At 42.9% G+C, this 72,089-nt stretch overlaps 1 protein-coding gene across 2 annotated transcripts; it reads left to right on the plus strand.

Annotated features, from left to right (window-relative positions):
- Positions 1–7,485: 7,485 nt before the first annotated feature.
- Positions 7,486–51,695, plus strand: kif3b (kinesin family member 3B). 2 transcript variants are annotated; one of them, XM_070896194.1, is made up of 9 exons: positions 7,486–7,548; positions 16,482–17,944; positions 32,582–32,683; positions 34,008–34,130; positions 36,170–36,288; positions 37,041–37,157; positions 46,384–46,489; positions 46,731–46,918; positions 48,201–51,695. In XM_070896194.1, the coding sequence occupies exons 2-9, from the start codon at positions 16,541–16,543 to the stop codon at positions 48,292–48,294; spliced, it is 2,253 nt and encodes a 750-aa protein (XP_070752295.1). In that variant the 5' UTR covers positions 7,486–7,548; positions 16,482–16,540; the 3' UTR covers positions 48,295–51,695. The 2 variants fall into 2 exon arrangements, with proteins under 2 accessions (XP_070752295.1, XP_070752296.1); XM_070896195.1 differs by lacking the exon at positions 7,486–7,548 and adding an exon at positions 7,558–7,740.
- The last annotated feature ends 20,394 nt before the right edge of the window (positions 51,696–72,089 follow it).

The following is a 72,089-nucleotide window of genomic DNA, read 5'->3' on the forward strand; positions in this document are numbered from 1 at the left end:
ATGCGTCCCGAACCCGAAAGCGCGCAGAGTTCCGAGCAGATAGTCGTGATCCACCCTGTCGAACGCTTTCTCTTGGTCGAGGGATAGGAAGGCGACCGACAGACCAGCCTCCTGGGAACAATGGATGAGGTCCCGGACCAGATGGATGTTATCGTGGATTGTCCGGCACCGGACCGTGTAGGACTGGTCGGGGTGGATCATGTGGTCCAGCACGGCACCAAGGCGAGCAGACATCGCCCTGGCGAAGATTTTGTAGTCCGTGCTGAGGAGGGAGACCGGGCGCCAGTTCTTAAGGAGGCGGAGATCGCCCTTCTTAGGCAGCAGGACGATGACTGCCCTGCGCCAAGAGAGGGGCATCTCCCCGGTCGCCAGACTTTCCCCCAGGACCCGCGCGTAGTCGCTCCCCAGGACGTCCCAGAACGCCCTGTGGAACTCCACGGTCAGCCCGTCCAGCCCCGGGGATTTTCCCCTCGAGAGCCGGGCGAGGGCACCGGTCAGCTCCGCCAGGCTTAGCGGAGCTTCCAGATTTTCGGCGCCCTCCGGGCTGACCTTCGGCAGGTCCTCCCACAAAACTCTACGCGCTTCCTCGCTGGACGGATCCGGAGAGAACAGAGCCCCGTAATATTCACGGGCCCTGTTGTTGACGCCCTCCGGATCCGAGACGAGAGAGCCGTCGTCGGCCAGCAGCGTCAAGAGCTGCTTACGGACACTCTGCCTTTTTTCCAGCGAGTAGAAGAAGGGGGAGCCGCGGTCCAGATCCCGCAGGAACCGGATCCGCGACCTCACGAACGCGCCTCGGGACCCGACGAGCTGCAGGTCCTTCAGCGCGGCCTTCTTCGCTTCGTACACCGTCCGCAGGGCCGGGTCCTGGACGACTTGACCGAGACGGGCTTCCAGGTCGAGCACCTCTTTTTCTAGGCGCCCGACTCTGGCCGCCCGCCTCTTGGTCGACCCCCTCGCGTACTCTTGACAGAAGACGCGGACGTGAGCCTTGCCCACGTCCCACCATAGCCTCAAGGAGGGGAAGCCCCCCTGCTTCCTTCTCCAGTCGGACCAGAATCGACGGAACGAGTCCTGGAACCGCACGTCCTCCAGCAGTCGGTTGTTAAAGTGCCAGTACGCGGACCCCGTCCTCGCGCGGAGCGAAGCGAGCTCCGCCCACACCAGGTGGTGGTCCGAACACGGCACCGGCCGCATGGAGGCCGCCGGGACGCAGGAAACGTACGCCCGAGACACGTAAAGGCGGTCGACTCTAGACCATCCAACTCCAGGCCTCACCCAAGTAAAGGTCCTTGTGCATGAATCCCCCCCAAAAAAAAAGTTTGCAGGTGCAGCAGGTAATCAGGAAGGCGAATGCAATGTTGGCCTTCATTGCGAGAGGGATGGAGTACAAAAGCAGGGAGGTCCTGCTGCAACTGTACAGGGTATTGGTGAGGCCGCACCTGGAGTACTGCGTGCAGTTTTGGTCACCTTACTTAAGGAAGGATATACTGGCTTTGGAGGGGGTACAGAGACGATTCACTAGGCTGATTCCGGAGATGAGGGGGTTACCTTATGATGATAGATTGAGTAGACTGGGTCTTTACTCGTCGGAGTTCAGAAGGATGAGGGGTGATCTTATAGAAACATTTAAAATAATGAAAGGGACAGACAAGATAGAGGCAGAGAGGTTGTTTCCACTGATCGGGGAGACTAGAACTAGGGGGCACAGCCTCAAAATACGGGGGAGCCAATTTAAAACTGAGTTGAGAAGGAATTTCTTCTCCCACAGGGTTGTGAATCTGTGGAATTCTCTGCCCAAGGAAGCAATTGAGGCTAGCTCATTGAATGTATTCAAATCACAGATAGATAGATTTTTAACCAATAAGGGAGTTAAGGGTTATGGGGAGCGGGCGGGTAAGTGGAGCTGAGTCCATGGCCAGATCAGCTATGATCTTGTTGAATGGCGGAGCAGGCTCGAGGGGCTAGATGGCCTACTCCTGTTCCTAATTCTTATGTTCTTATGTAACTTCAAATGGTATGAGACGTGGATTGGCTAGAATAGACTGGCGAATGATACTTAAAGGGTTGACGGTGGATCGGCAATGGCAGACTTTTAAAGATCACATGAATGAACTTCAACAATTGTACATCCCTGTCTGGAGTAAAAATAAAACGGAGAAGGTGGCTCAACCATGGTTAACAAGGGAAATTAAGGATAGTGTTAAATCCAAGGAAGAGGCATATAAATTGGCCAGAAAAAGCAGCAAACCTGAGGACTGGGAGAAATTTAGAATTCAGCAGAGGAGGAAAAAGGGTTTAATTTGGAGGGGGAAAATAGAATATGAGAGGCAGCTTGCTGGGAACATAAAAACTAGGTGCAAAAGCTTCGATAGATATGTGATAAAGATTAGTGAAGACAAACGTAGATCCCTTGCAGTCAGAATCAGGTGACTTTATAATGGGGAACAAAGAAATGGCAGACCAATTGAACAATTACTTTGGTTCTGTCTTCACAAAGGAAGACACAAATAACCTTCCGGAAATACTAGGGGACAGAGGGTCTAGCGAGAAAGAGGACCTGAAGGAAATCCTTATTAGTCAGGAAATTGTGTTATGAAAATTGATGGGATTGAAGGCCGATAAATCCCCAGGGCCAAATAGTCTGCAACCCAGAGTACTTAAGGAAGTGACCCTAGAAGTAGTGGATGCATTGGTGATCATTTTCCAACAGTCTATCGACTCTGGATCAGTTCCTATGGACTGGAGGGTAGCTGATGTAACACCACTTTTTAAAAAAGGAGGGAGAGAGAAAATGGGTAATTATAGACCGGTTAGGCTGACATCAGTAGTGGGGAAAATGTTGGAATCAATTATTAAAGATGATTTGGAAAGCGCATTTGGAAAGCAGTAACAGGATCAGTCCAAGTCAGCCTGGAATTATGAAAGGGAAATCATGCTTAGAAATCTTCTAGAATTATTTGAGGATGCAACTCGTAGAGTGGACAAGGGAGAACCAGTGGATGTGGTGTATTTGGACTTTCAAAAGGTTTTTGACAAGGTCCCACACAAGAGATTGGTGTGCAAAATTAAAGCATATGGTGTTGAGGGTAATATATTGACGTGGATAAAGAACTGGTTGCAGACAGGAAGCAGAGAGTCGGGATAAACGGGTCCTTTTCAAAATGGCAGGCAGTGACTCATGGGGTGCCACAGAGCTCAGTGCTGGGAACCTCGCTACTTACAATATACATAAATGATTTTGATGAACAAATGGAGTTTAATATCTCCAAGTTTGCAGATGACCATAAGCTGGGTGGCAGTGTGAGCTGTGAGGAGGATGCTAAGAGGCTGCAGGGTGAATTGGATAGGTTAGGTGAGTGGGCAAATGCATGGCAGATGCAGTATAATGTGGATAAATGTGAGGTTATCACTCTGGTGGCAAAAACATGAAGGCAGAATATCATCTAAATGGCGGAACATTAGGAAAAGGGGAGGTGCAACGAGACCTGGGTGTCATGGTACATCAGTCATTGAAGGGTGGCATGCAGGTGCAGCAGGCGGTGAAGAAAGCAAATGGCATGTTGGCCTTCATAGCGAGGGAATTTCTGTATAGGAGCAGGGAGGTCTTACTGCAATTGTACAGGGCCTTGGTGAGGCCTCACCTGGAGTATTGTGTTCAGTTTTGGTCTCCTAATCTGAGGAAGGACGTTCTTACTATTGAGGGAGTGCAGCGAAGGTTCACCAGACTGATTCCCGGGATGGCAGGACTGACATATGAGGAGAGACTGGATCGACTGGGCCTGTGTTCACTGGAGTTTAGAAGATGAGAGGGGATCTCATAGAAACATATAAAATTCTGACGGGACTGGACAGGTTAGATGCAGGAAGAATGCTCCCGATGTTGGTGGAGTCCAGAACCAGGGGTCACAGTCTAAGGATAAGGGACAGGCCATTTAGGACTGAGATGAGGAGAAACTTCTTCACTCAGAGAGTTGTTAACCTGTGGAATTCCCTACCGCAGTGAGTTGTTGATGCCAGTTCATTGGATATATTCAAGAGGGAGTTAGATATGGCCTTTACGGCTAAAGGGATCAAGAGATATGGAGAGAAAGCAGGAAAGGGGTACTGAGGTGAATGATCAGCCATGATGTTATTGAATGGTGGTGCAGGCTCGAAGGGCCGAATGGCCTACTCCTGCATCTATTTTCTATATTTCTATGGGTTACCCCAGCACCCGAATCGGAACAACAGCTCTACGTGCCCCCTCATCTGAAGAGGCAAGCCTAATATAATATTCTGAATATGAAGTCCAATTAAAATGAAAGAAGCTTACGTTATAACTGAATCATAATATTGCTATCTCTCTTTATTAAACAGCATCGGGCAGAATTTTCGCTTTGGGCGCAATCAACCGTCTGGGCCTAAATTTCGCTTGAAATTGTGCTGTTTTTCCGAAGTGAAATTATGGTTCAAGTTTCTGCTGAAACTCATTTGCATAATCAAAACATAAAATCTACCATGAACCAGCACAATTGGGCAGTATAATAGAATGTAATTGTTTTTTTCTTTCATTAAAAAATATTGCTTGATGTATTTAAGAGTGGTAACCTGGTGCAGTTTTATAAATACCAATGAAAATGGGTTTATGACAAAAAATAAACATGTTTAATAAGTCCACCACTCGTGAGTAAACTGATTTTAAATCACTGAAAATGACTTTAATAAAACTATACTGAATCATTTAATTGTTTCATTGGTGTGCATTACAACATTTCCCTCGTTACAACAGTGACTACACTCCAAAAGTACTTCATTGGCTATAAAGTGCTTTGAGACGTCCGGTGAGGCATGTAAGGCGCTATATAAATGCAAGTCTTTCTTTTACACCAGTCAGTTTTTAGTACGTTAAATATGTTTTAATATTTGAACGAGCATACTGGTGCCTTTCATCTTAAAAAAAAAACAGGCTTAAATGCAAAGTGCCTCCTCGAACAATCGCAAACTGGCACAATCGGTAGAAACTCACGGTGCTCATTATTTTGATCTGGGGGCGTGGCAGACTTTATGGGCGGTGCTGTGATGTGTTTTAAACCAGTGATAAAGATCGCGGAAACTCGATTAATGCTCGATGTAACTGCTTAAAATTCCTCGATTTTTTTTACACCTGGTTTTGCCGATTTCAGGCGAATTGCGCTGGTGAAACCAGTACAAACTAGCGGAAACTATAGTCTTGCAGTGCCCATTGGTCACGGAAGATCAAGTTACTTGGTGGAGTTAAAGTACCCCTTATTAAAATTTCACTTCAAGTATTGCTGAATTCCTCTCCTTCTAGAAATGTTTCTAATTGCCTCTTGAACCCATTTTTACTGCCTGCTTCAATTACCTTGCCTGGTACCTTGCATCACAACTCATTGGCTGTACAGTGGTAGTATTTTGTATTTCAGGAGACTGAGCTGACTCCCTGGTTTACCAAACTAAATCTGTTTCTTTCATTCCAGAGGCAGATTTGTCGTCACACCAAAAATTCAAAGGAGCCAGGGCACCAATGGCAGTTTCCTGTTTTTTGGAAAGAAGCACCAGTTAAAAAGCAATTTTTTATTCTTTAGGTGAAAAAAAATCTTTTATAACTTCCCGATTTGTAATTTGCATCTGTTGTCCTTCCGGTGGGCACTGCAGAGACTGGAGGGTGCGGCGCATAGTGTAAATAATAAGTTATGGCTAAAGTGGACTGGGAAAATAGATTAAAGTATTGCGGATTGAAAAAACGCAAATGTAACGCCCCTGTTTAAAAAAGGAGGGAGACAAAAAGCAGGAAACTATAGACCAGTTAGCCTAACATCTGTCATTGGGAAAATGCTAGAGTCCATTATTAAGGAAGCAGTAGCGGGGCATTTGGAAAAGCATAATTCAATTAAGCAGAGTCAACATGGTTTTATGAAAGGGAATTCGTGTTTGACAAATTTTCTGGAGTTTGAGGATGTAACGAGCAGCGTGGATAAGGGGGAACCAGTGGATGTGGTGTATTTGGATTTCCAGAAGGCATTTGATAAGGAGCCACATAAAAGGTTACTGCACAAGATAAAAGTTCACGGGGTTGGGGGTCATATATTGGCATGGATAGAGAATTGGCTAACTAACAGAAAACAGAGAGTCTGGATAATGAGTCATTTTCCGGTTGGCAAGCAGTAACGAGCAGGGTGCCGCTGGGATAGGTGCTGGGGCCTCAACTATTTACAATCAATATTAATGACTTGGATGAAGGGACTGAGTGTAATGTAGCCAAGTTTGCTGATGATACAAAGATTGGTGGGAAAGCAAATTGTGAGGAGGATACAAAAAATCTCCAAAGGGATATAGACAGGCTCAGTGAGTGGGCAAAAATTTGGCAAGTGGAGTATAATGTTGGAAAATATGAGGTTATCCACTTTGGCAGAAAAAATAGAAAAGCAAATTATTATTTAAATGGAGAAAAATTGCAAAGTGCTGCAGTATAGAGGGACCTGGGGGTACTTGTGTATAAAACACAATAAGTTAGTATGCAGGTACAGTAAGTAATCAGGAAGGCAAATGGAATTTTGGCCTTTATTGCAAGGGGGAGAGAGAATAAAAGCAGAGAAGTCTGCTACAAATATACAGGGTATTGGTGAGGCTGCACCTGGAGTACTGCGTACAGTTTTGATTTCCTTATTTAAGGAAGGATATACTTGCATTGGAGGCTGTACAGAGAAGGTACACTATGTTGATTCCAGAGATGAAGAGGTTGACTTTTAAAGATAGGGTGAGCCTATACTCATTGGAGTTTCGAAGAATGAGAGGTGATCTTATCAAAACATATAAGGTAATGAGGGGGCTCGACAAGGTGGATGCAGAGAGGATATTTTCACTCATAGGGGAAACTAAAGCTAGGGGGCATAGTCTCAGAATAAGGGGCTGCCCATTTAAAACTGACATGAGGAGGAATTTCTCTGAGGGTTGTAAATCTATGCAATTCTCTGCCCCAGAGAGCTGTGGAGGCTGGATCATTGAATATATTTAAGGCGGAGATAGACAGATTTTTTGAGTGATAAGGGAATAAAGGGTTATGGGGAGCGGGCTGAGTCCATGATCAGATCCGCCATTATCTTATTCAATGGCGGAGCAAACTTGAGGGGCCAGGTGGCTTACTCCTGCTCCTATTTCTTATGTTATAATTTTCCTACTGGCTCTAAAAAGTGGGCATTTTCAATCGTTTTTTTTCTGTTTGATGACACTGGAACAACCCAGTGTCTCCTTTATAGTTTAAACTTTAAAAAAAGGCATCTGTTGTACTTTGCCATAGCAGACAACTTGGCAAGATAACTTAGTCATCACAGCAACCTCTCCACCTCCAGCTGGAATTCTATTCGGGGTTTATCTCCAGCTCCAGTTGGAATTCGATCCAGGGTTTAGCTCCCGCTCCGACTGGAACTTTTCCTCTGGTTTGGCTTCCGCTCCGTAATTCCAGCTCCTGACTTTCCTTCCCATCCGGGGTAGTGTTGCCAGCGCCGTGTCTCCTGCGCTAATGGCTGACCGATTCTGAGGGAACAGGTAGAGCTGCAGAAACGCTTCTTTTCCGCCTTCTCCCAGCGCCGCTGTCCCCGGCCGTCGGATGCCGGGGGGCTCGGCGGTGCGATCGGGTGCCCGGCCTGCCGAGCGGTTGCGGTATTTGTGGGGCGGGCGAGCGCCTTGTTGTGCCGTTGCTAGGCCGCTGGTGATGGCGAGGCGGCAGCGGGAGTTCAGGTGAATGCGGGCAACGGCTGGAGCTCCCGAGGGAGGCGGGGAGAAGGTGCGGCCCGGCGTCGAGTGTCCGGCCCGGGAACTGGGGGAAGAGTGTCCGGGGGAAGAGTGTCCGGCCCCGGAGTGATGGGGCGAGCCCAGGGGTGATTTTTTTTATTTTTGGGTGTGGGGGGCAGCCGAGGAGTGATTTTTTTTTTTGGAGGGGGTGGGGGCGAGCCCAGAGAGTGATGGTTGGCGCAAAGCCCAGGAGTGATTTGGGCAGGTGGGGGCGAGCCCAGGAGTGATGGGGAGGAGGAGGGAGAGTGACCGGCTCAGGAGTGGGGTGATGTGGAGAAGATGGGGCAACAATTGTATGGCGGTGGAGGGAGGAAGGAGCAGCGAGTGTGTGGCCCTGGAGTGTTGGAGAAGGGCTTGTTATAGGGGATAAGGCCCAGTGAGTGCATGGCCATTGCTGCCTCCCCCGGGTTATTTACACGATTAAATTGGTTATTTAGTGCAACGCCAGCGCCTGATGGGGCTGGTTTTGGAGGTTTAAAACACCCGATTCTCAATCAACACTTAGGTGCTTTCTATTTTATTTTTGCAGTGTTGTATTTTATTTTGTAAGGTTTTTAATGTGCTTTCTTTGTGACATGCTCAGGTTTATCTATAGCTGCCATACTGATTTAAATTACTTTTAAAGGATCTTCCACGGTTACTGGGAGGTTCCGCATTCTGTACGGCTGCATAACACAATAGCAGCAAAAGCAATTGCTTTGTGGTGACGATAACTACCACATATCTGATGATCATAGTAAAATGAGGTTTAATGCTTCACTGAGAACGAGCTCATCTCGGGCACACAGCTGTAAGTGAGTGCAGAATAAGATCTTCAGCTGTAAATCTGTATTTTACTGTGGCACATGCTGCTTATCCCTGTGGTACTGTAATTGCCTCGGCTTTGGGAAGTAATATCAGCCAGAGGACTGAGAATATATGTGATGATTCCACTGAACTAAAAGAAATACACCCTGTGTACACTGGCATAGCTTAGCTAAATCATTGTAGCTGTGTGAGGCTGGATTATACCGCACTCTTTGAAACATTCTCCTGCAGGAGGTCGCGCATAGTGCACTTGACAGTCTAGCTTGATTGTTAAAGTTGAATTACAGCCCAAATCTCGAGAGGAATCAACCTGACACTGAAGCAAAGTGGAGGGGTATCACTTTGCTGCGCAATCAGTTTTAACCTCAACACCTACACAAGTTTAGTATTGATATAAAACTCAAACCATTTCATACAGATGCTAAACACCGGGTTATGCTTCCACCTTTTGTATTCTATATCCAAACCACTGCATTGATCCAAAGGTTGAAGGCTAATAATCGTTCTTTACATATAATTTTTTAAGCTAGCATGAACATCAACAAAAAGCACTGCCAATAGAAACTTAGCATTGGCATTAAATGTAGTATATTGCTTCACAAACACTCACTCATTGCATAGATAATATATTGTGTCCTGTAGAATAAACTGCCAAAATCATGTGTGAGTTATGGTCAGTCTAGTGTGCTGTGTTGACCATAAGAACATAAGAAATAGGAGCAGGAGTCGGCCATTTGGCCCCTCGAGCCTGCTCTGCCATTCAATAAGATCATGGCTGCTCTGATCCTGGCCTTAACTCCACTTCCCTGGCCGCTCCCCATAACCTTTGAATCCCTTATTCAAAAATCTGTGTATCTCCACCTTAAATATATTTGAAGACCCAGCTTCCACAACTCTCTGGAGTAGAGAATTCCAAAGATTCACGACCCTCTGAGAGAAGAAATTCCTCCTCATTTCTGTTTTAAATGTGTGACCCCTTATTCTGAAACTATGCCCCCTAGTTCTAGATTCCCCTATGAGGGGAAACATTCTCTCTGCATCTACCTTGTCAAGCCCCCTCAGAATCTTATGTGTTTCAATAAGATCACCTCTCATTCTTCCAAACAATGAGTCCAGGCCCAACCTGCTCAACCTTGCTTCATATGACAACCCCTTCATCTAGGGAATCAACCTCGTGAACCTTCTCTGAACTGCCTCCAATGCAAGTATATCCTTCCTTAAATAAATAGACCAAAACTGTATGCACTACTCCAAGTGTGACCTTACCAACACCCTGTACAGTAGGAGCAGGACTTCCTTACTTTTAAAAACATAAGAGCATAAGAAATAGGAGCAGGTGTAGGCCATACAGCCCCTTTATACTCCATCTATGCAATAAAGGCCAACATTCTGTTTGCCTTCCTGATTACTTGCTTTACCTGCATGCTAACATTTTGCATTTCATGTACAAGAACCCCCAGATCTCTCTGTACTACAACATTTTGTAAATGCTCCCCATTTAAATAATAATTTGCTTTATTGTTTTTCCTACCAAGGTGGATAACCTCACATTTTTCCACATTATACTTCATCTGCCAAATGTTTGCCCATTCACTGAGCCTATCTATATCCCTTTGTAGATTCTTTGCACCTCCTCACAACTTGCTTTCCCACCTATCTTGGAATCATCAGCAAATTTGGCTACCTTACACTCGGTCCCTTCATCCAAGCCATTAATATAAATTGTAAATCGTTGAGGCCCCAGCACTGATCCCTGTGGCACCCCACTAGTTAGAGTTTGCCATCCTGAAAATGACCCATTTATCCCAACACTCTGTTTTCTGTTAGTTAGCCAATCCTCTATCCATGCTAATATATTACCCTCAAACCCGTGAGCTCTTATCTTGTGCAGTAAACTTTTATATGGCACCTTATCGAATGCTTTCTGGAAATCCAAATACACAACATTTACTGGTTCCCTCTTATCCACCCTGCTCGTTACATTCTCAAAGAACTCCAGCATATTTGTCAAACATGATTTCCCTTTCATAAAACCATGCTGGCTCTGCTTGACAGCATTATGATTTTCTAAATGTCCTGCTACTACTTCCTTAATGATGGATTCCAGCATTTTCCCAACGACAGATGTTAGGCTAACTGGTCTATAGTTTCCTGCTTTCCGTCTCCCTCCTTTCTTAAATAGGAATTTTCCAGCCCTCTGGGACCTCTCCGGAATTCAGGGCATTTTAGTAGATTACAACCAATGCGTTTATATTTCTGCAGCCACTTTCTAAGACCTTAGGATGCAGGCCATCAGGTCCAGGGGACCTGTCCGCCTTTAATCCCATTTTGTTTGCCGAGTACTTTATCTCTAGTGAGAGTGATTTGTTTTAAGTCCCCCCCCTCCCAATAGCTCATTGATTATCAATTATTGGGATGTTTTTAGTGTCTTCTACCGTGAAGACTGATACAAAATATTTGTTCAGAGTCTCTGCCATTTCCCTGTTTTCCATTCCAGGTTGAACCTCCCTTGTCCGGCACCCTCTGGATCTAGCTTGTGCCGAATACGGGATTTTTCCGGATAAAGGGAGGTCAGCCCGGGGGAAGGCGGGGGGAGGAGGTCGGTGCCCTGGGCGGGCCCCAGTGAGTGTCGGCGGGCCGGATGTCAGCGAGCCAAGTGTTGGCACAGCCCCAAAGCCGGGGTGGAAGTCGGTCACGTTCTGCGCATGCGCCCCCAGAATCATGCGCCCCTAGAATCATGCGCCCCCAGACAAGGGGTGGTGCCGGATAAGGGAGTCCCGGTTAAGGGAGGTCCAACCTGTATTAATTCTCCAGTCTCATCCTCTAAGGGACCAACGTTTACTTTCGCTACTCACTTCCTTTTATATATCTGTAGAAACTCTTACTATCTGTCTTTATATTTCTTGCTAGTTTACTCTAATATGCTATCTTCTCTGTCTTTATCATTTTTCTAGTCGTCCTTTGCTCGTTTCTAAAAAATTCCCACTCCTCTGGCCTTCCACTGTTCTTTGCAACATTGTATGCCTTTGTTTTCAATTTGATACCATCCTTTACTTCCTTAGTTAGCCAGGGATGGTTCATCCTTCTCTTAGCATCTTTTTTTCTCACTGGAATAAATCTTTGCTGAGAGTTATGAAATATCTCCTTAAATGTTTGCCACTGCTTTTCTACAGTCTTACCCTTTAATATATTTTCCCAGTCTACTTTAACCAACTCTGCCTTCATACCTTTGTAATTACCTAGATTTACGTTCAGGACACTAGTTTGAGACCCAGCTTTCTCACCCTCAAACTGAATTTGAAATTCTACCATGTTATGATCACTCTTCCCAAGAGGATCCTTCACTACAAGATCATTAATCAATCAAGACTCATTACACATTACCAGATCTAAAATAGTCTGCTCCCTGGTTGGTTCCACAATGTATTGTTCCAAGAAACCATCCCGCATACACTCATGAACTCTTCCTCGAGGCTACCTTTGCCAATTTGATTTGTCCAATCAATATGAAGATTAAAATCGCCCATAGCCTGTTCAATTTATTTAACACTTGAACGTTTTGAACTATTTTTATAGTTTAAAATGATATGAAACTTTTTGTAATATGACTTTTTCATTGTAATTTCATAACATTGGACACTTATTTCCACTGATGTAAGATGTAGATAATGTATTTACTAGTGCAGTAAGGCAAATAAACACACACTAGTGCAAGGAATTCTCTCATTGCTTACAGCTGTTTCCATAGCAATCACCAGTGTAAGGGCACAGAATCCACAAAGCCTCCTTTTTAGTATTTCTCCGTCTTTTATGAGAGCTACATCTTGAAACTTCATGACTCCTTATGAATGGAGCTCATTTAAGATGTTGATATTTTTGTGTTCTAATTCACTAGGTGTGTTGGCTCCATTTGTTCAGCATAAATGTATGATGCAGCGTGAGAATTTGGTTCTAGTTCTCTCATTCCTATTCCCTCATGGGTCGGTCTTATTCCTGAGAGTGTAATTAGTATGAATCAAGATTCTCATGTGTAGTACATTGTAGTTCGTTCAGCTTCTCTTTCCCTCTGTTTTGAAATTAGTTTTGTATTCTCCCAACCCCCTATTGTTAGAGTACAATTGTATGTGACTAGAAATAGTCTTCTATGATCATTTAAATGATTTAATTTAATGAAATATTTATTTATAATGACCTTCGGGTTTCACTTCTTCAACTTCATCTAGCCAATAAAAAATGTTTTAATCCCATGAGGCTAGTAGCAATATCTTTGAGGTGAAATTTAATTTTTGTTGGAATAGCTGTGGGATATTTGGCCCCTGGCAGGAAGACTTACGTTTGAATTTAGATTTTTACTGGTTGATCCAGTAGGCACAACTGCAAATTAAGGGGAGTCCCAGTCTACTTTTCTCTGTGCTGCCTTATTAACTTAATATTGACCCTCTCGGGAAATGGGATAATACAACCAATGATATGAATAGAATAATGGAAAACAGTTTTTAAATCCAAATTTGGGTTAGGATACCCTGATGGCTCAGTTTATAAATGCACCACCCAGTGTGGAACTGAACATTACACACTTGGAAAGTACTGTACCGGGTTCAGATCACAGTTTCTGTTGAGTTAACTAATCTGTGTTGTAGGGATCCAACAGTTGGTCTCGGTAAGAAAGAGGGTTCCACCTCCTGAGTGCTTATCAGTGGCTTCAGCAAAAGGATGTGTGTATGTATGTGGCTGAAGACAGGTCTGGTCATTGCTGCATTGCCTCACTCATTCAGTAAACTGCTCACGTATTATGGGGTACAGGTGGGCAGAAGGATTCCTGGAATCATGCCTTAACATGGATCTTTGCCTTCAGGTCATGAAGGGAGAAATTTGGGTTGGGGAAGGAAGAAAGGATTTTCAGTGAGGTGTATACATCTACCTTATTCTATTTAAAAGTGTAAATGTCTTAAGTGAATAAATATGTAAAAGCTATCATATGTTCTCTGTTAGTTAATAAATTAAATCCAGATCCCGCTGTCCGTCAAAATGCATTACAATATTGCTGCATTATCAAATCACATAGTTTAATCTGCAAGAGCTAGGAAAGGGGAGTTGAGATCGATCATCAGCCATGATATTGAATGGCGGAACAAGCTTGAGGGGCCAAATGGCCTACTCCTGCTCCTATTTCTTATGTTTTTTTTTATTCCCATAAGAGGGAGGTTATAATAAGTTTGTAAACATTTTAGATGCAAGTAGAGGTTTTTGACTTTTTTTCTGCGGGTTGAGTGATCTGAATCCCTGGAGTAAATTATATCTAGAATTGTGGATGATTGGGAGTGAGTAATATGGGTTAAAATTATTCTAGGGATTCAAATGACCTCACAAGCCATGGAAAGAAAGCGCAAGATTAAGTAACCAGTTTATACGAGATTTACTTCAGCCACTAAGCAATACTGCAGTGAAATTGCAATCTCCTTTACGGAAATGTGGCCAAAATGCCATTAATTTTTAATGCCTGAATTGAACTGTGGACATGAAATAAAACTTTATTAGCTGACATTGTATCCATGATGAAAGTAAATTTAAAATCTAATGATATTTTATTGGATAGAATTCATGTTGTCAAGTTTGTGAAAAGATAGACCAATAAACTGGCAATGATAAAACCCTGGTGTAATGCAACAGAACAAGGATGCAAGGACCTGATCGTTTTGTGAAATTAAGATATTGTTGGAGAAAACTGAGTATGGTAACGTAGTGGTTATGTTACTGGACTAGTAATGCAGAAAACATGAGTCAAATCATACCATGGCAGTTTGAGAATTTGAATTTAATTTATTTTAAAAATCTGTTGTTGGTAACAGTAACCATGAAGCTGCCGGATTGTTGTTAAAAACCCAACTGCTTTCCTGATGTTGTTTAAGAAAAGAAACCTGGCAGCCTTATTCGGTCTGGCTTGTATGTGAATCCAGTCCCACACTAAATACCCTCTGAAGTGGCCCAGCAAGTCATTGTATCACACTGACAAGCAAGGAATAATCAAACTGGATGCACCACTCAGCTGCCTAGGTATTGAATCAGGACACAACAAACGCTCACCCAGCCCGGTTGACCCTGCAAAGTCCTCCTTACTAATGTTGGGGGAGAGCTGTGCCACAGACTAGTCAAGCAACAGCCTGACATAGTCATACTCGCAGAATCATACCTATCGGCCAATGTCCCAGACTCCTCCATCGCACTCCCTGCATATGTCATGTTCAACCAGCAGGACAGACCCATAAGAGTTGGGGGCACAGTGGTATACAGTTTGCGGGGGAGCTGGGCGGAGTGTTTTTGGGAATCTTCAACATTGATTCCATGAATTCTCATGACTTCAGGTCAAACATGGGCATGGAAACCTCCTGCTGATTACCACCAACCGCCCTCTCTCAGTTGATGAATCGGTAACAGTCAAATCTGAACACATGGAGGAAGCACTGAGGGTAGCAAGGGCACAGAATATGCTCTGGGTGGGAGACTTCAAGTCTATTACCAGTGGCTTGGTAGTACCACTACTGACCAGACTGGCTGAGTCCTGAAAGACATAGCTACAAGACTGGGCTTGGTGATGAGAGAACCTAATTGACCTCATCCTCACCAATCAACCTGTTGCACATGCATCTGTCCATGAAAACATTGGTAGAAGTGACTCCCTCACGGTCCTCGTGGAGACAATGTCCTGTCTTCACACCAAGGTCGCCTTACAATCGTGTTGTATGGCACTACCACTGTGCTAAGTAGGATAGATTAGGAACACATCTAGTAGCTCAAAACTGGATATCAATTCGGCACTATGGGCCATCAGCAGCAGCAGAATTGTATACCACCACAATCTGTAATCTCATGGCCCGACATGGGCTACATGCATGCTATAAATAGATTTAAGTGATCCCACAACCAACAGATCAGGACAAAGCACTGTAACCCTGCCACATGTAGTCACACATGGTGGTAGATGTTTAAGCAACTAATGGAAGGAAGAGGTTCCATGAACATCCCTTTCCTCAGGAATGCAAAAGACAAGGCTGAAGGGTTTGCAACCTTCTTCAGCCAGAAGTATCGAGTGGATGATCCTTCTTGGCATTATCCTGATGTCCCCACCATCACAGATGCCAGTCTAAAGCCAATTCAATTCACTCCATGTGAGAGCTGGATGCAGCAAAGGGCCCTGATAACATCCTGGCTGTGGTACTAAAGACCTGTGCTCCAGAACTAGCTGCGCCTCTAGTCAAAATCCTGGAACTCCCCACTTAGCAGCATTGTGGGAGCACCTTCGCCCCACGGACAGCAGCTGTTTAAGAGTAAGGCACAACTACCTTGTCGAGGGCAACTAAGGATGGACAATAAATGCCAGCAATGTACACATCCCAAGAATTAATAAAATAAAAAACCTAGATTTGCTGTGTTGCACAATCTTCAACATAGAGCATGAATGCTTAATTCAAAATGGAAAAATATTGAACTAGCAGACTTCATCTTTTGGTATGAAATTGGCAAAATAATGCATAAAAGGTTGTAAATTGTACAATATTGTTTTAGCTTTACATTTTTGAACATCAAAATTTTTCAGGTGTTGAGTGCAAATATCAGGAATCAATCTTGGAAAGCTTTGGTTTTGCTATTGAATACTGTTCAAGTTACTGTCTGCAACCTAAATGAATGGCTGGGTAATGCAATCAAGAACACACATCATATTACAAATGACTTTCTGCATTTAACCTTATGTAGCCCACCCTTAATGAAGATTTTTAAGATTATTAATTGATTTTGTCAATGTGATATATTACCATTAGTTTGTGTTTAGTAGACTAATTGAGTTTAATAGGAGATCGATGAATGTTCAATCTCTTTTACAGGTTGGTGGTGCTCACTGGCAAGAACAATTCTTCGCATTTGAATTTCATCATCGCTCACAATGTCAAAGTTAAAAAGTTCTGAATCGGTTAAGGTGGTTGTGCGGTGTCGACCAATGAACGAGAAGGAAATTGCAGGTGGCTATGGAGTAATTGTTGACATAGATGTAAAACTGGGTCAGATTTTGGTGAAAAACCCCAGAGGAAGTCCAAGTGAATTACCCAAGACTTTCACATTTGATGCTGTGTATGACTGCAATTCTAAACAAGTAGAACTCTATGATGAGACCTTTCGGCCTCTTGTGGAATCAGTTCTACTGGGATTTAATGGGACAATTTTTGCCTATGGACAGACTGGAACGGGGAAAACGTACACCATGGAGGGACTCCGCACAGACCCTGAAAGGAGAGGTGTCATCCCAAATTCCTTTGAGCACATATTCACACACATCTCTCGTTCACAAAATCAGCAGTACTTGGTAAGGGCATCGTATCTGGAGATTTACCAAGAGGAAATAAAGGATTTACTAGCAAAAGATCAAACGAAAAGATTGGAGCTAAAGGAGAGGCCAGACACTGGTGTGTATGTCAAAGACTTGTCTTCTTTTGTGACAAAAAATGTGAAAGAAATTGAACACGTTATGAATGTTGGCAATCAGAATCGGTCCGTAGGTGCCACAAACATGAATGAACACAGCTCTCGTTCTCATGCCATCTTTGTTATAACAGTTGAATGCAGTGAAATTGGACTTGACGGAGAGAACCATATCCGTGTCGGAAAGTTGAATTTAGTCGACCTTGCTGGCAGCGAACGACAAGCTAAAACTGGAGCCCAAGGGGAACGGCTAAAAGAAGCAACAAAGATTAACCTTTCTCTCTCAGCACTGGGCAATGTGATATCTGCACTTGTGGATGGTAAAAGCACTCACATTCCCTACAGGGATTCCAAGCTAACTCGATTGCTTCAGGACTCATTGGGAGGGAATGCCAAAACCGTTATGGTGGCAAATATTGGTCCTGCTTCCTATAATTGTGAAGAGACTCTTACAACACTACGATATGCAAATCGGGCCAAGAACATTAAGAATAAACCTCGAGTAAATGAAGATCCCAAAGATGCACTTTTGAGAGAGTTCCAGGAGGAGATAGCTCGGCTGAAAGCTCAACTGGAGAAGCGGGGTGTGGACAAGCGGAAGAAGAAGAATCGAAGGAGGCAGGGGGGTGAAGGAGAGGAGGGAATAGAGGAAGATGACGGAGATGGAGAAGAGGACGAAGAAGGAATTAAAAATGAACCTGAATACTGGAGGGCACAACAGGAAAAGCTGGAGAGAGAAAAGAAAGCCATTCTAGATGACCACAGTTTAGTGGCGGATGAGAAACAGAAGCTGTTGCGTGAAAAGGAGAAAAAGATGGGAGATGTGCGGAGAGAGAGGGAAGCTTCTGAGACCCTTGCTACAAAAATTAAGGTATAGTGATAAAGTATTGCATGAATTATTAGTTAACTTGAATCTTCATTGGTAATACTTTAAACCTTGGTTTGTATAGATAACATGAAAACAATTCAGTTAAAATCGAAAAACTGTATGAAATGACTTGCTATATTTTACACTGTTGTACATGGTATGATGTTTAACAGTTATCTATGTAGGGTTCAATGCAATCTCTCAAACTCTGAAAGGAAGATGTTATAACGCTTACCTCTCCCAAGTCATCGGGGAATCGAGAAATGGAGCAAGTATATTGGTTTGAAATGTGTTTCCACTTCCTGTATAAGTAGGATATAAGTCAGATAACAAATTCTGATCATTATTTGCTCCGTTTGTTCTACTATAAAGGACTGTACTAATTAAAAGGTAAATGGAACCTTTTGTTGAAAGTACCTACCTTTGCAGCTCATAAATAAAGGTTACTTGATCAGGATTGATGCTGTTGTAAGACCTAACCTCTCAGCAGTGAAGTCATTAGTGAGTTTCAAAAGTGTTTCTTTGTCATTATAAATGCATTCAAATTCTTATTTACTCAATACCTAATGAAAGTGTGTTATATAACATTTGTGTGGATTTAATTTTGATAGTTTTATTCCTCTTTTTTCCCCAATCTTTAGAACCAGGGTTGGAAGTGGATGAGTAGATGTGTGACATGACCAGCATAATATGATGTAAAATCCAAAAGATGGCACATGGGAAAGGTTTTTTTTTTAGGCTGCCAAATACATTTGTTTTTTTAATACTGATTTTGCACCCACCTTTATGACCAATTGACAAAAATATCTTATTAACTATTTTATTTTAATAAATCTTTCTTTTTCAGAATTTACTGTAGTCTTGCAATGATGTCACTTACAAACATTCAAGATTATATATCTTTCCGAAAACACTAGTTGAAATTGTGGCCTCGCACACAGAAGTCAAACTAAGTGTTGGCTTCAGGTGAAGTGGGGTCAGAGGGCGAAGGGTAATTCAGTGCCCATTTTAAAGCCTCACATTCTGTCCTCATTTTTATAAATTCCTCTGTCCACATTTATATTGGAAGCTCCCCATATACACCTGTCACTTTATAATTACACCCTCCTGCCAGTAATAGTGCTGCAGCGCCTCCACTGCCAGGAGGGTGTAATTACAGAGCAAGAAGTTTAGATAGGTAGTTTTTTTTAGATATATGAGCATAGGAATTTATAATGGAAAAGTTGACGAAATGCATTCAGACATAAGGGGACCGACTTTCGTCGCTGTCCCGCCCGCAGCCTTCGAGGTCCCACCGAAATGGTCATTTTCTGGGTGATTGCTCCGGTACCGCCCATCTGCTGTTGAGGTTCTGTCTGGCGGGACCTTGGCATGGAAGGGTTCCGCCCACGTCACATCATCCCGCCCGCTCATGCCGGATGTCTGTAAATTAACATTTTGATGCTTTTTCCTGGCCTCCTGTCGACCTGCCGCTCGCCAGAAGGACTGCTCTGGAAACGCAGGTCAGAGCTGGGCGGCAGTGGGCCAACACTCGCACATCAGCTGGGAAACGGCGGTAGCGTGGAATCGGCCAGCACTCGCACATCGGCTGGGAGACAGAGGTGGCGTGGAATCGGCCAGCACTCGCACATCGGCTGGGAGACAGAGGTGGCGTGGAATCGGCCAGCACTCGCACATCGGCTGGGAGACAGAGGTGGCGTGGAATCGGCCAGCACTCGCACATCGGCTGGGAGACAGAGGTGGCGTGGAATCGGCCAGCACTCGCACATCGGCTGGGAGACAGAGGTGGTGTGGAATCGGCCAACACTCGCACATCGGCTGGGAGACAGAGGTGGCGTGGAATCGGCCAGCACTCGCACATCGGCTGGGAGACAGAGGTGGTGTGGAATCGGCCAGCACTCGCACATCGGCTGGGAGACAGAGGTGGTGTGGAATCGGCCAGCACTCGCACATCAGGTGGGAGACAGAGGTGGCGTGGAATCGGCCAGCACTCGCACATCGGCTGGGAGACAGAGGTGGTGTGGAATCGGCCAGCACTCGCATGTCGGTTGGGAGGGAGGGAAACAGAGGTAGCGTGGAATCAGCCAGCACTCGAACGTCGGTACTTGGATGTGCACTTAAGAGCTGTAACCTACAAGGCTACGGACCTAGTGCTGAAAGGTGGGATTAGGCTGGGTATCTCTTTTTTGACCGGCATGGACACGATGAGCCGAGTGGCCTCCTTCTGTGTGGTAATTTTCTATTCTATTCTATGAAATAATGAGAAGACTAGAAAGCTGTTAGTTTGAAATAAAAATAGAAAATGCAGGAAATGTACAGCGGGTATGTCAACAGAAGGGTGGGTTAATATTTCAAGTGTAGACCTTTAGTCAGAACCACTTCCAACAACAGCTTTGATTTATGCTGGGGAAAAAAAGTCCCTTGGCGCTTCATAGAAGCTTAATCAGATAAAAATTAACAGCGAGCCAGACGGGATATTGGGAAGAGCGACTAAAATCTTGGTCAGAGGGTTTTGAGGAGGATCTTAAATGAAAAGGACTGGAGAAGCAGAAAGATTGAGTGATGGAATTCCAGAGTGTAGGGTCTAGACAACTGAAATCATGGCTGGTAAGGGTGGAGTGATAGGAATGAAAATCACATGTTTGCTAATAAACTAGCTGTCTACATCCAGCATTTACTGTGTTTGTTTAGACACTTATCTTGGTGATTTGTTTGAAGTAGAGAAAGATACAGATGTATGGAGAGTAATAGTGTCCAATACTATAAACATTTCTATTTAAACAGTTCTCATTTTTTGCCACTGAGTGGTGCTGTGCAGAAACACAGCACAACTGAAGTGGACGACTATCTGCTGTACACAGCAGTGGCAGTATTGAACAATAGCTTGGATTATGGAGGTTTGTTACAGAGCCGCCTGGTGGCAAAAATGGGATATTACAGTAACAATGAATGTTACAAGAGATTGTGTACCCTGATTATGATCAGGTTTTTCCTAATTTTTCCTTTTTAGATTTTTGATACAGCTTCTATAAATGCCGCTAAGTGATCGACACCGAAAAAACGTGCAAATAAATAAAATTCTCACAGTATTCTGTTTAGTAGATAATGGTTTTGAAGATTTTGGATGGCTGATGATGGATTACAAGGTAGTAATTCAGTTGAGAGGCTCAGAAGACATAAAGGGGCAGGAGTGAATCTTAACTCGTTTCTCAACTGAACTCTTGAGATTAGATTTGTGACCGTAATCCAGTGCCACATGTAGTGTGTGATTCTGTGGCAAAAATGTTTTTGCTGGCACTTGTCCGATAAGACTTCACAGGATTTTGGGATGTGATATAGAATCTCACAGAATTGGGATAATTTTTAACAGTGCCTTACATGTATTACGAAGTATTTACCCTAACCTGGGTATCATGGTACATCAGTCATTGAAAGTTGGCATGCAGGTACAGCAGGCAGTAAAGAAAGCGAACAGCATGCTGGCCTTCATAGCAAAGGGATTTGAGTATAGGAGCAGGGAGGTCTTACTGCAGTTGTACAGGGCCTTGGTGAGACCACACCTTGAGTATTGTGTGCAGTTTTGGTCTCCTAATCTGAGGAAGCTATCAATCTCCAATTTAAAATTAGCATCAATTGTCGTTTGCAGAAGAGAGTTCAAAAAATCTACCTTCCTTTGGGCTAGAATTTCGGCATGTTTGCGACTGTTTTTCCACCTGGGCGAAGTGATTTTTTTTTTGGTGCTAAACGAGTCGCACAACATTTTGCGCCCTGGCGGAAATTTCTGTAGTGGTTTTGCACCGGTGCTAAAAGTTACTGCCTTCCCGATTTTTTTTTTTTTTAAAGCGTTTTGATGACTTCAATCTGCGTGCAACGCTGTGCTATCGATCGGGCGGAAAATTCGGCGATATCGCCCGCCTGGAAACTCACCCGGAAAAAAATAGTCGGACCCAGGGTGCACCTGGCGCTAACGGCGCCATCCTGAAAACTGAGCAGAAGTTCAGTGTATAAAATGATTTGGGGAAGGAAGACTGAGTTTTACACACCGAGGTTGTTTGTGAGTTTATGGTTCATTTTAAAGGATATTTAAGGAAATTTTTTTTTTAAATGGTGGCTGTACTATGTCAGCTATTATTCTTGGCTGCTTTTTGTATGCAATGTCGAGCTGGAAAAGGTTTATTGATGAGCATTTTGAGCATAATCGAAGAGCTCGTGGACCGTATGGGGAGGAGACCTTATCCCTCACGAATTTACAGGCAACAGCACTCATACCTGCAGCTCTCTGAGGCACAGTGCATTAGAAGGTTGCGCTTCCAAAAAGAGGTGGTCACAGAAATATGCCAGCTCATACAGACAGACCTACAGCCTATCAGCGGCAACAGGACAGCATTGTCCGTTGAGGTGAAGGTGACTGCAGCACTTACCTTCTATGCCTCCGGCTCCTTTCAGGCATCAACAAGGGACATATGCTCCATCTCGCAGTATGCTACACATCGCTGCATTCGTCAGGTGTCTGCTGCACTGTACGCACGTAGGATGGACCTTATAAAGTTCCCAATGACCAAGGAGGCACAGAATGAAAGGGCTGTAGGTTTTGGACGAATTGTTGGCTTCCCCAAAGTTCAGACTGCCATTGACTGTACGCACATCGCCCTGCGAGCACCTTTACTCAATCCAGAGGTTTACCGAAATCGAAAGGGATTCCACTTCATGAATGTACAGATCATCTGCGACCATACTCAGTGCATCATGGCAGTAAATGCCCAATTTCCAGGGAGCATCCATGATGCTTTCATCTTGCGTGAGAGCACTGTCTCATGCCTGTTTGAGCATCAGCCACAATGCCAGAGTTGGACGCTGGAGAGCAAAGGTTATGGCCTCGCCACCTGGCTCATGACCCCCCCTCCAGAACTCTCAGACAGAAGTCGAGCATCACCATAATGAGAACCATGCAACCACACGCAAAATCGTCAAACAGATAATTGGAGTGCTCAAGGACCGTTTTCAATGCCTGGACCACTCTGGAGGCTGCCTGCAATACTCCCCTCAGCAGGTCTCTGAGTTCATTGTTGCTGCATGCTGCACAACTTAGCCGTTACGAGGGAACAGGATTTGCCACTGGGGACTGCAGGACCACCTCAGGAGAGAGGATGAGGAGCCTGGCAATGAACACATGCCACCACCCCTACCACAGGGGAGGCCTCCTGGAGCTTACCCCACTGCAAAAGCAAAAGCCTTGCGTCAGCAGCTCATAATTCAACGCTTTGCTTGAAGAGTGAACGGCACGTTTGACCATTGCCTGGCCACTCTATCCCACCATGTTGACTATTCCCCCTCTTATTCTGCAAATGAGACACTGCACAGGAATGGTCAAGGTAAACAAAATAATTTATTAAACATACTGTAACTTGAGTAAAATGTATTAAACATTGTAACTTGAGTAAGATTTAACTTGAATAAAATTAATTAAACATTTCAAAAGTGGAATAACATTTATTAAACATTATTGGGAAACTTAAAAAACTTTAATAAAATAATAACGAAACAACCCCTGCGCCGAACGTCTTTTACCTCCGGCCCTTCCTCTCTCCCTCCCCTACCCCCCCCCCCTCCCCCTCCTCCCCCACCAACAACCCGACTCCCTCACATCATGACCCCTACCCAAGGTGGTACCAAGACGATGATGCAGCAAAGCGGCCAGAATCCTGCTGTATTAGGGGGATAGACAATGGACTAGCCGTGTGGATCCCCTGGAGAAGCTCGGTACAGAAGGCCCGGCTTCTGAGTAGCAAGGCTCTTGTTCAGCCTCGCCACTCACAGGTGATGTCGCTCTGGGTGTGATACTGGGGACTGTAATATCAAAGATCGAGAGCATCAATTGCGCATGGACATTGACAACCTCAGTGGTTTCTCCGTCATGTTCGCGGATAGTGCCGCAATGCTTGCAGGAATACGACCCAAGACCTCTAGGAGCTGTCTGGTAAGCTGGATGCTGTCCCCGGACAGTCCCACCATGTCCAGGTGTGCATCTGCTTGTCTGTCATCAAATCGGCTTTGCCGACTCATCCTCTGGAGAGACGGCATACAGGATTCAACCCCAGTGGTGCATTGTTGCACGCAACTTGTACTCTGGCCCTCGGATGGCTCGAATGTTTCTTCCTCGGATGAGCTAGTGGCCGCAGCAAAAAGAAGTGTCGAGTGCATCGGGTCCCCCCCGCCCACCCCAGGAATAGGTTGATCAATTTGTTCTTCTAGTGGAGGTTCCTCGTTCTCGCCCTCGTCCCCCTCCTCCACCTCCACCTGATGGAGGTGGTGGCTTCCATTCGAGGATGTGGCGCATGCGGCGTGTCATCTGGAAATAGAAAACAACAGTCGAGTGGGTAGCAGCAGCTAGGGTGACATGAATAAGGTTACATAGCACAGGCTCCTTTTGAAGGACCACCGCTACTCCATTATCATCATCATCATCACAGGTAGTCCCTCGAAATTGATCAACCTATTCCTGGGGTGGGCGGTGGGGACCCGATGCACTCGACACTTCTTTTTGCTGCGGCCACTAGCTCATCCGAGGAAGAAACATTCGAGCCATCCGAGGGCCAGAGTACAAGACTTGCTTTATTTCTAAAAGTGAGTTCTTGGTTGATTTAGCAGTCCAATACAGGAATTACAGTCTCTGTCACAGATGGGACAGACAGTCATTGAAGGAAAGGGTGGGTGGGACTGGTTTGCTGCACGCTCCTTCCGCTGCCTGCGCCTGTTTTCTGCATGCTCTCGGCTACGAGGCTCGAGATGCTCAGCGCCCTCCCGGATGCACTTCCTCGACTTGGGGTGGTCTTTGGCCAGGGACTCTCGGGTGTCGGTGGGAATGTTGCATTTTATCAAGGAGGCTTTGAGGGTATTCTTGAAACATTTCCTCTGTCCACCTGGGGCTCGCTTGCTGTGTCGGAGTTCCAAGTAGAGTGCTTGCTTTGGGAGTCTTGTCAGGCATGCGAATAATGTGGCCCGCTCAACAGAGCTGGTTGAGTGTGGTCAGTGCTTCGATGTTGGGAATGTTGGCCTGATCGAGGACATTAACGTTGGTCCGTCTGTCCACTCGGGATCTTACGGAGACATCGTTGGTGGTATTTCTTCAGCGATTTGAGGTGTCGACTGTATGTGGTCCATGCCTCTAAGCCATACAGCAGGGCCGGTATCACTGCAGGCCCTGTCGACCATAAGCTTGGTGCCAGATTTGAGGGCCTGTCTCTTCCTCAGGCGGCCGAAGGCTGCGCTGGCGCACTGGAGGCGGTGTTGGACCTCGTCATCTATGTCTGCCCTTGCTGATAATATGCTCCCAAAGTGTAGAAAGTGGTCCACGTTGTCCAGGGCCGCGCTGTGCATCTTGATGACTGGGGGGGCAGTGCTGTGTGGCGGGGTCAGGTTGGTGGAGGACCTTTGTCTTACGGATGTTTAGTGTAAGGCCCATGCTTTTTGTACGCCACAGTGAAGATGTTGACTATGACTTGGAGTTCAGTCTCTGTGCGCAGACGCAGGCGTCGTCCATGTACTGTAGTTCAACGACAAGAGGTTGGGAGGGTCTTGGCTCTAGCCTGGAGACGACGACTGTTGAACAGGTTCCCACTGGTTCTGTAGTTTAGTTCCACTCCAGCAGGCAGCTTGTTGAGTGTGAGGTGGAGCATTGCAGCGAGGAAGATCGAGAAGTGGGTTGACGCAATGACCCAGCCCTACTTGACCCGGTCCGGACGTGGATTGGGTCTGTGATGGATCCGTTGGTCAGGATCACTGCTTGCATGTCGTCGTGGAGCAGGCGGAGGATGGCAACAAACTTCTGGGGGTATTCGAAACGGAGGAGGACACTCCATAGTCCGTTGCGGTTGACAGTGTCAAAGGCCTTTGTGAGGTCAAAGAAGGCCATGTACAAGGGTTGCTGCTGTTCCCTACATTTTTCTTGCCATTGTCGTGCCGTAAAGATCATGTCCATTGTATGCCGTAGTGTACAAAATCCACACTCTGACTCCGGGGGAGGAACTCCTCAGCCACAGGGAGAAGATGGTTGAGGAGGATTCTAGCGATGACTTTCCCAGTGGCTAAAAACAGGGAAATTCCTCTCTAGTTGCTGCAGTCGGACTTGTCCCCTTTTTTAAAGTGCTTTGATGGCTATCTGTGTGCCACAAGAACAGATGGGCCCTCTGGTAACCATTCCCATTGTCATCTTTGCAGGGAAAGATGTCCTACAACCACCAGGTGCAGCGATGGACAGGCAGCGGTCCACCGAGAACCATGCCCTAACAGACCTGGAAGATCGAGTGGCCGGTCTGATCAGTGCCTCGGCGAGGTCAACTGCCCGTGAGGGTGCTGAGACCCCGTTTGAAACTGAGGTCAAGTCCTCAGGTGCAACACTAAGCCTACATAAACCAATGTGTGTCAGATTTATAATATAAGTAATGAAAGAGTGCATCAATAAAAATATTACTCTGACGATCCTGTAATGGTCATTGAACTCATGCGGCACTGGGTGTAGGTCCTGCTGATGTCCACACGAAACACCACCTCAGCAATGCTGGTCCAAAGACGCCTAAAAACGCTGAGAGGGGCTTACTTGCGCCCCTCCTATTTAAATCCCCCATCTCCTCTCCACAGCAGTGATAAGCACCTTGATCGCCTCAAGTACATTTTTTCGCTCTCTGCCTGCTCCTATCTTCTTCTGTCATGATTGACTGCAATCTAAAATAGGCTAATTCAACCCTGGCTGTGCAGTGTCTGCGTGGCCGTTCCCTGACAGCTGACCAGAAGCCCGGGAAGAAAAAAATGGGGGGAAAACTGCCGGGAAAAAATTTGCGCATGCGCAGAAGGTCTGATTTTTTTTTTTTCTGATCGCAAATTTTGGCTCTGGCGCACAAATTCTGTTGTGCAACGCCAGATTTATCGCTATCGCTCTTCACCATTTGCCAAATTTTGCGAGGTCAGGCGGTAACGATGCCCTAGCGTTGTTAAACAATTTCTTTGCCACGATTATCGCCCAACACTGGACAAAATCGTTAAAAGCCGAATTTCTAACCCTTTGTGTGCAGACGTGTTTCCTAATTTCACTCCTGAAAGGTCTGGCTCTAATTTTTAGACTATGCCCCTAGTCCTAGAATCCCCAACCAGTGGAAATAGTTTCTCTCAATCTACCCAATCTGTTCCCCTTAATATCCTGAAAACTTTGATCAGATCACCTCTTAACCTTCTAAACTATGGGGAGAACGACCCTTCAGAAACGGGCCATTCAACCCAACTGGTCAACGCCAGAGTTTATGCTCTATACAAACCTCCTCCCACCTTAATCCAGTTCCATCAACATATCCTTCCATTCCTTTCTCCCTCATTTGCTTATCTAGCTTCCCCTTGAATGCATCTATGGTATTCGCTTCGACTAGTCCCTGTGGTCGCGAGTTCCATATTCTAACCACTCTCCTACATTACATCAGTGACTTCAATTCAAAAAAAGTACTTCATTGGCTGGAAAGGACTTGGAACATCCAGTGGCCGTGAAAGGCGCGATATAAATATTCTCTTCGGGTGAAGACGTTTCTCCTGAATTTCCTATTGGATTTACAGCGTGACTGCTCCCAGCGAACGGAAGCTGCGCAGAAGTATTCCGCGGCTTAGTTATTAATATATAATATCGTAAACATAGTTTCACCCGACATTTGTTTTCACTCAGAACCATAATTATCATGGATTGGTTTAAGTATGAATGTATAATAATTTTGAGGGGGGAGGGTTGCAGCGATGTTTGGTGTACGAGCTCCATACACTCTCTCTCTCTCTCTCTCTCTCTCTCTCTCTTAGGCAGTCCCTCTGAGTCGAGGATGACTTGCTTCCACACTAATACGTTTTCAGGTGACCGATGAGACCAATGTGGGATCTACAGTCTCTGTTCTGATGTTCCAGGTCCCGAACTTCATTTTAAAGGGTGGAAGATGCCTGTGCGTGAATTCTTTTAATGTGTGGTCCAATGGCAAGGAGATCCAAGACGATTGGAGACTACACACACACCATTTTCCAATTATTTTGAATTTCTATCAGTTTTTTTTCCTTTTATACATAGCAGCGCATTTGGAAAGAGGTGACATGATAGGTCCAAGTCAGCATGGATTTGTGAAAGGGAAATCATGCTTGACAAATCTTCTGGAATTTTTTGAGGATGTTTCCAGTAGAGTGGACAAGGGAGAACCAGTTGATGTGGTGTATTTGGACTTTCAAAAGACTTTCGACAAGGTCCCACACAAGAGATTAATGTGCAAAGTTAAAGCACATGGGATTGGGGGTAGTGTGCTGATGTGGATTGAGCACTTGTTGTCAGACAGGAAGCAAAGAGTAGGAGTAAATGGGTACTTTTCAGAATGGCAGGCAGTGACTAGTGGGGTACCGCAAGGTTCTGTGCTGGGGCCCCAGCTGTTTAAATTGTACATTAATGATTTAGACGAGGGGATTAAATGTAGTATCTCCAAATTTGCGGATGACACTAAGTTTGGTGGCACTGTGAGCTGCGAGGAGGATGCTATGAGGCTGCAGAGTGATTTGGATAGGTTAGGTGAGTGGGCAAATGCATGGCAGATGAAGTATAATGTGGATAAATGTGAGGTTATCCACCTTGGTGGTAAAAACAGAGAGACAGACTATTATCTGAATGGTGACACATTAGGAAAAGGGGAGGTGCAACGAGACCTGGGTGTCATGGTACATCAGTCATTGAAGGTTGGCATGCAGATACAGCAGGCGGTTAAGAAAGCAATTGGCATGTTGGCCCTCATCGCGAGGGGATTTGAGTACAGGGCAGGGAGGTGTTGCTACAGTTGTACAGGGCCTTGGTGAGGCCACACCTGGAGTATTGTGTACAGTTTTGATCTCCTAATTTGAGGAAGGATATTCTTGCTATTGAGGGAGTGCAGCGAAGGTTCACCAGACTGATTCCTGGGATGGCGGGACTGACATATCAAGAAAGACTGGATCAACTGGACTTGTATTCACTGGAGTTCAGAAGAATGAGAGGGGATCTCATAGAAACGTTTAAAATTCTGACTGGTTTAGACAGGTTAGATGCAGGAAGAATGTTCCCAATGTTGGGGAAGTCCAGAACCAGGGGTCACAGTCTAAGGATAAGGGGTAAGCCATTTAGGACCAAGATGAGGAGAAACTTCTTCACCCAGAGAGTGGTGAACCTGTGGAATTTTCTACCACAGGAAGTTGTTGAGGCCAATTCACTAAATATATTCAAAAAGGAGTTCGATGTAGTCCTTACTACTAGGGGGATGGCGAGAAAGCAGGAATGGGGTACTGAAGTTGCATGTTCAGCCATGAACTCATTGAATGGTGGTGTAGGCTCGAAGGGCCGAATGGCCTACTCCTGCACCTATCTTCTATGTTTCCCTGTGTTGTATCTTGTAATTTACCTAGGCCCAACACTGAAGTGCCACTGCAGCACCATTGTGACCCACCTAGTGTATCTCATTCATTTGACTGAGATTCTATCCTAAGTAAACTAGAGGTGATCCAAAACTCGCCTGCCCGTGTCCTATCTCGCACTAAGTCCCGCTAGCCCATCACCCCTGTGCTCACTGACCTATATTAACTTCCAGTTAAGCAACGCTTCGATTTCAAAATTCTCATCCTTATTTCCAAATCCCTCGCCCTTCCCTATCTCTCTAATCTCCTCCAGCCCCCCCCCCCCCGCCCTCCCCATCTCGAGATATCTGCACTCCCCTAATTCTGCCCTCTTGAGCATCCTTGATTCTAATTGCTCAACCATTGGTGGCCGTGCCTTCTGTTGCCTAAGCCCCAAGCTCTGGAACTCCCTGCCTAAACCTCTCCGCCTCTCTACCTCTTTCCTCCTTCAAGATGCTCCTTAAAACATACCTCTTTCTTGCACTAATATCTACTTATGCGGCTCAGTGTCAAATTTTTTATCTCATGATACTCTTGTGAAGCCCCTTGGGACATTTCACTATGTTAAAAGCACTATATAAATGTATAAATACGTTGTTGTTGAGATTGCCCGGTTTTTACTTTCAGGCCATCTCAAATCTTGCAACTATGCTTCCATCTATCTAGCTATTCCTTGCAATATGGTTTCTGCCCCTTCAGCAGTACCAAGACTGTACTGGTCAATGACATCTGGTGCAATTGTGATGGTGTTTCTCCCCTTCGTTGGCATTACTACTGCCTTGGATCAGTTGTCCACTCCTCCATGCTCCTCTAATGTTTCCTCTCTCAACTGTGGTCTGCAGCTTCTGTTCTTGCCTAACTTTTGCTGCCTGGCATGTATCTAAAATTGAAAAGGACAGATACTGTGCAGCCTGCATCCGCTACCCAGACTTGCCTCCAGGAAATACACGGTGCCACATTGAATTTATTATAAAAGTGGATAAACATTTTAAAATCCGTGTAGATGGGTTACTACTAAAGGGTGATGACAAAAGCAAAGTGAAGCTGCCACCTGGCCTTGGATTCTAGTTAATGTTGCAACAATAGAAAAGAAGCATGTGCTATGTGCGATGCAACTTGATGGAACTGGGGTGTGTGAAAAACATTTGTAAATGTTGAACGTTGTAAAAGTCTGCAGGACAAAATATTAAGAGGCTAATTTGCAGCCACTTGAGCTTTAAATTATAAAATAAAAATGTAAATATGAAAGTCGGTGAAATGCACAAACTATTACTTAGAATCAACACAGGTTATTACCAATACAAAATTGCTGGGGTTTTTTTTAAGGACCTATTTGCCAATTGTTTTAGGATCTGTTGATGACTGGCTAGGAAATTGACAAACCTAAATATACGGATCTATTTTTCCACTTTTTGTAAAAACAAAAATGTAACTGCAAGTACGAAGTGATCGTTCCTACTTTATACTTCACTAATTAATGAAAACCAAACAAAGGAAAATACAGTCCATAAAAATTACAAAGCGATGCTACCTGCTGAGGCCATATATGTCCTTCACAGAAACTATCATTGTACTTTAATTTACTGATGAGAACAATGTCATTTCTGATGACAGAGGATACATTTGGTGGTGTATTATCATAAGATGTATGGGAGGATTGGACATGTTGCTGACCAGAGACATGAAATGCACAAAACTATTATGGTTTTTCTAATATTTCAGAAATAAACTCAACATTACTTTTACAGGTGGTAACATTAAGTAATATTTTAAATATTAAGTAATATGTTAAAATCTGTACTCTTAGCATAGTCGGAGCGAAAGTTTTGTAACATTGACCGTGCAAATTAAAATACTGCATTGCCAGATTCTATTCAGATTGCAGGTGAATTACTTGCATGAAATCACTGATTATTTTTGTGTATAGAATTTTATTTACAATTAGATTATTCAATGTTTGAGACATAAGGACATATGAAAATAAGGAAAAGACCAACTGGCCCATCAAGCTTGCCCCACACTCGTGATGGCTGGAGTATCATGATTAGTCACTTCCCATTCGCCTCCACTCCCCTGCAGTCATGCAGTCTCCTGGCAAAAAAACAGATGAAAATTCATCTCCCAACAGCTCGGACGATCAAAACCAGTCCAGGATAGCACATGGACCACGTGTTATCTGTAAATCTACTTACCTTCTATTTGATGCGATCAAACAGCAGTTCCACTTTTTTGCATACAAGCCCAGTATGAGCTTTACGAAAGTGTATCAGCTCTATTGTAAAAATGAGTAATTTCCTACGTGATCAGTTCAAGATATTTTGCAGTGAAGAACTGGCCGTTTCATCTTCACCCCTGGTCCCTACTAGTTGCAGAACCAGGATGAAGAGTGGAGATTATAGAACCATAGAAATTTACAGCACAGGAGGAGGCCATTTGGCCCATCGTGTTCATGCCGGCTGACAAAGAGTTATCCAGCCGAATCCCACTTTCCAGCTCTTGGTCCGTAGCCTTGTAGGTTACGGAACTTCAGGTGCGTAGCCAAGTACTTTTTAAATGCTATGAGGGTTGCTGCCTCTACCACCCTTTCAGGCAGTGAGTTCCAGACTCCCACCACCCTTTGGGTGAAAAGATTTCTCCTCAATCCCCTCTAAACCTCCTCCCACTCACTTTAAATCTATGCTTCTGGTTATTGACCCCTCCACTAAGGGAAATAGGTCCCTACCTATCCACTCTATATCTAGGCCCCTCATAATTTTATACATCTCAATTAGGTCTACCCTCAGTCTCCTCTATTCCAAAAAAAACAAATCCAGCCTATCCAATCTTTCCTCATAGCTAAAATTCTCCAGTCCAAGCAACATCCTCATAAATCTCCTCTGTACCCTCTCGAGTGTAATTGGGGTTTACTCTGGCAACAACTGCATCTTAATGACAGATGGTGCCCTTTCTTTTCAGTTTTAATGTTCATGGAAAGTTTCTAACCTTCGTTTCAAATTGAAGAAAAAAAATAGAATTAAATTAATCCATCTCCTAGACCAGGAATAAAACATGAGCAGAAAATAAAAATGTTTATTATTTGTTTTCAAATCTACCTATTTTATAGTATAGAGGCTAAACTATTTATAGCCATTTAGTAGAAAATTATCATCTTGTACTTATATTTACACAAGACTGGACAGTAAGCAAATTGCATTTCAATGTTTCATTCACTAGGCTATGGAGAGCAAACTTCTAGTAGGAGGCAAGAATATTGTGGATCACACTAATGAACAACAGAAGGTTCTGGAACAGAGACGTCAAGAAATTGCAGAGCAGGTAATTCGGAGCAGACAGCATAGAATCAAAACTATTTGAAGTTAGATTCAGACAGCGCTGCTATAAAAGGCTCAAGATTATTTGCTTCAGTCGCTTCCCACCAAAAGAAGATAACCTTTTATAATACAGGAGCATCTGTTCTTTGACATGCAGTGCTTTGGTTTCTTAACTTCCTAATTGTAGAAAATTATTTATACATGTTGCTTAATTAAAAGGGAAATGGCCCATAATTGTATTCTGTGTCTATGGTCGAATTGGTGCTAGTCACATCATTCACTCAATTATGGAAAACAAACTTCGAGTAGGAGACAAGAATATTGTAGATCACACTAATGAACAGCAGAAGGTTCTGGAACAGAGATGTCAAAGTTCCTTTAAATGTGTTAGCCAAGTTTTTTGTCTTCCAAAATAAACTTAGTCATATCAAAATGAGTTATATAAAGATTATCACCAATTTTGATCTGATTGTTATGGGCTGTGAAAAATTGCTGAATATCATGTTATCAATGTGAAATTGTAATGTTTTAAATATTAAGTAATTTTACCACGTTTCTATTTTAAATTATGCATATTGTCCAAGTCTCACTAACTTTCAGCCTATTGCACCATATCGTTTTTGCTCTGATTACTGTACAGCACCTTCCTGGTGAGGTCTGGGTTTGGGGGAAGCGCTAGCACAGACCTGCCCTAGTGACACAAATTATCAATTTGGGCTTGCAGGGAAAGCAGTTCAATCTTTCTTCAGTCTGTCGATCACCCATTAACTGAGCAAAGTGATTGGTCACATGGTGCCAATCTTAGTGATTTCTCTCCTGATTGATCATTTTCAAGTGTCAGTTACTCTCATTTCCCCTCTCTATGAGGTTGCTGTTTCTCCTATTCTCCCTTTCTTCGCTGCCCAACCCCACAGACCAACACCCAGCCTCAGCTATCAATAAACACTGGCTGATATAATAGGAAGATGAAGATGGTAATAAATAAAGGTATTTGAGAGGAAATAGCAGTGGGGTGTTTGTGGGCCAAAAGTTTGTGATTTGAAAAACATTTTATCCACCATGCCATTACTGAAATAAAGTACCAGCTTTTGAAGTATTGAAGTAACTGGTTTTGGTCGCCTGTCCTAATATTTCCTGATGTGGTTCGATGTCAAACTTTGTTTAATAATGCGCCTGTAAAGCGCCTCGGAAAGTTTTACTGCATTAAAGGCGCTATATAAATATGAGTTATTGTTGTTGAAACATTCATGTACAATTTGAAAAGAGTGAAAACATTAAGAAAAGTTCTAAAATAATTTCCTCCTCTGTGCTGACTATTTTGTGTTCAGAAACGTCGGGAACGTGAGATGCAGCAGCAAATGGAGACTCAGGATGAAGAGACACTGGAGCTGAAGGAGACATACAGTTCCCTCCAGCAAGAAGTGGATGTTAAAACTAAGAAGCTGAAAAAGGTAACCTAGGTATCACTGTGGTTCACTGCTTCCAAGAAGAGTAATAAAATAATGGTGAAGTAGCTATAAAATGTTAAAATGTAAGTCTGTAGGAGTCAGTAGTTAATTGTGGTATCAGAAGTGTGCATGTAACCAGCAAGTTATTATGTCTGAGAATCGCCTACTATTTTAACAACAATTAGATTCTCATTATCTGAAGCTAATTGGCCAACAGCAAGTTACCAAAATGAAATTAAAGCATTAATTCAACATATCCAAGTAATTTTAGCACTTCAAAAGAAATTGGAGAGGAATGTCCTGTCACCAGAAAAAAAAGTTAGGTTGTGGTGCTTGCCTTTGGCGTACCATCAGATGACCCAGAGGAATAGGAGGGTATATGGTCAATCCGACTGCCCCATCCCACCCATAAGACATCCTAATCTCAAACATCGGGTTCTTGGCCAGCATCCTTTTAATGGTGGGTGTGTATGGAAGCAGTGACTCCACATTGCTGTCCTGCACCTTTTTAGCTGTTTGCTCAGAGCAGTATTGACTGAGACTTGCCTGCAGGTAGATCATTGACATCACAGCTATAGGCTCGCATTAGCTTGAGTAGAAATTTGAGGTATTGAAAGAAAAAAAATTACTTGTTTCACAAAATAGCCGACAAAAATGGTAACATCTATATTCCTACCCCATCTATTGTTCACCTACATTACAAACCACCAGGTTCTTTCCTCTACCTTCAGTGAAAATACCCAAACAGAGCTGTCAATATCTTTGTATCCCTCAATCCTCCTCATCAGGTATTAATCAAACTCCCTTTTAAAGGTTTCAATTGACTCCAAATCTAATACCTTCTCTGGGAGTCTGTTCTGACCACCCACTATCTTCTGGACAGGGAAAACATTTTTTCTGGTCTCGAACCTTGCAGAAGCTGTGAATTTTATACTTGTGTTCTCTATTTCTATGCTTATCTTCCAAGTTGAATAGCTTACTTATTTCAACCTTATCTATACCCTTCATTATTTTGAAGACTTGTATCATGTCTCACCTCCATCCTCTTCTCTGGTGAAAGTAATGTACAAACGTATGAAAAATTATGGACAGGAAAAGATCATCCAGCCTGTCCTACACAGATGTGATGTTTTGTGCATCACAATACATATGCTGAGGGGAACAAAATAGTCTCGTTTATTGTATAGTCAAGCTCCCTGTTCACCCTAGCTTTTGCTTCATGACATACTTTAGTCAGTTGAACCATTCTTCCTAACTTAGATCCCTACAGCTGAGAATTATCCTGGTCACTCTTCTCTGAACTTTTTCTAATGCATCAATAACTTTTTTGAGAGAGGGTGGCAAAAATTGCATTCATTAGTATCCTATTAATCTAAGCAATGTTAATACCGTTTATATTACAATGCAACTCAGTAACCAGTTTACTTTATTGATAACTGCTTCACACTGACTAGATATTTTCAGGGTATGATTACCGCTCACTTCCAAATTATTTTTCTTGTCATTTTCTGTCTGAAATTGAATTAGAAATAGAATTCTTTAATGTTGCATTATTTACTGTTCTTCTCATGATTTATAGCCACATTAAAATCCATCTGCTACATCTCAGTCCATTTGCATAGTTGGTGTAAGCCTCTCAGAAGTGAATCACCTTTCTACTAGTTAACTGCCCTATAAATTGTCCACAAGAGTTGTCATTTGCTAAGTGTTCTCTGGGACTATTGAGTTATGCTTCATGTTACAAGATATAATGAAACTCTTGTAATTGCACTATAATTGGTGCAATTTTTTTTGTTGTGTCCCTGAAGATGTTATGATAGAATAGACATTTAGTCACAAAGAAGGAAATTCATCTGCCAATTAGTGATTTTAGTATGATTAAAAATGTCACTAGATATGATTGTATTTTATGGTTAGAATTTATTTTTAAGTAAACCCTTTTTCAGAAACCAATGATTCTGTGCTAATCCACTGGCTATTTACAAGAGGTCTCTGACATTTTTTCATTTGTGTTCAGTAGTTTAAACAATTTCTTTTGTTAGTTATTTGCTAAGCTCCAGGCGGTAAAAGCTGAGATTCATGATCTGCAAGAGGAACACATCAAAGAACGACAAGAGCTGGAACAAACACAGAATGAACTAACCAGGGAACTTAAACTTAAGTACGTACCCAGTATTGGAGAAGAAAAAATAGGTAAAATAAATACGAAAGGTATCAAAATAGTTAAAGAAGGGGGTTTAAAATTCTTCCAATAAATCATCAGTTGCTTATAATAGGTTTGTTTTCTTGATGCATGCTATTTGATAGGAAAATGTTTTGATCTATAGAAACTGAATTATTACACCGATGTTGAGCATTTAAATAAGACCATGTATGCTTTTGATAGCTTTTGCATTTGTTACATTAACTTTTTAAGTTAAAAGGAAAGTTTGAGAAAGTTGGATTTGTTTTCTTTGGAAAAGAACACTTTTTGCAAGTATCTAAAGGAAGTTTTCAAAATGGTGCTGGAATTTGACATTGATCCAGGCAAATTGTTCACGATAGTAAAAGGTTTAAATATCAAGTAACAAGTTTGGGGAAAAAAGTAAATTACGAGTATGGAAGGAAGCTGGACAGAACTTCTTCACCTTAAGGATAATAGGGTTGAGAAATAGGTTATCTGACAAATTAGGAGGTGAGTCAATTGCAAAAAGTTTTTAATCCTCTTCCCCCCCCCCCCCCCCACAAAAAAATAGTATTCACTGGTGATAGCTTTGTAATGAAGAAATCTAGTGAGAGTGATCTTGCCAGACACTTGGATAGATAGATTCTTGCTATTATTCGTGGGTACTGAAAGGAAAATGATACAGGCTTGAAGTTTATCTTTCACATAGGTTTGAACAAAAACATCTGCTTATTTTGTTTTATTTTAAGGCACCTTGTAATTGAGAACTTCATACCTTTGGAAGAAAAGAATAAAATAATGAACAGAGCTTATTTTGATGAAGAGGAGGACCAGTGGAAGACCCAGCCAATTACACGAATTGAAGGGTGTGGTACAGTATTCATGCATGCATACATTTACATTGTATTTCCAGCACAGAAACATGCTATTCGGCCCAACTGATCTGTGTCGGTGTTTTTGCTCCAGACGAGCCTCCTCCCACCATACTTCATCTGACCCGATCTGAAATTTTTTATATTCCTTTCACCCACATCATTATCATAGGCAGTCCCTCGGAATCGAGGAAGACTTGCTTCCACTCTAAAAAAAATTAGTCCTTCGGTGGCTGAACAGTTCAATACAAGAGCCACAGTCCCTGTCACAGGTGGGACAGATAGTCGTTGAGGGTAAGGGAGGGTAGGACAGATTTGCCTCACGCGCTTTCCGCTGTCTGCGCTTGATTTCTACATGCTCTCAGCGATGAGACTCGAGGTGCTCAGCGCCCTCCCAGATGTACTTCCTCCACTTAGGGCGGTCTTTGGCCAAGGACTCTCAGGTGTCAGTGGGGATATTGCACTTTATCAGGGAGGCTTTGAGGGTGTCCTTGTAACATTTCCTCTGCCCACCTTTGGCTTGTTTGCCGTGAAGGAGTTCCGAGTAGAGCGCTTGCTTTGGGAGTTTCGTGTCTGGAATGTAAACAATGTGGCCTGCCCAGCGGAACTGATCAAGTGTGGTCAGTGCTTCAATGCTGGGGATGTTGGCCTGGTCAAGGACACTAACGTTGGTGCATCTGTCCTCCCAGGGGATTTGCAGGACTTAATGTGCTTACCTAGCCACACCTTAAAGGCATCTACGAGCTATCCCTTAAAGGCATCTATGCCTAGTTTATGACTAGTTTAGCTCTCCTTTCCCCCCCACCCCCACCCCCACCCCCACCCCCATTCAATCTTAAATGTCCCTATCTTTTCTGATCTCTTCTAATATCAAATCCTGTTCTTCCCCCCCGCCCCCCTTGTTAGTCTCACTGGTGAATACTGAGGCAAAGTAATTATTCAATACTTCTGCTATTTCACTGTCATTACCTGTGAGTTTGACTTGTGCATCGCTTAGTGGATCTATCCCGCTTTTCATTTTGTTATGTGTCTGTAGAATTTAGTACTATTTATTATATTCCTTGATAATTTCATTTCATTTTATACCCTCGATCGGGTCCCTCCTTAACCCCCTCTATCCCATTTAATATTTTATACGCCTTGATTGGGTCCCTCATAAACCCCTTCTATCCTATATAATATCATACCCTTGATCATGTTCTTCCTTCTCTCTAGACTAAATGCCTTGGACTCCTCAAAATTGATCCCATAGACAAATGCCCTGTTCAGCTGCACCATACTTGCATGGTCAAGACAAATGTATCCTATGGTTTAATAATTAAATGAAAGCAAATGAATACAGTATATCCTATTCATTTTCTTATAATTGAGAGTGGCAACATGTAGATTGAGAAAGTTTGCCTATGACAATACCTAACTTAGTAACAGACATCCAGCTCTTTCAAAATCACATCTGAGCTGTGCAGAGACAAAAGTGGTTGGCAAAGCTGGTAGCAGAGTGTAAATTCTCAAGAATATGCAGTCTTGTTACTTTTGGTAACTTCAAGCTTATGCAAAAGCCGAATCCGCCATGGATAGAAAATTTTAGCTCAGCAGGCTGCAGAGAAAAATCCATCTCTTCTTCTTGGGCTCAGCACTAGAGTAGTTAGTCACTTAAATTAGATTTCCATATTCATTCTTCGACTTTGGCTGCACATCAATGTACTGCATCAATTCCAAAGATTATACAGCATACCAGTGGCGAAACCTTAAACATTGCTGTTCCTGCCTGCGGAACTCTCTCTCACATAGTTTCTATGCCTGAAACTCAGTCCCTGAAACACAGAACTTTGAATCAATTGGATCATGGAAAATCTCTAACTTATCCTTGATACCTTGGTACAGATACTGCAGGTGCAATTTTGAGAGATACCAGCCCTCACATCTTGTTATACCATTTAGTGTCTTTATTAAAAGTACATTTAAGAATACTTGTAAATGCCTTTTATTTTGTAGAGTATCCACCAAATCTTTTGCTGTATTAGGTATTATGATCCTTGGATTCTTTGGGCTGATTTTAATCTGCTTTGTGCCTGGGGATACACTTATTTCCCAAATGCAAAGCAGAGGAAAAAGGAGCAGGGATCTTTGGCACTGGGATTTCTGACTCCTTTTAAGGTATGCATGCTTTTCCCATGGGAGGGGTGGTGAAAGTTGCAAGTGGTATGGATTATCACCACAAGTGGTGTGGCGTCGCCTCTCATCTCATTTTCCTGGGTCACTACTTGGAAAATTCCCAAATGGAGGGGTACCTCCAGCAAGTGGAAATTAGTGCTTGTACCAAGCATTCATAGAGGTACCCAACATCCTCAGAAAATGCTGTTTTTGGACATAGCTATAGGTGGATAGTGTAGAAACATAGAAAATAGGTGCAGGAGCAGGCCATTCAGCCCTTCTAGCCTGCACCGCCATTCAACGAGTTCATGGCTGAACATGAAACTTCAGTACCCACTTCCTGCTTTCACGCCATACCCCTTGATCCCCCGAGTAGTAAGGACTTCATCTAACTCCCTTTTGAATATATTTAGTGAATTGGCCTCAACTACTTCCCGTGGTAGAGAATTCCACAGGTTCACCACTCTCTGGGTGAAGAAGTTTCTCCTTATCTCGGTCCTAAATGGCTTACCCCTTATCCTTAGACTGTGACCCCTGGTTCTGGACTTCCCCAACATTGGGAACATTCTTCCTGCATCCAACCTGTCCAAACCCGTCAGAATTTTAAACGTTTCTATGAGGTCCCCTCTCACTCTTCTGAACTCCAGTGAATACAAGCCCAGTTGATTCAGTCTTTCTTGATAGGTCAGTCCCACCATCCCGGGAATCAGTCTGGTGAATCTTCGCTGCACTCCCTCAACAGCAAGTATGTCCTTCCTCAAGTTAGGAGACCAAAACTGTACACAATACTCCAGGTGTGGCCTCACCAAGGCCCTGTACAACTGTAGCAACACCTCCCTGCCCCTGTACTCAAATCCCCTCGCTATGAAGGCCAACATGCCATTTGCTTTCTTAACCGCCTGCTGTACCTGCATGCCAACCTTCAATGACTGATGTACCATGACACCCAGGTCTCGTTGCACCTTCCCTTTTCCTAATCTGTCACCATTCAGATAATAGTCTGTCTCTCTGTTTTTACCACCAAAGTGGATAACCTCACATTTATCCACATTATACTTCATCTGCCACGCATTTGCCCACTCACCTAACCTATCCAAGTCACTCTGTAGACTCATAGCATCCTCCTCGCAGCTCACACTGCCACCCAACTTAGTGTCATCCGCAAATTTGGAGATACTACATTTAATCCCTTCGTCTAAATCATTAATGTATAATGTAAACAGCTGGGGCCCCAGCACAGAACCCTGCGGTACCCCACTAGTCACTGCCTGCCATTCCGAAAAGTACCCATTTACTCCTACTCTTTGCTTCCTGTCTGACAACCAGTTCTCAATCCACGTCAGCACACTACCCCCAATCCCATGTGCTTTAACTTTGCACATTAATCTCCTGTGTGGGACCTTGTCGAAAGCCTTCTGAAAGTCCAAATATACCACATCAACTGGTACTCCTTTGTCCACTTTATTGGAAACATCCTCAAAAAATTCCAGAAGATTTGTCAAGCATGATCTCCCTTTTACAAATCCATGCTGACTTGGACCTATCATGTCACCATTTTCCAAATGCGCTGCTATGACATCCTTAATAATTGATTCCATCATTTTACCCACTACTGAGGTCAGGCTGACCGGTCTATAATTCCCTGCTTTCTCTCTCCCTCCTTTTTTAAAAAGTGGGGTTACATTGGCTACCCTCCACTCGATAGGAACTGATCCAGAGTCAATGGAATGTTGGAAAATGACTGTCAATGCATCCGCTATTTCCAAGGCCACCTCCTTAAGTACTCTGGGATGCAGTCCATCAGGCCCTGGGGATTTATCGGCCTTCAATCCCATCAATTTCCCCAACACAATTTCCCGACTAATAAAGATTTCCCTCAGTTCCTCCTCCTTAATAGACCCTCTGACCACTTTTATATCCGGAAGGTTGTTTGTGTCCTCCTTAGTGAATACTGAACCAAAGTACTTGTTCAATTGGTCTGCCATTTCTTTGTTCCCCGTTATGACTTCCCCTGATTCTGACTGCAGGGGACCTACGTTTGTCTTTACTAACCTCTTTCTCTTTACATACCTATAGAAACTTTTGCAATCCGCCTTAATGTTCCCTGCAAGCTTCTTCTCGTACTCCATTTTCCCTACCCTAATCAAACCCTTTGTCCTCCTCTGCTGAATTCTAAATTTCTCCCAGTCCCCAGGTTCGCTGCTATTTCTGGCCAATTTGTATGCCACTTCCTTGGCTTTAATACTATCCCTGATTTCCCTAGATAGCCACGGTTGAGCCACCTTCCCTTTTTTATTTTTACGCCAGACAGGAATGTACAATTGTTGTAATTCATCCATGCGTTCTCTAAATGTCTGCCATTGCCCATCCACAGTCAACCCCTTAAGTATCATTAGCCAATCTATCTTAGCCAATTCATGCCTCATACCTTCAAAGTTACCCTTCTTTAAGTTCTGGACCATGGTCTCTGAATTAACTGTTTCATTCTCCATCCTAATGCAGAATTCCACCATATTATGGTCACTCTTCCCCAAGGGGCCTCGCACAATGAGATTGCTAATTAATCCTCTCTCATTACACAACACCCAGTCTAAGATGGCCTCCCCCCTAGTTGGTTCCTCGACATATTGGTCTAGAAAACCATCCCTTATGCATTCCAGGAAATCCTCCTCCACCGTATTGCTTCCAGTTTGGCTAGCCCAATCTATGTGCATAATAAAGTCACCCATTATAACTGCTGCACCTTTATTGCATGCACTCCTAATTTCCTGTTTGATGCCCTCCCCAACATCACTACTACTGTTTGGAGGTCTGTACACAACTCCCACTAACGATTTTTGCCCTTTAGTGTTCTGCAGCTCTACCCATATAGATTCCACATCATCCAAGCTAATGTCTTTCCTAACTATTGCATTAATCTCCTCTTTAACCAGCAATGCTACCCCACCTCCTTTTCCTTTTATTCTATCCTTCCTGAATGTTGAATACCCCTGGATGTTGAGTTCCCAGCCCTGATCATCCTGGAGCCACGTCTCCGTAATCCCAATCACATCATATTTGTTAACATCTATTTGCACAATTAATTCATCCACCTTATTGCGGATACTCCTTGCATTAAGACACAAAGCCTTCAGGCTTGTTTTTTTAACACCCTTTGTCCTTTTAGAATTTTGCTGTACAGTGGCCCTTTTTGTTCTTTGCCTTGGTTTTCTCTGCCCTCCACTTTTCCTCATCTCCTTTCTGTCTTTTGCTTTTGCCTCCTTTTTGTCTCCCTCTGTCTCCCTGTATAGGTTCCCATCCCCCTGCAATATTAGTTTAACTCCTCCCCAACAGCACTAGCAAACACTCCCCCTAGGACATTGGTTCCGGACCTGCCCAGGTGCAGACCGTCCGGTTTGTACTGGTCCCACCTCCCCCAGAACCGGTTCCAATGCCCCAAGAATTTGAATCCCTCCCTGCTGCACCACTGCTCAAGCCATGTATTCATCTGCGCTATCCTGCGATTCCTACTCTGACTAGCACGTGGCACTGGTAGCAATCCCGAGATTACTACTTTTGAGGTCCTACTTTTTAATTTAGCTCCTAGCTCCTTAAATTCTTTTCGTAGGACCTCATCCCTTTTTTTAACCTATGTCGTTGGTACCAATGTGCACCACGACAACTGGCTGTTCTCCCTCCCATTTCAGAATGTCCTGCACCCGCTCCGAGACATCCTTGACCCTTGCACCAGGGAGGCAACATACCATCCTGGAGTCTCGGTTGCGTCCGCAGAAACGCCTATCTATTCCCCTCACCATCGAATCCCCTATCACTATCGCGCTCCCACTCTTTTTCCTGCCCTCCTTTGCAGCAGAGCCACCTACGGTGCCATGAACTTGGCTGCTGCTGCCCTCCCCTGATGAGTCATCCTCCCCAACAGTACTCAAAGCAGTGTATCTGTTTTGCAGGGGGATGACCACAGGGGACTCCTGCACTATCTTTCTTGCACTGCTCTTCCTGTTGGTCTTCCATTCCCTATCTGGCTGTGGACCCTTCTCCTGCGGTAAGACCAACTCACTACACGTGATACTCACGTCATTCTCAGCATCGTGGATGCTCCAGAGTGAATCCACCTTCAGCTCCAATTCCGCAACGCGGACCGTCAAGAGCTCGAGGCGGATACACTTCCCACACACGTAGTCGTCAGGGACACCGGAAGTGTCCCCGAGTTCCCACATGGTACAGGAGGAGCATATCACATGACCGAGCTCTCCTGCCATGTCTTAACCTTAGATACCCTTAAATTGGTAATAACAATGTTATAGTTCACTTACTGATATAAAAAATAAAAGAAAAGCTACTCACCAATCACCAGCCAATCACTTACCCCATTGGCTGTGACGTCACTTTTTGATTACTTTCTACTTTTATTTTGCTTTCTCTCCCGCTGTAGCTGCACCAGTATGCTTTTGACAGGTCGCTCCCCTCTCACCAACTGCCGCTGGCTCTCGATCTCCCGCTGGGCTTTTGACAGGTCGCTCCCCTCTCACCAACTGCCGCTGGCTCTCGATCTCCCGCTGGGCTTTTGACAGGTCGCTCCCCTCTCACCAACTGCCGCTGGCTCTCGATCTCCCGCTGGGCTTTTGACAGGTCGCTCCCCTCTCACCAACTGCCGCTGGCTCGATCTCCCGCTGGGCTTTTGACAGGTCGCTCCCCTCTCACCAACTGCCGCTGGTAGATATCCGGTTCATTCAGCATTGTTGGAATCAAAGTTTTATACACATCTATATATTATATATTAATTTTACTATGAGCACATTTCGTATCCACAAACCTTGCTTCCTGTTGTCACCTGTTGGGGGAGAGAGGGAAGGCTTCTTTTCCCACGAGCGGGCCCACTGATATAGAGGGTCGACGCTCGCCCCAGCCCACGTAACAATTCTCGAAGTTAGCAGACAGAGACGGATGGCAAAGTATAACGATCTTTATTTCGAACGTCCGGGAACAACCCGCATCACAGCCGCCTATGAGTGGGGATGCTCCCCGAACAGCACAATCATACAACTTTTATACATTTCAAAAACCCCTCTGTTCCCGGACAAGACCTCCCTAGATCTCTAATTGGACTACCTTAACAGCGCTACTTCCCTAATTGGACTGCCTTATCAGTACTACTCCGGATTGACAGGTCATGAGCTCTGACTGACAGGCCATGATCTCGTGACCATCTTAGACCGTTCCCAGAATGGTATCATTACATTGGGATTTGTTATACATTTCCTTTGGTGCCATGAAGTCTCTCTCTGGTCTCTTCTCACCGCCTTATCAGCGGTCTGTTTAGGTTCTCTCCTATTGACATTCCATGTTGGAATACTATCTGGTATCCCAACCCATAACAGTACCTTCTGGAGCCTTGGAGCTGGAATGTACAAGGCGTGAGAAGAGATACAAGGCGTGAGAAGAAAAGCCTTTACCTCCTTATGCAGGGACCAGCACTTTAATCCTTGTCCCACTGGTACCTCTAATGCCAAATTTCTCTTGCATCACCCTTATTGGGTCAGACTGTTGTACCTGTATCAACTTTTCCTATTGTGATTTCTCATTTAATCTTCCGATGCCACATTTCACTGTCACGGTTTGTTGATGATGCAATCGAATTACTCTATGCTTTTGCAAACCAGTTTTATCTGCCTTTTTCTTCTCAGTAACTGAAATTTTGAGGTCGAAATAGGGTTTTAAACATAACAAAATTAACAAATTACATATTTCACAGTAACACATGATTAAATTTATCCATCTAATTGTTTGAAAGTGAAACAAACATGATGAACAGTACTAATTACATGCCTATTGTAGCTCTAATTGTTAAAATTATACTGTATAAACGACAACTGGTGCATCTTGCATATATTATTTGCTATAGATTTTCAGCTTTCAAAATGGTACGGATTAAAAAAGAAACGGATATAGAAAAAAAAGGCCACTTGCAGTTTTCACAATAACTGACAGCCTCAGAAGTCTGAATACCATTTAATAAAGATGGAATTTGCCTTATTGATTTGAATAAATCAGTGGCCTTGATGTTAGGCACTACATGGCATAAACACTCCTATTATAAAAACACAAAATCTGGACTCACTGGAATGTTGTAATAAATAAAGATTAAATAAAAATGGTAAAGTCTATGGGCCCGACTTTGGTGCTTACCGATGGTCCGCCGAGTTCCCGGTGGTATTGCGGCGGTCCGTTTTTCACCGTCGGCAGACCACCGAGACGTGAAGCCTCAACTTTGGTCATCTTCTTTTCGGCGGTCTGCCAACGTTGTGCGAGCGTTGCGTAGCAGGCAGTCTAGCAGAATGGAGTCGAGCCGGAGAAAGGCTTTCCTCGATCGCACTGTGCATGCGCAAATTTTTTTTTTTCCAAACTTGTATTTTGCCACAATTTTGAAGGTCAAGGATCACCACATGTGCAGAGAGTGGCCGTGAGGAGAGACAGTGAGAAGGAGCAGTGAGGCACTCGAAGGCTGCTGCTGCACTCCAAAAAGCCGCCTTTGTTTTAAACTGACTATTTAAAGCCACTTACTCCAACATCAGTGTTCACCAAATGGTGCTGCTTCTCTCTGGTGTTCCCGATTTTTCACGATTTCTCCCCATTTTTAAATAAACAAAATAACCTCCAGAAATCCTTCTTTCCCTCCAAAAAGCGCCTTTCCTTTAAAATTGACTTTTTTTCCTGTGACTACCACTGCAGTGCTCTGCTCCAATGCTCCTGCCGATGTCCAAATGAATGCACCGTGCATTACCACCCACTTTACTAAGTATAAAAGCCCGCTTTCCAGAACAGTATGCTTCAGGGTGGTAAGTCGGCGGTGAGTGACCAATGTTGGAGTTTTCGGCAGTATGTCGGGTCTTCAGTGTCGGCGGTTTGTCAGTCACCAAAGTTGCACCAGGCGGTAGGGCAGCTGCTTTTCCACAAAACTTCCAATTCTCGGTGGTATGCGGGCGTTCTGCGGGCGGTATGCCCACCAAAGTCGGGCCCTATATAATCTCTTTGATTATTTGAATATTTTTCACCTTATGCCTTCTAGCAATCAGCAGATGATGAAGCGACCAGTATCAGCAATTGGATACGAGAGACCGCTTAGTAGCTATGCAAAAATGGCTTTGATATCAAGATCAGACCCCAGATACAGGGTGAGTAAATTAGACTATAAATTGTAACTCTTCCTTGTTTTATGAACTGTGCTGCTAAAATATTGCTTAGTCAGTATTCACTTGAGTATATTAAAATGTGCAAAGCTGAATTGCACACATCGGTGCCCTGTGGGTGCGATACTTATGCATACACAGTAATGCTCAGTAGTTTATTCTGCTGCTGTCATCATGGAGTGTGATTGGTTTATTGATTCAGTTCTATATTCTTATTCACATGTAGGCTGAAAACATCTTGCTATTAGAACTGGACATGCCCAGCCGAACTACTCGGGACTATGAGGGCCCAGCCATTGCTCCAAAGGTACAGGCTGCACTGGAAGCTGCTCTGCAGGATGAAGATGAGCTTCAAGTCGATGCCTCCACATTTGATCCTCTAAGAAGTGACAGTGCTAGAAAATCAAAATCCAGGTAACTGCAGAAAGAGTCTTAATTCACAGTACACTTTGTATTTTTAAACAAATAATTATTTTTCTCATTATTATAAAATGTATCTTAACTGAATCAGATCGTATGGATTCAAATTTGAACAGGATAGTGAGCTTGAAATCTCAACATTTTAAATGAGCATAATGTACATAATTGGCAGATAATTAGACAGGCTTCATGTATGGCTGTCCTTTTGAAATGTTTCATCTTTAATTTGCAAACTGAGTAATAAAACTATTGAGTAGGTTTATTCCTATAATAAACAAACTACACTTTAATTATCTATATTTAACAACCTTGCACCTGCATGTACTTCCTGTCGACTTTTCTCATTGTAAAGTTCTTGTGTCCACATTTATTATAGAAGCTCCCTGTGTAAACTTGCACACTAAGTAATTACAACCTCCCCAACGTCTCTTTTCCCCCGCCCCGCCCCCAGTGAAGATGCTGCAACACCACCATTATTGTGTGACAAAGTTCTGTCAATTCTATTATAAATGTGGACATAGAAATTTATCAGAAATATAAAAATAAGGGCAGAAAGTATGAATTTAAAATTACGTCTGGTTCAAATATTCATCAGCCTCTAACTGCTTCACTTGAAGACTATGCTTCACGGACGATTGATTTGTGTTAATTATTAACCAAAAATGTACACACTTCAGTTCTGCTCAGCCTTTCCGGGTCCTCCTTCTGTTTATTTTTAAACTTTAACTTTATTCCTTTTCTTCTCTACTTAATTATCAAAACCTCTAAATGTATTTGTTCATTTTGGAAGTGGGAGAATGTCTTTAAAAAAAAAATGGGATCTGATCAACTTTAAAAAAAAAAACTATATCTAAAAACCATTTATTTTAAAAACTGATAGATTTACTTGTGCAAAAAATGCAACCAGGTCAATCTCTGACCAATTTTATTGGTTTGGGCCGCCAATACAGTATGAATGCTGGAGGTCCTTAAAGAAATAATGCACATGAATAAACTAGTCATATGCACTGATGGTCATATTTATTATTGTGAATAGAAGCTGTTAATATTTTATATAACAAACTTTAAAATTTGTATGAAATTGAAGAGTTGCAGTGGTTGTTCACTATTGGTACTTGTTCATGGACACGTGTTTCTGTATATTTTAGACTGATCCTGTGTTTACTGTTTTATGCTTCTCAAATTACTGGGTGGGGGGAGGTGGGGGAGGATTACACATTATTGTTGAAGAATTTGTTTTGCTAAATGTAACTGAAATTATATTTGTTGTCTTCAGCAGGCCCAAAACTGGGAAAAAAATGGGCCCGTCCTCTTCAGCTGGGTCTGGAACCCAGCTCTACCCACAGTCTCGTGGCCTTGTTCCCAAGTAAACCTATTCTCAAGAAGATATAATAACTTGTCAGCAGGGAGAAAAAATGGAGACGAGTAAATTTCATCTCCTGGTCTCGTTTCAGTCTGACCTCTCGCAGATCAGAAATATAGTTTGGATTGAGATTAAATTTACATTTGTGTTCTGTTTTTACAGTGTAAACCACGCCACTCCCAGACAAAAACTGCACTTCCTCTGTACCCACTACTCTTAATTTGACAAAATTGTTTCATAATATAACCCAAGTGGATAGTGCCACTGCTTGCTGCTATGGAAACACATTATCCTATATATATCAAACAAATACCTCATATTTTACGAGGAAATTTATTGTATTTAAAGATTTCTTGAAAATTATACATAGCTTTACTGTCTTTAATTTATTAGATTTTCTTGTTGGAAAGCTGAATGTAGATAGAATAGATTTGAACATTTGTTACTGTATAGTTGGTATTTTTCATACACATTTTTTATTACTGTTAAACTTTAATGTTAAATGTTTAATATGATTTTTTTTTTCCAGACCTTAATATAGAACATGCAGTAAGAAACAATGAAGCTGGCCAGTGGTCTGACATTATAAGATACAGTTAGTAATTGTTGCCGACTTAGGGGATAGTTCTGGGTCGTCCAGCATCAACCTAATTTGTATTCATCTACATCAGCCTCATAAAGACTGAATGTAACTCCTCTAAAACATTTTTTTTTAAAGTACCAATCACAAACATTTTAACCAGGCTGTAAATGTGGCAAGTGACTTCAGCAGAGATGTCATCCAGGAATAAATGTGCTTTTAACTTCCTTGAACTTTCTGCCAGTCTTTTTACGTCATTGATTCCAATTCTAAATAACACTTGTACACCAACTTATAAACAAAACTTCCTGTAATAATATTTTAAAGGTCCATCTTCAGATTAGCACATCAGTGTCCTGACTCAAAATCTGACCTTGCCAAAGTGTCTCAGTACTTCTGGTCACATCTGGGCTTGATGAAATGTTACTGTCGCATGGAGCCACATTTTTCTTGTAACAACAAAGTCCATTTAGTTACTAGTGTGCAGCAAATGATACGCATCACTCATTTTAGGAATCCTCGAGTAGGGAAATATAAACAGTTATTTTGAGTTGAGCCTGTCAACATGGAGTCTTGTTTGACAAAATCACTAATCAGAAATCGTGCATACTAATTTCCATTGCCGATTCTCTGATCTGTGATTCTTTAAGAAAAGCAGTGCATTAAAAATGGAGCTTTGCAAAATTTCCCCCAAATATGCATCACAGTTGGGGTCGGTTTGGGTGTAAGTTTAAAGGGGTGCATTTTAGGTAGGTATCTTAAAAAGATATGCATTTTTGCAGTTTAAGCTTTTATTGCAATGTTTGGCTTGTTTAAAAGCACAATGCCTGACTGATCTTTACATTACAGGTCAAATAACATTGTAGCATCAAAAATCAACTGAAACATTTGGCATATGAAAGGAATGATTGAGTGTTTAATTGGGTGCTGAGAAGCAAATGACCACAATTTAAAAAAATATTAAAGCCAGAGGGAAATGTTAAAATTCTTACATGTGACTGGACTTCTGTTGTATCGTGGAGAGAATATTCTTTTTTATTGCTTCTCTCCCAAAACATTGTGCATTAATATTGAATATATAAGATGATAGTAAAAGAAAACTTCTTAAATTTGATATTACTCATTCCTCAGGAGTGCTCACCCGTTCTAGCGGGGCTGTAAGTCCACTTCAATTTAAACAATATCCTCATAATTAAGGCATTTGCTTCACAGTTTCAACTTGAAAGTGTGGGCACCTTTGCGCACGGTTTGTTCCATGGCACCTTATATTCGCAGTCTGCAGCATAATAAAATCAGTACAGGTAGAAAGTGGCCATCTTTCCATTATATGCTCAAAATGAATTCCTGAATTTATATATTTGTTTAAAATTCTTGTAATGGCATTGGTCACGGGCTGTCTTTTTTAAGTACATTTTGTTGGACATTTTAACAGTTTCATTGTTATTTTCCACACCCCAGTATCAATGATAATTGGGTCAAGAGACGTTCTCTCATGCTGGCTTTAGAGGATTTAGAGTGTATGTTTACAGTGTTCCAGCAGGAGATCTTAAAATGTGGAGTTTGTTTTTTTTGTCTCTTAATCAAACTTCTTTTATGAAGTCAGCTTTCAATGGCGAAAGCATTATTCATAAAGAAACAAACAAAGAAAATGTTTGTTTTAAAACTAGATTAAATTTTCCAGAGAAACCCCTTCTGTTTAAATGACCATCTTTTAGTTAGTGGGGGGGGGGGGGGAGAGCAAAACAGCTTTGTGAAGTTGAAACCGTTTTCCTAAATATTGCCTCCTATTTCAAATAGTAAAGGGGAGATTTAAGTGACCAAATTCTTAGCATAAATAATTCTAATGAGAATTACTTACTGTTTTGCGTTAAATTAAAAAGTTAGCATAGGAAATTCCAAGTAAAGTGGAAGGTGATTAATATACCTGTCATGTTTTATATTACCATTTTCACTGAGCAGTGCCTGTAAAAATATATATGAGGCATTAGTGTTGAATTATACTATTGATCCACTAATATTTCAATTGTGTTCATTTAATCCTAATAAAACATGTTAAAATTTTGTTCTACAATTAATGCAATTTTGGGTTGGTTAGCAAAAATTTGAGTCACTAGCTGCTATTCGGAAGCATAAATGTAGTTTAGAGATCTGATTATGGGAATCCCACAGCAATGGTTATTTTCTGATTCTCTTACAACGCCCTGTGTCAACTTCTGGATGCCATGGGATTCTGTCATAAATTATATGCTGTGATATCTGGTTTCCAACTCTCCAGTGTATGTTGACTTTTAGGTTACCAAATTGGTGTAAATCCCAATAAACATTTTTTTCTCTTTTGTTTGCAACAAAAAGCTGGAGTTTCTTCCGGAAATATCCAGCGATTCTGGAATAAGAACAAAAGTTATTATGATATCAGCTGCTAGAAAAAAGTAGTCTTAGAATATTGAAGCAAAAGTGAATGGCCAAAACTTCAGTAAGCACTGCACTTTCAACAACAAAAAACCCTGAAGTTTTTCATTTAAACCAGTGTCAACATAATCCTGCATGTCGCCTAATTTTTATGAAATGCATATTCTAAATGAAGACTGTCCAGAGCAAGAGTCTATATAATTGACTGCATATGTTGGAAGAATACACAAAATCTACCATACAGTACAGAATTTTGTGTGTACCAAATTTCAAACAAAGTATTGTTATTTAAATGATATAAATTTAAATTATCTCTGCAACTTATAACAGCCTGTACTTAATCAACATTTAAAAACATCCCTTCTGTTTGTTAATGTACAATGCAATGCACCCTGTAAATGATTTTAAATAAACTTTCTGAAGCAGTTACAACTTAATCTTCCATGAGTTTATCTTTTTGCACCCGTGTATAGCTTTTCAGTGCATGCGACTAAATTGCATTTTATTCGCTGTTTTTCATTTGGTGTTCAGCCTGTCATTTCTTTCATTTAAAAACAAATCAATTGATTGTAAAGCACTTTGGAACAACCTGAGAACATATAAGAAGCTACATAAATGTAAATTCCTTAAACAGTAACAAACTGCCAAGTTAAAATTTGGACTTTCAGAAGGTGTAGTTCCCTGAACTAATCATAGAAAAATCATCGAAGTTTACAGCACAGAAGGAGGCCATTTCGGCTCATCGTGTCCGTGCCGGCCAACAAGAGGCTATTCAGCTTAATCCCACTTTCCAGCTCTAGGTCTGTAACCCTGCAGGTTACAGCACTTCAAGTGCACATCCAAGTAGTACTTAAATATGTTGAGGGCTTCTGCCTCTACCATCCTTTCAGGCAGTGAGTTCCAGACCCCCATAACCCTCTACGTGAAGAAATTTCCCCTCAAATCCCCTCTAAACTTTCTAACAATTACTTTAAATTTATGCCCCCTGGTTGTTGACCCCTCTGTTAAGGGAAATAGGCCCTTTCTATCCACTATATTTAGGCCCCTCATAATTTTATACACCTCAATGAGGTCTCTCCTCAGCCTCCTTTGTTCCAAGGTAAACAAACCCAGCCTATCCAAACTTTCCTCATAGCTAAGATTCTCGTAAATCTCCTCTGTACCCTCTCCAGTGCAATCACATCTTTCCTGCAATGCGGTGACCAGAACTGCATGCAGTACACAAGCTGTGGCCTAACCAGTGTTTTATACAGTTCAAGCATAACCCCCCCCCAGCTCTTGTATTCTATGCCTCGGCTAATAAAGGCAAGCATTCCATGTGCCTTCTTCACCACTTTATCTACCTGGCCTGCTACCTTCAGGGATCTATGGACCTGCAGTCCAAGGTCCCTTTGTTCTTCTACACTTAGTGTTCTACCATTTAATGTGTATTCCCTTTCCTTGTTAGTCCTCCGCAAATGCACAACCTCACACTTCTCCGGATTAAATTCCATTTGCCACTGTTCTGCCCACCTGACCAATTAATTGATATCTTCCTGTAGTCCGGAGCTTTCTTGTTTATCAACCACACAGCCGATTTTAGAATCATCTGCAAACTTCTTAATCATACCCCTTATATTCAAATCTAGATCATTAATGTATACCACAAAAAACAAGGGACCTAGTACTGAGCTCTGCGGAACCCCACTGGAAACATCCATCCAGTCGCAAAAACACCCATCAACCATTACCCTTTGCTTCCTGCCTCTGAGCCAATTTTCGATCCAACTTGCCACTTTTCCCTGGATTCTATGGGCTTTTACTTTCGTGAACAGTCTGCCATATGGAACCTTATCAAAAGCTTTGCTAAAATCCATGTACTCTACATCATACGCACTGCCCTCATCGACCCTCCTAGTTACCTCCTCGAAAAATTCAATTGAGTTAGTCAGACACGGCCTTCCCTTAATACATCCATGCTGACTTTCCTTGATTAATCCCTGTCTTAATGAAGATTTATCCTGTCCTTCAGGATTTTTTCCAATAATTTTCCAATCACTGAGGTTAGGCTGACTGGCCTGTAATTACTCGGTCTATCTGTTTCTCCCTTCTTAAATAAAGGTACCACATTAGCAGTCCTCTGGCACCACACCTGAAGCTAGAGAGGATTGGAAAATGATGGTCAAAGTCTCTGCTATTTCCTCTTTTGCTTCGCTTAACAGCCTGGGATACATTTCATCTGGGCTTGGGGACTTATCCACTTTCAAAGCTGCTAAACCCCTTAATACCTCCCCTCTCACTATTTATTTCATCTAATATTTCATATCTCCTTGATAGTAGTGTCTGCATCACCCCATTATTTTGTGAAAATGGATGCAAAGTATTCATTAAGAACTAAACCCACATCTCCCGCCTACACACACATTACCCTCGTGGTCTCTAATAGGCCCTACCCTTTCTTTAGTTATCCTCTTGCTCTTAATATATTTATAAAACATCTTTGGGTTTACCTTGATTTAACTTGCCAAGAATTTTCATGCTCTCTCTGCTTTCCTAGTATCCTTTTTAATTTCACCCCTGGACTTTCTATACTCCTCGAGAGATTCTGCAGTATTTAGCCCTCGGTATCTGTCATATGCTTCTCTTTTTATCTTTATCCTACCCTGTATGACTCTAGATATCCAGGGGGCTGTAGATTTGTTGGACCCACCCTTTTTCTTTAAGGGCACATATTTGGCCTGAACCCTTCGGATCTCCTCCTTGAATGCCTCCCACTGCTCTGACACTGATTTACCTTCAAGTAGCTGTTTCCAGTCCATTATGGCTAAATCACCTCTCTGCTTAGCAAAGTTGACTTCCCCAATTTAGAACTTTTATTCCTGGTTTATCCTTGTCCTTTTCCATAATTACCTTAAATCTAACTCAATTATAGTCACTATCACCTAAATGCTCTCCCACTGATGCCCCTTCCACCTGCCCAGCTTCATTCCCTAAAACTAAATCCAGAACTGCCCCCTCCCGTGTTGAGCTTGCTTACGTACTGGCTAAAAAAGTTCTCTTGAATGCATTTTAGGAATTCCGCACCCTCTATACCAGTCACTAATTTTGTCCCAGTTAATATTAGGATGGTTGAAATCCCCTACTATTACTGCCCTATAGTTTTTGCACCTCAGAAATTTGGCTACATATTTGCTCTTCTATCTCCCCCTCACTGGGGATCTAAAGTACATGTCCAGCAGTGTGATCGCCCCTTTTTTGTTTTTCAGTTCGACCCATATGGTCTTATTTGATGATCCCTCCTCACAGCTGTAATAGTTTCTTTAATCAATACTGTGACACCCCCCTCCCTTTTTACCCCCCTCCCTCTCTATCCCATCTGAAAATCCTGTAACCAGGAATGTTGAGCTGCCATACCTGCCCCTCTTTTAGCCAAGTCTCTAATAGCTATATCATACTCTCAAGTGTCAGCTTGTGCTCTCAACTCATCTGCCTTATTTGTTATACTCCTTGCATTGAAGTATATACCATTTAGTACAGCCAGACCTTGTTGACTACTTTCTAGCCCTTGTTTCCTTTGTCCTTCAAATTCACTTTCTACATTTTTGCTTTCCAATTCCAGCTTTACTTCCCTCCCTACTGAATTTATTCTCTGGTTCCCATCCTTCTACCAAGCTAGTTCAAACCTTCCCCAACAACACTAGCAAACCCTTCCACGAGGATATTGGTCCCGCTCTGTTGAGGTGCAACCCGTCCGACTTGTACAGGTCCCACCTCCCTCAGAAGCAGTCCCAATGCCTCGGGAATCTAAAGCCCTCCCTCCTGCACCATCTCTCCAGCCATGCATTCTCTCTACTATTTCTGTACTCACTAGCTCGTGACACCAGGAGTAATCCGGAGATTACTACCTTTTGAGGTCCTGCTTTTTAATCTCCTAGCTCCCTAAACTCTGCCTGCAGGACCTCATCCCTCTTTCTACCTATGTCATTGGTACCGATGTGGACCACGACCTCTGACTGTTCAGCCTCTCTCCCCAGAATGCCCTGCAACCGCTCTGACATCGTTGACCCTGGCACCAGGGAGGCAACATACCATCCTAGAGTCATGTCTGCGGCCGCAGAAACATCTGTCTGCTCCCCTGACTATTGAATCCCCTACCACTATAGGTCTTCTTCCTCCACCCCTCCCCTCCCCACCGGCCTCCCTGCAGCTGAGCCACCCGTGGTGCTGTGGACTTGGCTCTGGCTATACTCCCCAGAGGCACCATCGCCCCCACCGGTACTCAGAAGAGAATACCGATTGGAGAGCGAGATGGACTCTGGACTCCTGCACTACCTGCCCATTCCTCCTCTTCGGTCTCGTGGTCACCCACTTCCTCTCTGCTTGCACACTCTTAAGCTGCGGGGTGGCCAACTCTAGAAACATGCTATCCACGTAGCTCTCAGTCTCACAGATGTACTGCAGTGACTCCAGCCGCCGCTCAAGCTCCAAAATGCGGAGCTTGAGTTGGTGCAGCTGGAGACGCCTCCTGCACACGGTCGTCCGAGTTGTGCGAAGCTTCCAGGACTTTCCACATGCCACAGGATGTGCAATCCACAGGACTGAGCTGCCCTGCCATCCCTCTAGTTAGACTCGCAACTATCAAGCAGAAATAAACTCTCAACCTTAGCAAAACACACCGAGCCGCTACCTAATAAACAGCTGTGATTTGCTAAGTATTGTATATGATATGCAGTAATCTGTGAAAAATTAATGGTAGTTTGTTACATTTTCACAATTGATATCTTACTATCACTCCACACTATTAAATAAATCATGTGAACAGATAAATTAACCTGTTGCTGGGTTTACTTCATTTTGAAGAAGTGAATACCACAATTGACAGCATTCCTTCTGTGGTTTACATCTGCTGTTTAACAAAAATGGAACAGCAGATGAGTGTTGAAGGTAAATGTTCTTTATTTTGTGCTTGCTTATAGATTGGCAAAAGCATATGCATAGTTTAATGTGTTGATTTTCCTGCTGCTACAATTATAATTCACATATGAATAACAGACATTCCAGATTTCTGCCGATCCATCCCATCCTGCTTTTACAATATGTTTCTCATTTTCCATTCGGCTGACATCATTTGCTATGCGCCCTATGTCCTATTTCTTTCTATCCCATTTCCAGTTGTCAATTTATTATGCACAAAGAGTTGACTTTGCATTTGGATACTTACTTGATCTGATCTTGTGACGAGCTGAACCGTGTTCATTACTCAAAAATATGAATTCTTTGTTTCGATAACAATGCTCTTGAAGCCAAATTGTCTTCATGTTCATTACTCACTAGTACTCCCTGGAATCTGGATGTGTGTCTAATGGCATGATCCAAGTACAAAGAAAAGTCTGGATAGCAGAACATGCTGTTATATTCCTATGCACAAACTCAATGGTGCTGATAGGCAATTCATTTAATAAAACATATTGGTAGTGCTTTACTGGGTAGAGCTTTTTGTCCACTCAGTTCTCCTACAATAATCTCACATTGCCAGTCCTTTTCAGTATGTCAGCATATTCAACTCTTCATAACTTGGAGAAGTTTCCTCATGTCTGCGGAGTATCAATTTTAGGCAATGCCAGCTTATTTTCCAATTATTCTCTACAGTTTTTTGAGTTTCCAGAGAAGTACTTTTGAGAGTATTTTGAAATGTAGTCTGACAGATATTGGCCAGTAGCTTCCACTCTGGGATCTTTCCTAGATTTAGACAGACCTTTATTAATAGCTATGCAAATAGATTTTTATACAACAGGAGATATGATTAAATGTCATTTAAAAGTCAATACAAGTGCAACTTTCTCTTTTCTGTTCTCAACAAAAACTTTAATCATAGGCCAGAGCTCAGTATAAAATTCGATAGCTAATCAGGCTACCACATGCTTTCCATTCAAACCCCCACTTGTTTTCAATTGATAGAATAAGCAGGTCTTGTTTTGGTGATACTTATTGGACATTCTAATGTACCTTAGTTAGGTGGATGTAAAAGATTCAATGGCACTTATTAGAAGAGCAGAGGAGTTCTCCTGGTGTCCTGACAACATTTGTTCCTCCTCAAACATTCATTTATCCTATTGCTCTTGTTGTGGGTAATGTGGCTGCCGTGTTTCCCTACATTTCAACAGTGACCATACTTCAAAAAGTAATGTATTGGCTGCAAAGTGCTATATAAATGCCTCCCACCTGCCCAACCCTGAATTTCTCCCCGAAATATCCTCCATCCTTTCTTCCTTTAGCCTCTCCGTTGAGCGGACTGATCATTCTTAGTGATTTTAATCTCTGTATTAGCTTGCCTTGATTTCTTTCCCTTGAATTCACTTTCCTCCTAAAGTCCCTAAAACTCTGCCTTCATATAAATTCTCCTACCTGCAGAAGAGCAGGGGAATTTTCCCCAGTGTCCTGGCCAATATTTATCCCTCAACCAGCATCACTAATATAGATTATTTGTCCATTATCTCATTGCTGTTTGTTGGACCTTGCTGTGTGCAAATTGACTGTACATTACAACAGTAACTGCACTTCGAAAGTACTTCATTGGCTGTAAAGCACTTTGGGACGTCCTGAGGTCATGAAAGGTACTATATAAATGCAAGTCTTTCTCTTTTTACCCATATTCCCAGTCATCCTGTCGACATCAATATATTCTGTAGCCTCTCTTGATCATTGACGAGGCCATTTCTTTGTATTCTTCAAAACATCATTCCGACCTCACTTCCTTCTGCCTCCGGAAAAAACTTTTCTCTAAGATGCTTACAATTATCCTTTCAAACTCAACTACTTTGCCTTTGGCCCTCCATTCACCATGATACTTCTGCAGCCATTGATTTGATCAATCACTCTCTTACCCACACCTTTGATGCTTGTACCCAGTAAAACCTTCACAACTCCCATCTCCGTCATTCTCCCTGCCCTGGTCCCCCAAGTCCAAGAGATGCAGACTTGAGTGTGCCTACAGCATAACTGATTTAGGACATAAATCAGCAGATGTGGCTGGACTATATCAATTACTATCGGGCCTCAGTCTCCTCTGCCAAAACTGCCCATCCCTCCAGGTTAATTCTGAATAGCAAAGATAACCCCTGACAGTTTCCTTAAATCCCTCCCTATGCCCACTGCATCCTCCCCTCTAACACGTGCAAGGACTTGTCACTAAGATGGAGACCATCAATTAAATTTCCTCTGCTACTTCCCCTCTTCCATTCATATCAAGCCAAATCTCCACCTGCCCAAGTCTTGAACTCTCATCTCTCTAGTTTCTTTTCAATCTTAGCCCATGCCCTGTCCAAGCTCATCTTGTCCTGTCCATGAGAGCCATTAACTGCTTGCTTGACCACTAAACTGGTGACTACCCAGCTTTACTTCCTTGCCCCCATGTTAGCTGACATTGTAAATTGTTGTTTCATTTCAGGTACTTCCCCTCCCCCCCCCCCCCCCTTTTCAAAATAAATCACTTGCCTTGACCTTCTGTAGTTGCAAACTACTGCTCCATATCCAACTTCCCTTTTTCCTCCAAAATTTTAAGCCATGTCCACTCGACCACTGTGAAACCTTCCAATCAGGTGTTTGCTCCTCCTACAGCACAAAAACAGACCTAATCAAAGTCTTGAACAACTTTCACTGTGGCATTATTCCTCGCTTCCTCTGTGACCTATGTGCAGCCTTTGACACCGTCGATCACACCATCCTCTTCAAATGCCTCTACTCTTATCTAACTGACCTTGGCCAGAGGATCTTCAGCAATGGTTTCTCTTCCAATCCTTACACTGTTTATCTAACCCCTAAAGACTTATCCTTGGCCTCCTCCTCTTCTTCATCTATATTTCGACATCATCCACATGTTAGTTTCCATATGTACGTCTACGTTTCCACCACGCCACTTGACCGCCTCAGTGCTGTCCAACAACTGCTTATCTGACAACATGAAAAATTGACGGGCTTAAAAAGACTAGCTTGTCCATCAAGCTTGCCCACGCCATGATGGCTGGAGTATCAGGACTAGATGCTTGCTACCCCCTGCATCTCCTAGGAGAGGCAAAAAGAGCAGACAGTTTTGGATGAGCGGCAATTTTCTCCAGCTAAGCATTGGGAAGACTGAAACCATCACCTTAGGCCCCTGCCACAAACACTGTACCCTCGCCAATGACTCCATGCCCCTCTCTGGTCATTGCCTCGAGCTGAACCAGACGGTTGGCTACCTTGGTATCCTATTCGATGTCAAATTGAGCTAGCTCATAAGTCTGCCCATTTAAAAAAGGAGGCAGACAAAAAGCAAGGAAGTATAGACCAGTTAGCCTAACATCTGTCATTGGGAAAATGCTGGTGTCCATTATTAAGGAAGCAGTAGCAGGACATTTGGAAAAGCATAATTCAGTCAAGCAGAGTCGGCATGGTTTTATGAAAGGGAAATCATGTTTGACAAATTTGCTGGAGTTCTTTGAGAATGTAACGAGCAGGGTGGATAAGGGAGAACCAGTGGATGTGGTGTATTTGGATTTCCAGAAAGTATTCGATAAGGTGCCACATAAAAGGTTACTACACAAGAGCTCACGGGGTTGGAGGTAATATATTAGCATGGATAGAGGATTGGCTAACTAACAGAAAACAGAGAGTTGGGATAAATGGGTCATTTTCCGGTTGGCAAACTGTGACTAGTAGGGTGCCGCAGGGATCAGTACTGGGTCCTCAACTATTTACAATCGATATTAATGACTTGGATGAAGGGACCGAGTGGAATGTAGCCAAGTTTGCTGATGATACAAAGATGGGTGGGAGAGCAACTTGTGAGGAGGACACACAAAATCTGCAAAGGGATATAGACAGGCTAAGTGAGTCGGCAAAAATTTGGCAGATGGAGTATAACGTGGGAAAATGTGAGGTTATCTACTTTGGTAGAAAAAAATAGAATAGCAAATTATAATTTAAATGGAGAAAAATTTCAAAGTGCTGCAGTACAGAGGGACCTAGGGGTCCTTGTGCATGAAACACAAAAAGTTAGAAGACAGCAAGTAATCAGGTTGGCCTTTTATTGCAAGGGGGATAGAGTATAAAGGCAGTGAAGTCCTGCTACAACTGTATTGATAAGGCCACACTTTGAGTACTGCATACAGTTTTGGTCTCTGTATTTAAGGAAGGATATACTTGCATTGGAGGCTGTTCAGAGAAGGTTCACTAGGTTGATTCCGGAGATAAGGGGGTTAACTTATGAAAATAGGTTGAGTAGGTTGGGTCTATACACATTGGAGTTCAGAAGAATGAGAGGTGATCTTATTGAAACATATAAGATAATGAGGGGGCTCGACAAGGTGGATGCAGAGAGGATATTTCCACTCATAGGGGAAACTAAAACTAGGGGACATAGTCTCAGAATAAAGGGCTGCCCATTTAAAACTGAGATGAGGAGGAATTTTTTCTCTCAGAGGGTTGTAAATCTATGGAATTCTCCGCCCCAAAGAGCTGTGGAGGCTGGGTCATTGAACATATTTAAGGCAGAGATAAACAGATTTCTGAGCGATAAGGGAATAAAGGGTTATGGGGAACGGGCAGGGAAGTGGAACTGAGTCCATGATCAGATCAGCCATGATATTGAATGGCGGAGCAGGCTCGAGGGGCAAAATGGCCTACTCCTGCTCATATTTTTTATGTTTTTATTTCCACCTCCATAAAATCACCCGCCTCTGCCTCTACCTCAGCCCATTTGCCACTGAAACCTTCATCCATGCCCTTGTTATCTCCAAACTCAACTATTCCAATGCTCTCTTGGCCAGCCTCCCATCCCTTACCCTTTGTAAACTTCAGCTCATTCAAAATGCTACTGCTCACATATACACTGATCACACCTGGTCCCCTAAAGCCTCAAATTTTAAAATCGCATCTTCTTCATGGCTTCACCTCTCCCTATGTATTTAATCTCCTCTGGCCCTGCATCCACCCCCCCCCCCAACTCTCTGTTCCTATGATTGGCCTCTTGTGCATCCCCCATCACCCCCCTCCCCACTTCTCATCCCAACATTAATGACCGTGCCTTCAGCTTCCTAACCCTTACATTCTGGAAATCCCTCCCTAGATTCCCTTAACTCTCTACCTCCCTTAAGGTCCATTAAGGCCCTTCTTAAAACCATTATTCGGAGTGAAATTAAAATATTAGAGATGAACACATTGATGTTGAGCACAGTAATACAATATTTTTCGGTATCATAACTAAAGCGATTAAGAAAGTTAGAAATTTAAAGGATAAAGTAGTGACGCAATTAAAGATGAAGAAAATGGTAAAATAATTGATTGTTTCCAAAGTGTATTCACTGGGGAGGAAGTTATTGATTTGTTATCCAATTATTGGAACAGAACAGATATCCTAGAGGATTTTGAAATAGATGGGAAAGGATTTGCTAGATTAAGGATACTGAAGACTAACAAAACTCCTGGGTCAGATGACATATATCCTAGAGTTTTGAAGGAGATTATGGAAATGTTTAAATATATACAATAATGAAACAATCGTTGTGTACTGGAGAGTTTTCACAGGGTTGTAAGGAAACATGGTATACTTAATGAAGGATACAAATCTAATCCTGCGAACTAAAATAATAAAAATATTTTAAGGAGTAGGAGAATCTGCAAAGAAGCAGCTCAATATTTTTTTTAAGTCAGCATAGGTTTAGAGAGGGAATGTCTTAGAAAAGATCCTCAACTTTCTTGAAGATGTCATTATGGAACTTCCTATAATATAGTTTATTTGGAATCACTGAAAGTAAAATTCTACATGAAAGACAGCTAATAAAACAAAAAAAACCGCTTTAAATCTAGGATAGAAGGTGGAAATAGATCAGCTGGATTAAATAAAGAAAACAAAGTACTCATGGGAGTTTTACTGTGAGACTAGCAGGAGATGTTAAATCAAGTACCGCAAGGGTTGGTGCTTGGACCCTTGTTTCCTGTCTACATAAATGAGCAGATGTAAAAGATTGCATTTGAAAGCTTGTTATATTTGTAAATGATGCTGACACAGATTGCACTAGGGCCAGAAAGTACAGCGAACAATTTACAGAATGATTTATTTCAGTTGTGCAATTTGATAGGCAAATGAAGATTAATATTGACAATGATTAAGTATTGTATATTGAGCAAAACAATGAGACCAAGGTATAGAACAAAGTAAATATAGGCCTGAATTTTCCTTGGTCTTTTGCGATGTTTTTTTGGCGCATGCCGTTTTTTTTGCCGTATTTATTTTTTTCCAAGCACCCCCCTGCGATCTGCGTCGGCCTAACTGACTTAGTTACGATTTTTCTAGGCCAGTTTTTTTTTACGTCATAGTTCCCTCATGTCTGCACTGGTTTTTTCAATTGTCCGCAGTTTGGCCAACATTTTTTTCTCTTAGGTCGGCATATCTGGCCACTCCCGAAAAACCTGGTGAGTTAAGAAAACCAGCGCAGATTTTGGCGGGAGTCAAGAACACTGTCAAAATCAAAATCAATAATAAAGTTCAACTTTTTTTTTTAAACCTGTCAACATATTTGTTGGATTTCAGCAGTTCTCTCATTTTTTAAACTCACTCACACGCCACTAGCGAACGTCTTGAAGCAGGGCTGGAGGGTCGTAGGTTTGGCCGGCAGAAGTGACCCCGCGCCCGGACACAGGGGCTCGGCTACAAAACAGGGCGGGGGGGGGGGGGGGGGGGGAGAGGGGGAGAGAGAGCGAGGTGCCGATCGAAAGGCTTGAAGCCTGGGGAGGGAGAGAGAGAGAAGTCACAAGACTCCAATTAGTAAAGGTGGGGGGGAAGAGAGGAGAAGTCACAAGACCTTTGGGTGTGGTCCATCCATACAGATCTGGAAAGATACAACTACGAACCTGTGCTACCTGCTTTCCGGCCGTTTTGAGCTTCTTTCAGAAGTTAAATTTATGTACGGGGGCAATACTGACAATGCCATAATTGTGCGAGCCTTCTGCATCATGGTGCTACGTAGGAGACAATTGATTTGACTTCATCGCATCAGAAACATCAGAACCCATAGGGTGCTGGGCAGGAGGCCTTATCCATCTTGGGTATATCGAGAAAGGCGTTCGTACCTCCACCTGAGTAATGCAGACTGTGTCAGAAGGCTGCGTTTCCGCAAAGAAGTTGTAAGTGAGATCTGTGAGTTGGTCAAAGCAGACCTGCAACCTAGAAGCATCAGGAGGACTGCTTTGTCAGTTGAAGTGAAGGTTACAGCTGCACTTTCATTCTATGCCTCCCGATCGTTTAAAGCTACAACTGGGGATGTGACTTTTAGATCTTGTGATGGTCACCATTGCGCAACTTGGTTTTAGCGTTTCTTCATTTCTTTGGGTGGAACTTTTATGTGACCTCTGCTGGTGTGCAGCTCCTGCCATCTGTTCTCAATCACAGTAACTAGTGCCTCGACTTCTTCCTGCAAGAAATTCTTGGTCCTTGCACTGCATTGCATCTTGTATTGCTCCAGCTGCAATTTTTCCAATGCTCTCACACAGCACTCCTTCTCACACACAACTGGCTCTTTAAAAATGGCCAATTGCCAACTCGGAGCTGTACTGCGCATGCGCGTCCATTACAACGACGCCAAAAACGTCACTTTTTTTCCCCGCGCATGCGCAGAAGGTGCGGCATTGTTTTTCGGCGCAGACAGCAGGCTCCACCCCATGAGGCAACTGGACATGCTGCGCAGCGCCAATTTCGAATTATACATCGGGAAAACTTGGGAAACTTATTTCCGTCACATTTCTGGCCTAGAAAAACGGGTGTAACTCTGACACTATGCCAGAAAACGGGCTTGGGCAAAATTAAATCCATAATCAAGAGACTTCGAAAGGAACCTGGGAAAATCAGTAGAACACATTTCAGTGTTCAGCATTTAAAATAAATGTTAGAATAATGCAGCACAATCATGCTCTAATCAATATGAAAGATTTATAATACAATATTCAGACTGGTGTACAACTTAGGTTTCCGTGCTCCATGGCATACATGCAGTGAAGAGTGCAGAGAAAAGCAGAAGGGATGGGACTCATTGGAGGTATATAAAATATTAAATGATATATTAATGTTGAATCTAAATTTTATTCAAGCTAGTAGTAGGGCAAGAGAACATTAGTTTACATGAATGCGAAGTAAGTTTTAAACAGATATTAGAAAACCTTTCTTTACACGAGTGATAAATCTGTGGATTAATCTACCAGTAAAGGTATTGGAATTTAAAATGCAATTGGATGTTAGGCCGGTTGATTCGGAGCACTGGAGAGATGAGCTCAATGAGCTGAGTGACCTTTTCTCATTCTTGACTTTTATGAATATTCTTAAACTTCTTTGTTCTAGACTTTACCATATTTGACCTGAAACCTTTGGCTGTTGTTTTTTTCCTCCCCTCTTGGTTTTGATCAGTTTTATGAAGGGAGCTCACTGAGTTTCTTTTACAGTTCTGGTAAAATATGAAGCCACATTTATTCTTTTCAGGTGCTGATGGACCTAGTGTGTATTTCCAGCATTTTCTGTTCATCTGATGTTAAACAGTTAAAAGAACAAAAGAAAGAACTTGCATTTGTATCAGCCTTTCACGATGTCGGGATGTCCCAAAGCACTTTACAGCTAATTAAGTACTTTTATTTTGAAGTGTAGTCACTGTTGTAATGTATCTTCTCGCAAATCCATAATCTTTTTCATAATGGAGTGGCCTATTTTCTATATCATTTGCTTTATTTGAAATTTCAAGGTTTTATTTAGCAGTACGCTAGGGTGTAGCAGGTGAGCAACCCTTGATTCATCATTTTAGCTCTCCTCAATGTTCAGAACTTGCTGCAAAAGCATAATTGCAAAGCTGACTGCATCGTTTCGCTTCAATTTGTTTGAGACTAAAAATCTCATGGTTACCCCTAAATCTTACAGTCTACAGATCGTCAATCTTATTTGCCATTGTAGAACTCCTCAGCATTTTTTTCTCTTCGGTATCCACAAAACTTTTCTGTCCAATCTCTATGTTTAATGACTTCCCTTCTGGTTTCTACTTTTGTCTATCACTGCTACTGATGATAGAAATGAAAGTGATCTTAATTTCTTCAAATTGTTTCTTAAAATAAATTAAGTTCCAACACAAATGTGGATAAATTGGTCCCAGATGCTTGCTGTGGTTTTATTTTTACTAAACCTAAATAGCAGCAGGTCATCTGACAGGATTTATTAATAATTTTTTCTGTTATGAATTAATTTTAATTTTTTCATTTTGTTCCCGTAAAATATGCTCTCATGTAATTACTTATGAATTTCAAGAATAATTTATGCTAGATAATTATCAAGACAAATGATAATTGCACAATCCCCATATCTCTTAATTCCCTTAATATCCAAAAATTTATCGATCACTGTCTTGAATATACTCAATGACTGAGCCTCCACTGACCTCTGGGGTAGAGAATTTCAATGATTCACTATCCTCTGAGTGAAGACATTTCTCCTCATCTCAGTCCTAAATAGCCGACCCCTTATTCTGAGACTGTGACCCGTGGTTCTAGACTCCCCAGCCAGGGGAAACATCCTCCCTACATCTACCCTGTCAAGCCCTATAAGAATTTTGTATGTTCCAATGAGATCATCTCTCATTCTTCTAAACTCGAGAGAATATAGGCCTAGTCTACTCAATCTCTCCTCATAGGACAATCCTCCCATCCCAGGATTCAGTCTGGTGAACTTTTGTTGCACTCCCTCAATGGCAAGTATATCCTTCCTTAGGTAAGCAAACCAAAATTGTACAAAATACTCCAGGTGTGGCCTCGCCAGAGCCTTATATAATTACAGTAAGACATTTTTACTCATTACACTCAAATCCTCTTGTAATAAAGGCCAACATACCATTTGCTTTCTTAATTGCTTGCTGTACATGCATGTTAACTTTCAATAATTCGTGTACAAGGACACCCAGTTCCCTCTGAACACCAACAATTCCCAATCTCTCACCGTTTTAAAAAAATACTCTTCCTTTTCTATTTTTCCAACCAAAGTGGATAACTTCACCTTTCTCGGCATTATATTCCATTTGCCATGTTCTTACCCACTCAATTAACCTGTCTATATCCCCTTGAAGCCATTCTGCCTGCAGTGGAGGTAATTACTTATGAATTACAAGTATAATTTATGCTAGATAATTATCAAGACTAATGATTGGCAGTTTTAATGGAAAATGAACATTGCAGAATGCGACCTGCAAAACAGTAAAAAAAATCCTGGAATCCATGTAATAAGAACAGAATTTGACTAATTTAAATCACTGTAAGTCAGTGATATTGATAATTATTAATTGGGATTGAATTACTCAGCTGTAATCAATCTCTCCCACAACACTCCTGAGAAAATGATTGTTGCACTTCATAATGTCACAAGATAATCTTCCAGATAACTGTTGACGAAATGTGGAACTTCACCAATCCCCTGGATATACTACCTGAATGACTCTGGTTAGTGCAGTTGTTGTAAATGTGTTCTGTTTGCTGAGGTCTGTAAAAAGTCAGAACTCTCCCATTTGTCTCTTACAGTAAAACAGGAACAGAACCCACTGCTCTCTTAACTTGATGACAATACTAATGCTGATTCCAATATAGCTTGTCACAAAGTTTTGTGGCTACATCTGACCAAAAGTATCTTTAGATGACAATTCTTCACTGATTTCTCCTGAGGAGAAGACCCTCTCTGGGCAGATTTACCACACTTTTAAAAAGGAAATACCACTGGTCAATTTCACGAAATTGCTTGGGAGCGCAATCAACTGTTCCATTGCTATGAATGAATCCCATATATGCTGTGGCCTGTGATTGATTGTTATATGCAGGTTATAGCTTTTGATTTTCACATTTATGAAAATTGATCTTGTGGGCATAAAATCACCGAACACACACACACACAAATAAAAAAAAACAGCATCCATGGAATGCTGACGCAGAGGAATCTACATTTATCCAAAGCCAATAATTTTCCAATAGTGACAGAATTAATTGTACCATTGAGAATTCTGAATGGCAGACCATGTAATAGGTTTTAATGTCTTGAAATGAGGTAGATAAATTAGTTCTCATGAGTGGGAAAAAATGTATTACATTTACTGTCATTCACTATCTGTTTATAGCACTCGTGCCCTTTTAAATGAATTCTTTGCGATCTTGTATATTTTATTTTACACCACAGCTATCTATCTGGTGACGATAATGTTTCTCTTTGACACCACCAATGTGAAAATGTGTTTGTTATTTCCATGGGTCAGGGGCTACATGAATCATACAAACAAAAATAACTATATGTGACATTAAAGGGATCCACTAATGTTTGGTGCAGATTTAGTAGGTAGCAGTTCCTGTTCTTGTGCAAGTCTTTTATTTACCTAAAGAGGGCAGAATTTGACCACATTATGTGCCACTCTTATCGGGAATAAAATTCTTTCCGTTAATAACTCAGGAAAAAAAGCTGCTCCGAGACCCTGCTGTGAATTCACACCAACTTTTCCACTAAAATTATTAGGAAGGATATATTGGCTGGAGGGAATGCAGCGTAGGTTTACCAGAATGATACCTAGAATTCAAGGGTTAAGTTACACAAATTAGGGTTGTATTCCCTAGAATTTAGAAGGCTAAGCGGTGACCTGATCGAAGTTTTGAAGATATTAAACAGAACTGATAGGATAGACAGAGAGGGGTCAAGTTTCGGCCTGAGTTGCTCCTATTTTTTTGGAGCAACTGGTTTAAAATGGAGTATCTGAGAAATTGCAATTCTCGGCATTTAGTTTGCTCCAGTTCTAGTCAGTTAGAACAGTTTCATTTTGGAACAGATTTTTTTTTCAAAAGGGGGCGTGTCCGGCCACTTATGCCCGTTTTGAAAGTTTAGCCAGTGAAAACTTACCGAAACTAACTTAGAATGGAGTAAATGTAGATTTTTGTACGCTCAGAAAAACCTTGCCTACACTTTAGAAATAAGCGTAGGTTACAAATCAGGTGTAGGGAACGAGAGCGGGGAGGTTGAAGGGAAGTAATTAAATTTTACAAGCATTCAACAGTCTTACTTATACAAATAAAGATCCATCCTGAATAAAAAATTATAAACAAAGCAAAGACAAAATATTGAATATTCCTACCTGTGTGAAGCAGCAGCAGCCTTCGAGCTGTGGTGCTTCAGGCAGGTCTTCCATGTCTTTAACAGGGGTGGCGTCAGTGACTCGACGGCAGCCAACAACAACGGCAGCAAGCAGCCTTCGAGCTGTGGTGCTTCAGGCAGGCCTTCCTTCCATGTAGGAGATAGGGGCGGCGTCAGTGGCTCGATGGCAGCCGAAGACACAGCAAGCAGCCTTCGAGCTGCGAGGGAGGCTGAGGCCATTTGGCCAGGGGACAGGGAGAGGCAGCCAGATAGCCAGGTTGAAAATTAAATTTGTAATTGCAGAATGGGTGCTGCATTGTCAACACCACGGGATATGCAATGGTTCACCAGCAATTCACTGCATAGGAGAGAATTGATTAGAGCTCACCGCACCAGGAACATCATAGCCCGTATGCTGATGGGCAGGAGACCTTACCCACGTCGGCAATATCGAGCCAGGCGCTCGTACCTGGACATGAGCGAGGCTGATTGTGTCAAAAGGCTGCGTTTCCGCAGAGAAGTTGTTGCTGAGATCTGTGATATGCTGAGAGCAGATTTGCAGCCCAGAAGCAGAACGTCCAGTGCCTTGTCTATTGAAGTGAAGGTAACAGCTGCACTTGCCTTCTATGCCACGGGATCGTTTCAGGCTACAACTGGAGATGTGTGCGCCATCTCTCAACGTGCAATACATGCCTGCGTTTACCAGGTCACGGCTGCACTGTATGCGCGGAGGAATGATTTCATCAATTTCCCAATGACCGCACAAGCGATCCATGAGAGGGCTGTGGGCTTCTTCAGCATTGCTGGCTTCCCAAAGGTACAGGGCTGCATTGATTGTACCCACATAGCCTTGCGAGCACCCGTGGAGGATTCCGAGCAGTACAGGAATAGAAAAGGTTTCCACTCCATCAATGTGCAGCTCGTGTGTGAAGACAAGCAGCGCATCATGTCAGTTGATGCGAGATACCCTGGCAGCACCCACGATGCGTTCATCCTATGTGACAGCGTTCTATCTGACATGTTTGAGCAGCAGCTGGAAGGGCAGAGCTGGCTACTGGGAGACAAAGGGTACCTGGCTCATGACACCTCTACGCGTGACACGGACGGAAGCTGACCGTCAATACAACATGGCGCACATTGCGACGCGCAGCATCATTGAGAGGGCCATTGGCATATTGAAACAGCGTTTCCGATACCTGGACCACTCCGGAGGCCACTTGCAATCCTCTCCTCAGATTGTCGGTCACTTCACTGTTGTGTGCTGCATGCTCCATAACTTAGCCATCATGAGGCAGCAGGAGCTGGTAGTGGAACCAGAAGACCCACGTGAGGGTCCAGTGCATGGTGATAGTAATTTGGAAGAGCAGGATGAGGATGATGATGACGATCAGGAAAGCATGCAAGTGCCTGATGCCGGAGCACGAGGTCGGAGGAGGGCCGTCCATCGTGCTCCTTTAACGATTGCTCGAGCCCTGCGCCAACAGCTCATCCGTGAACACTTCAATTACTGATGCCTGAGGGCTCTGCGACCACTGTTGCGCATCGACATGTTTATTCTTTGGAGTTGTTCCTACTTTGTGTTGTGTTAATGGAAGATGAATCAGTTTTAATGAAAAAATATTTTATTGAAAAGTTAACGTCACTGTAATAAAATATTTGTTGCATCAAACTTTATTTTTTAATGACTCTTGAAGATCACTTAAAACTTTAAGATCACTTATAAACTTGAAAAGTTACAAAACAATTTCAATGTGAAAAATCTTACACTCTTAAGATCACTTAAACTTCAAGATCACTTTTTTGGTGCAAAATTAAATAAGTTACAAAAGGTGAGAACATTTACACTATAAGATCACTTAAAAACTCTAAGATCACTTATAAGTTGTAAAGTTACAAAAGTGACAAAACAATTTCAAATTGAAAAACACTACTACAGCTACATCAAGAACAAGAACAAAAGCAGCAAAGAAAGGCTGCAACCATGTCTCATCCATATCTCAGTGAATGTTCACTTCTTCATGGGGGTGTCATTTGATTGGCGGGGCTATGTGCCCTTATTGCAGCAGCTACCTCCATGAGGGTTTGTGCCACTACTTGCATGCCCTCCCTGGCCGCCTGCGCCGACACTTGCATGCCCGCCCTGACGGCGTGTGCCGTCGATTGCACTCCCTCGGACATTCCCTCCCTAAGTTCCCGTGTCATTACTGCTATTTCTCCCGTCACCCACTGCACTGACGCGACCGTTGAGTGATCGGCTAAGCTCATTGGTCTCCATACCCAATGCCACAACCTGAGCCGCATCTGTTGCACGCTGCATCTCAGGAGAGTGTGTCTCCAATCTCCTTCTCCTCTGCCTGAGTCTGCCTCACGGCACCACTACACTGGGAGGCGTGGGCAGGGACGGTGAGACGCTCGGTGTTCCAAATGGCACCATTACACAGGGAGGCGCGGGCTGGGACGGTGGGACACTTGGTGTTGAAGACGGTAATACTAGAGAGAGAGGCGCGGGCTGGGATGGTGGGGCACTCGGTGTTCCAGCTGGCAGCACTCGAGTGCGAGCCGTGGGCTAGGATGGTGGGTGAATGGGTGTAAACTGCTCCATGATATCACCGGCAGCACTGGGACCCGCAACGTTGGAATCAAAACCATGGAAGGTGGAACCAGAACCTATGTAAGGGGTTGAAACTCTGAATGACCCTTAATGGAGGCTCATAAGCATTAATTTGGAAGCTCTACCCTGTAGACATTTCAGTCATCGCTGCCATCATCCAGTCTGGATCGTCCGCATCTGGTTGTACTGGTTCTTGTTCTGTATCTTCAGGATCCTCAGGGTTGGCAGCATCATCATCATCATGTTCTGCAAAATACATCAGAACAGTCAAATGTTTAACAGCGAGGAAGGGGGCAGGATGGGTGGTATGAGTACTCTCACACATAGCAGGCCAGGCCACGATGCATTTTCAGGACTTACCCTCTTCCTCGCGTGCGGGCCCAGCTTGTGTTGTACTGATTGCTTTTCTCCATGTACGACTCATCATGGCAGCTACCCTCTGTTCCAAGGGTGTCAGTGGATGCAGATTGGGCACGCCTCCTCCTGTCCGAATTGCTTCCCTTTTGTTGTAGGCCAATTTCTTCTGCAAAGAGTAAAAGATAACTTTTTACAGAGTGCGTCTTTCTGCAGGGTGGGACATACAGATAGTCACATTACAATTACGATTACATTAAAAAATGAAAATATTACTTACACTAACTACTTGACCAAGGTCGTGCCATTTCTTTTTACACTGGCTTTCAGATCTCATGGTATGCACCACTGCGCAGTAATCTTCTGCAACTTGGTTCCAGCGTTTCTTCATTTCTTTAGGTGGCACTTTTATGCGACCTCTATTGCTGGTATCTAGCTCCTGCCATCTCTGCTCAATGACGTTGACTAATATCTCCACTTCCTCATGCAGGAAATTCTTTGTTCTTGGTAGACGTTGTTGGCGTCCATGTCGGGGCGGCGCCATTCTAGGCGCGGCCCGAAACTTGACCCCAGAAAAACTATTTCCGCTGGTTGAGGATTCTAGGACTAGGAGGCATAGTCTAAAAATTGGAGCCAGACCTTTCAGGAGTGAAATTAGGAAACACTTCTACACACAAAGGGTGGTAGAAGTTTGGAACTCTTTTCTGTAAA

The sequence above is a fragment of the Pristiophorus japonicus genome, chromosome 12, assembly GCF_044704955.1.
Source record: "Pristiophorus japonicus isolate sPriJap1 chromosome 12, sPriJap1.hap1, whole genome shotgun sequence".
Taxonomy (NCBI): domain Eukaryota; kingdom Metazoa; phylum Chordata; class Chondrichthyes; family Pristiophoridae; genus Pristiophorus; species Pristiophorus japonicus.

What these genes read in the sequence shown, in the direction of transcription:
- kif3b (XM_070896194.1), top strand. Translation starts at nt 16,541, where the DNA reads ATGTCAAAGTTAAAAAGTTCTGAATCGGTTAAGGTGGTTGTGCGGTGT. An exon ending in AAACTAAGAAGCTGAAAAAG is followed by an intron (nt 34,131 to 36,169) that starts GTAACCTAGGTA and finishes TTCTTTTGTTAG; the next exon opens with TTATTTGCTAAGCTCCAGGC. An exon ending in CCAATTACACGAATTGAAGG is followed by an intron (nt 37,158 to 46,383) that starts GTGTGGTACAGT and finishes TATGCCTTCTAG; the next exon opens with CAATCAGCAGATGATGAAGC.